General features: G+C 41.0%; 2 protein-coding genes and 2 long non-coding RNA genes across 14 annotated transcripts in view; 3 read left to right on the forward strand and 1 right to left on the reverse strand.

Annotated features, from left to right (window-relative positions):
• MOK (MOK protein kinase) overlaps positions 1 to 303 on the forward strand; it is a 19,054-nt gene extending 18,751 nt beyond the window's left edge. For all 9 annotated transcript variants that reach the window (XR_014529617.1, XR_014529618.1, XM_083519577.1 and 6 more), the window contains one exon: positions 1 to 303. This exon is cut by the window's left edge and continues 87 nt beyond it. The gene's annotated coding sequence lies outside the window, so the exon portion shown is untranslated.
• Positions 304 to 4,722: 4,419 nt separating this feature from the next.
• WDR20 (WD repeat domain 20) lies at positions 4,723 to 58,737 on the reverse strand. Of its 3 annotated transcripts, none has more exons than XM_083518588.1 (4): positions 58,377 to 58,737; positions 22,523 to 22,705; positions 17,527 to 18,807; positions 4,723 to 5,540 (listed from the first exon to the last, which is right to left on the reverse strand). In XM_083518588.1, the coding sequence occupies exons 1-4, from the start codon at positions 58,638 to 58,640 to the stop codon at positions 5,487 to 5,489; spliced, it is 1,782 nt and encodes a 593-aa protein (XP_083374714.1). In that variant the 5' UTR covers positions 58,641 to 58,737; the 3' UTR covers positions 4,723 to 5,486. The 3 variants fall into 3 exon arrangements, with proteins under 3 accessions (XP_083374714.1, XP_083374715.1, XP_083374716.1); XM_083518589.1 differs by lacking the exon at positions 58,377 to 58,737 and adding an exon at positions 46,137 to 46,261; XM_083518590.1 differs by lacking the exon at positions 58,377 to 58,737 and adding an exon at positions 23,823 to 23,842.
• Positions 17,395 to 25,382, forward strand: LOC310686001. Its single transcript, XR_014515625.1, has 2 exons — positions 17,395 to 22,080; positions 22,341 to 25,382. It is a non-coding gene; the product is annotated as an uncharacterized lncRNA (long non-coding RNA).
• LOC310685937 lies at positions 29,138 to 36,883 on the forward strand. Its single transcript, XR_014515612.1, has 3 exons — positions 29,138 to 29,974; positions 34,199 to 34,238; positions 36,688 to 36,883. It is a non-coding gene; the product is annotated as an uncharacterized lncRNA (long non-coding RNA).
• Positions 58,738 to 60,948: the final 2,211 nt, after the last annotated feature.

Genomic DNA, 60,948 nt, shown 5'->3' on the forward strand with positions numbered 1-60,948 from the left:
AATCCCTTGTGCTCGCCAATACTTTTGAAAGGTACACTAACAGCAATAGTGCCTTATCTTCTCAAATGCTGCAGCAAGATGCTACAATATTATTATTTTTGTGCTTAACTTTAAAAAAAGGAAAAGGAGCCTTTCTACGTGAGCACCGTTTTCATAACTCAGTCTGCACTTCATTTTTTTTAAAGCTCCCGATGTACAATTTTATTTCTTCTTAAGTGGGTCGTACATTTGTTCCAATTGTGCTGCTCTGGTAGGAATGGAATTGTTACTACTTTTATATTAAATACGATACAGTACTTCTTATTTAAGATGTGTTGAAACTGAATTTGTGTATTTTTGTAAATGTGACTGTGGAGATATAGATTGAAGCAGCGGGGAAGGTGTTTGGTAGTTTCAAAACCCGAGTCTACTTAGTGTCTTCTGGAGTATGTTACATCTGATTTGAGTGCAATCTTGTGTAAAGATTTATTTTCCAAATTATGTAAATGGGCAGATTTTCTCTGCATGCGTCGTTCGTAAGATCAAGTTAGTCTTGCTGTTGCTCTCCCAACATATTCCTGTAGCACGGAAGCTTAAACAGCATGGGCATGCTTTATCAGTTAAAATACGATTTGTCACATGCTCAATACAATTTCACTTCAAAGAACACATTGTGCATTTGTGCTAGAAGAGCCAATAATATCTGAAAGTATATTTTGTGGGGGAGGGGCCTTGTATCTGCCAGGGACAAGAAGATTCTTAAGTCGCTTTCAGAATGACCGTTTAAATGAAAAATAAAAATGCCGTTTTATTAAAATACAGGGTTTTGAAATGGTACTCTCAAGGTTTGTTATATTCTACCCGTTTGAAATGAAATCCACTTCTATAACAACCTCTCTCTAACAAGGAAAGTACGGTAGTTTGCGTATTACTGGTACAACTAATTGTATAAATAAATTTATGACCATCATCCAAAGCATCAGATTCCCCAAAATATAGAGGTGAACATCTATCCTAGAAGGGAGGTCAATGCTACAATGGGGGGGGGGGTTAATCAGTAATGCTAGTGGATAGGTAGATAGTACAAAAATAAGTGAGACCTGACCTTACCTTAAATATGAAAGTTGTACAGTAATTGGATTTTCCCTCCAGAAAAGCCACAGATGTATTCAAGGGAAGCATGAACCAGAACATAGCCATGTAGTTTCTATACTGCTAAAACGTTGCATTTCTTCCATGTACGAGGGCAACAACTCTTTAACAATATTGCAGTTTCATCTAAGTACCTATTGCATGGCAAAAGCTTCCGGTCTTGCTACCAGCACAAGTGAAAAGCATCTTCAAGCATCTTCAAGCACAAGCATTTCTCTGGTGTATTGACTTCATTCAGATCCAGAAAGTTAAGTGCAAATTCATGGAGCAAGTTCCCACTGTTGGGGGAAGTGCAGTATGCGCCAAACAGCAAAGGATCCTAAATATTGTGCTGATTAGATTACATGCCAAATTCATGAAAGGCTATTAATCTCAGTACCTCCCACCCACACTGATTTTTGCATGGCATCATAAACTGGTCCTGGGATTTATCCCATTCCACCCCACTTCTGAGGTGGACTTACCTGGCCGGTGCTTTTGGGAAGAGTAGAGGCAGCTCAGAAGACGTGCTGCTTCTAGGTACCCATTGGCAAGTAAGTTAAGAGTGCAGTGCAGACACATTCTCTACACATCAGCCCTGGCATGCTTTCTTCCTGCATCATCAAGGTAATACAGTGGTGCCTCGCAAGACGAAATTAATTCGTTCCGTGAGTTTTTTCGTCTGGCGAATTTTTCGTTTTGCGAAGCACGGTGTCGGGAAAGTTTTGGAAAAGCTTCAAAAATCACCAAAAACCTCAAAAAGGCTACCACACCGCGTTCTATGAGTTGCTCCTCAAAGTCAAGTCGCAACTGTATTAACGGTGTTAAGAAAAAGGAAACAAACTTGCAAAAAACGAAAGACGTTTTCGTCTTGCGAAGCAAGCCCATAGGGAAAATCGTCTTGCGAAGCAGCTCAAAAACCGCAAAACCCTTTCGTCTAGCGAGTTTTTCATCTTGCGAGGCATTCGTCTTGCGGGGCACCACTGTATAACATAAGTAGCCTGGGGGGGGGCACACCAGAACCCTTGAAAGGCACAAAAGGTAGCCAAGGACTGGATTGTTCTGTTGTTTTAGTGTTTACATGCAAGTGGGAAATGTCAGGTTTCAGCTTTGAAATCAACGCTGGCTCTTTTTCGTTTGAAGTTTGTAACTCATTTAGCTGATATGGTCTAATTTCACAAGCCAGAGAGGGAGCCGAGTCAAGGGATGGGGCTTCAGAACCCCTCAAAGCTCCTTGACCTGACCCACAACTAGGAGAAGCGAAATGTCATTCATCCAAAGCAAGCAAAAATACGCAAGTTTGCCCATTTTTTGCTGGTCTCAATTCAGCTTTCTCCGATGGGAGTATATTTTGTCACAGCTGTTCTATTGAAGCCTACAGAGCTGTCATATGACAGCTACCACCAGCTGGGAGGGGTGGAGACTTCTTGCACAGCCCTCTAAGGAAGGAAACTTGCAACTGTCAAGCCACATGGGTTTCATGCATTCTGAAGTACAGCTATGCTCCCAACTTCCTCCCCTGCATTTGAACTTGAATCCCGCCATAGAAGTAACTTGTTCATTATAGTTCTGCCTCTTCGTGATTCAGGCTTTAATCCAAATTCTACTTACCTGGGAGTAAGCCCTATTTAATTCAATATGAGAGACTTCTGAGTAGACATGGTTATGAGTGCAGCATTAGTCATATCGGAGGAGCAGCACTCTGGTGAACAGGTCATGAAGTTACTACTCAAGTGTTTCTTGCTCATATATTTAAGTGAAATTGTATACAGATATACTAACCAATGTGGAAGTTATACCAGGTGGGGCTGCCAGTGCAACTCTCCTTGCTACCGGGGCTTAGCAAATACTATCATATATTTAAAAGGTTAAGACTGCAAATACTTCCCTGTACAAATAAGAGCCTACGCAAGTCATCAGGTAGGGAATCTGTTTTCTTCTTCTTCTTCTTCCCTTTTCAGACCACCACAAATGAACAAGAAAAGCAGGGAGGCTTTGAAACACTTTTGAGTGTCTTAGTGCTGCGGTTACCCTCTTTCAAACTAATTAATACTTGTCTTGATTACATGCCAGAGCAGTCCTTTGGAAAAGCTGAAGGGTTTCCCCTATTCGTTTACAGCCTGCCATTCCTCCTGAGGGAGCCTAGGGCTCCATGATCCGATTTTGAAACATGCTGTTCAAAAAAGTGATTCGCACCACTTTGAGAAGCATGGTCTGACAGATTTAGATCTAGATGCAGAGTTTTGAATGTAACAGGCAATATGAGTAGCTAGCTGCCTGCCCACACCCATCCAAATATATAAAAAGCTATGTTTGAAGACCAGAGCTTTTAAACACAGATGAATATGCCTAAATATGTTACAGTTGTGCCCTGCAAGACGAATGCCTCGCAAGACGGAAAACCCGCTAGACGAAAGGGTTTTCCGTTTTTGAGCTGCTTCGCAAGACGAATTTCCCTATGGGCTTGCTTCGCAAGACGAAAACGTCTTGCGAGTGTTCCGATTCCCCCCCCCTTTCCCCCCTTTTTCTAAGCCGCTAAGCCGCTAATAGCCTTTTAGCTGCTAAGCCTTTAATAGCTGCTAAACCGCTAATCCGCTAATAGGGTTGCTTCGCAAGACGAAAAAACCACTAGACGAAGAGACTCACGGAATGGATTATTTTCTTCTTGCGAGGCACCACTGTATGTAGGTTATAACCTTTGTGGACCAGATTTTTTTTGGTTTTGTGAGGAGGCGTTAAAACTTGTCATGTTACTAGATATGTTTGTCATGTGAGGAAGAAAGATGAAAGGCTCACTTCCACTCAAAAAGTTAAAAAGGTGAGGTTTTCACTATCAGGAGAATAATACCCAGCCCTCATAGATCCTGGTATCAAGCAGACAGCATTTTCTTCAATGAATATTAATAACAAAAGCAATAATCTATTACTTATACCCCACCCATCTGGCTGGGTTTCCCCAGCCACTCTGGGCGGCTTCCAACAGGAGATGAAAAATACATTAAAAAACCTCCCTAAACTGGGCTGCCTTCAGGTGTCTTCTAAACGTCATAGTTGTTTATTCCTTTGACATCTGATGGGAGGGCATTCCACAGGGTGGGAGCCACTACCAGTGAAGAATTGAATTGAAATCTAGTGTCTTTATACTGTTCAAAATCAGTTTAATACTAACTAAGCAGCAGTTTGACTTTGTAGTCTGTCAAATCTCTCCTCTGACAGAAGACATGCCTTTTTCTGGAAAATAAACTGTATATTATTCTATTGTATCAACCTATTTCACTGTATTGCTCTTAAACTGAATTTTAAATCAACATTTAAAATTATGCTAGCCTTAAAATATGCTACATTGCATTTCTAATATATAAAAATGGATAGTCCTACTGTTAAGTGGCTAACCTTGATTAGAAAATTAGGCTAATTTTAAGAATTGATGTAGTATTTAGAATATAGTGGGGAATTATTATGCCTTATAACAAAGGGCAAGCTTGGTTAAATAGGTAGTGAATCCAACCTGAGTGTTTCCAAAATGAATATGCCCTGCATGTCCACACCAATATTACATTCAAAAAATATTACATCACAGTTGATTTAATTTAAACAGAACATAAACAAAACTGCATATTCAAGATAGTTTAATATGTATTTTCTGAATTAGAAATACCACTTTCCTAAATGAAAATTACTAGTGTAATGACTCATTTCTCCCCCGATCACTGAATTACATTATTTACACATATAATACAGATTGATTGTAGCTCAAAACATTATTAAAATAAAATGTTTCATAGATACAAAGGATCTCTTTCCCCATAACATAGCTTTAGAGGGTGTCCAAACACCCATTTAAAAGTAATTTTCTACTAGCATTAAGCTATTTAAGTGCAAACAATCTTTTTTGGGGGGAGGGGGGAACCTCTATGATTGCAGCATCCATCTTCCTGAATTACATTTATGAAGCCAGAAAGTAATGACTTTCATTTCCCATGAGAGCATTCTAGACTAACCATTGCTGGATAAAAAAAAATCAGTGCAAAAAAACCCAACAATGAAGTTCTAATTTATATAACCATTAAACTTATTCAGATTTAACAAACATTTTGTTTTACAGAGAAACTGGAAAAGTTATACTATTTTTAACTGCAACACCAAAAGAAGTATTTTTTAGCAAAATCCTTCTTTCGGCCATCAGCCTAAATATTAGCTGTAAAAAGAATTCATTACATTATTATTTTTGTAAAACACTATGTGATTCACATAACTCCAAGTTTACACTCTGCCTTTAAGAATTTGTGGTGCTCCCTGGCTGAACAGCAGCTCCTGGTTCCATTGCCATTACTTCTTGTTCTGTGTTCAAAGATTTGCTAGCAGAAATGTGATGGCTATACTACAGTTCCACTTGGAGAATTGGCCTGGTTTTGGGATGGCAATAAACCCTGCAAACAAAGCAATTTGCATTAATCCAGCATGAGAACCCAGCATTTAGTTTTCTAAACAGTTCTATATATATCTGTAGACTTTCAGTGCACAGTGGCATTTGCATATTATGACTTCAAAGTGATAGATCACATTGTTCGAACGTCTTAACATGAACGACTTCGCTCTTTATGTAGCAGTTTAGTTCAAAGTAACTTATAAGATGTAGATCATAATTAGAATTCCAGGGGTGTAGCAGCTGTAATATGTTCCAGCAAGCAAGGAATATGGTTGCTGCTTTAAAATGAACATGAAGTATCCTGATAAAACTTGACAGAGTGGGTTTTAGTCCACAGACGCTTATACCATAGTATGTATTCATTTTAATAGGCCCCAGGAATCTTGATTATGACCGTAGTATGATTAGATTTTAGCTCATGTCTTACAAAACTTAAGCTATCCTATTAAAAACATAAAGTCAGTGAGCTGCAGGGCACATTTGTGCCACAAGTCTTTTACCAGGAGGTTACGATCAACATGTATCTCTCCCTGCTGTATGCACCTTGCAACCATAAGACACAAGTATTCATGAGGGGCTCTTCAGCCAGATGTTTCAGAGTGCAAGCTGGAGCCCCTCTCAGCCAAGGAAAGATGCTGCAGCCTATTGTTTCTTGGATGCAGAACTGCTGGTTGGGGGGGGGGGGAATTACCCTGCTTTTTCAAATGACATAATGGACCCTTCCCAGCCTGTGGATCTGCCCAGCCAACAGAACCAATGTTGCCTTTAATAGGAAATCATTTCACCTCTAATGAAACCCACAAATGGAACACTCACAAGCAACTGCAGCTAGTGGTTGCGCTTGCAGTGAACTCTCACGTTTCCAATTAGCATTTTTAAAAAACTGAGTTTTAAACAATGGGAAATGTTCATTTCACATTTAATTTGCAGCTCGCTAAGCAACCGTTTCTCCAATCAGAAACTGATCAGCAAGGCTAGCAAAGCTGGTTTTAGAGATACGGTTCTGAACATTTCTGTATTACACCCCTCCCCTAACAGAGACACTGGCATCTACACCTAACTTGGGTGCTTGTCTTTTTAGTTTTGTTTCTTAAATACCATTGTTCCACTTTAAGTATGCATGGGGGAAATCCCTCATTTTGAATACTTGGTTTTGCAGGTATTTGTCTTACCTGAATATTGTGAAATTCAGGTTGGATCAACCAGATGGGCGGGGTACAAACCATTATTATTATTATTATTATTAATTGTAATGTAGAATTAAGTCTTCGGAATCTACAGGAGCTCTTTTGGGGTCTGAACCAAATACTGAGAAAGCGCTATGAAAGAGAAGTATACTCCCTGCTCTTGAAACCAGGTTGGACAAAAGTGCCCTGCTTTGGAGAACACAAGCTGCCCAGACCAGAACCTGGCCTGATATTTTCATCTCTTAAAAATGTCTAAACCAAGTTTATTCAAGATGCCATTTCAGGTAGCACACAGAAAGAAAGACATAGCTCCTCCGGGTGCACTAGGGTATAATTCAGAGTGTCTTCATTTTAAGCCCAGGAGCCTAATCACTGTTTCGGTAGGCACACACTTTTCATATTATAGTGTTATGCACAACATAGTCTAGCATACCCCACACCAAAGTTATGTCCCAGAGAGAAATGTGTAAAACTGCTGATTTAAAAACGGGAAAGGAGCCTTTAAGAAAACACCACTCTGAATAAAGAATATAGCATTAGCTAGAAACAAGAGACAGGAGAAAGTAGCCAACGAATGTGAAGTCAGATCTAAACAATCTGCACAAACTTGCCATGTCATAGGAGTGACGGCCCCAAAGTTGGATTCAATAGGCAAAATAAATGCTAATGGACAACCCTTAATCAACGTAGCTAAACAACACGGTCTGTTCTGTGGCTGATATCTGTATGGTCATTATATTCTTTACGTTTCTCATACATGTCAATATTAATAAACAAATTGCTTTACTTCGTTAGGCCACAGGTCCAAATGATGAATATCATCCAACATCAGTGATTTCCTGTTAACCCAGGTGTTCATAATCAGAGCTTGACAACAAAATTTGACTTAGTAGACAGATGTAGGCAGTGGTGCTCTCAGCCGAATTGGTGAGGGTTACTTTTCACTACCAAAGTCCCCATGGTTCATGCCTCCGGTTTTCATTTCTGCACATTTCCATAGCTCTTCACAGCCACCGTTTCTTCTCATCTGTCACTGCTGGGGGGGGGGCAGGGGAGGAGAGAAGGGGGAACATGTCCCCATTTCCAAGGCAGCTGGACCCATGATCTTCTATGGTGTGATTGCACATGCATCCCATTGAAAAAATGTAGTGCAGAGCAAATACATTTATATTTGGATATGGAAGTGTACTCAAACATATATCCCTAATGCAAAAGTGTGTTTGGATGGGGAAATGGCTCTCCCCCCCCCCCCGCATGCATAGACTTGAAAAATTGTCAGAGGTGTGTAACTTTCTCAACAATTTCTTTAAGCACTAGTATACAGCCTCTCAACGAGGAAGTTCTAATTGGCTGGCTGCGAGCAGCTAGCCTGACTCAAGAGCTCTGGACCAAGAGAAGCTGAATTATGCGACCTGTATGATTATGAAGCAATTACATCTATTTGCTGGATTTGCATAATACGTTCTGCTTCTGCCAGGCATGGGAAACAGCAAGGGGTTTCAGGGCACTGAAACTTGACTCCTCAAGATCTTATTCATCCAGCATTCTGGCTTCTTAGAACTTCTATGGCATGTACCCATTCAAAACTATCTATGAAACTATAAATGCTGGAAGTGTGTCCTTTTAAAATAAAGCAACGAAAACAGAGGCCATCATATTCTAAACTCTGCATAAGATGGGTTAAGTATGGGGGAAATTACAAAATATGACTGACTGTTGTCCATTGGTCCAAGTATTCTGATTAACAGCAGCTCTTTCCCAGTTCTGCTTGTTAAAATCCAGTTTAAATCCTTTAACAGCAGGTGCTTGCCAGTGAATCTAGAATCTTCTGTATACAAACACCATGGACTCTCTCCAGGGCTGGCATGATCATTAGAGGATGTGAAGCATCCACCTGAAGTACCTGATTTTGAGTATCATTAAAGAGCAGGAAATTGCGGCTTATTCTTTTTACTGCCAGAAAGAAGTGCTTGAAGGATTTTCTTCCTCAGGTGCCAAAATAACTTGGCTGGTCTTGGGTACTATGTACCTTGAAAGGAGGCATTTGATGCTCTATCAGACAACAGCATATCTAGAGCAGGCCCAGTCTGCAACTGAGCTATGGACTTTTGCTTGCGGAGTACACACAGGCAGACTAGATACCAGCCATTGCTAAGCCCAACTTTAAGGATTAATTTTTCCTCCTATAGCCAGCTGCCAGTAATAGATCCATTAGCCATAAGGAACTTAGAATGAAACATCTATGTTCAAAGGCAAATTGGGCAGTCTTTGAGCAGTGCTAGTTCAGCAAGGGTTGGCAAATTTTAATGATATTCTAATTGTCTTCTCTTACTCTTTCCAAGTTCTAAGCTGTTCAAGCTAACAAATGGTGACTCCCGTCAGCACAAAGCTGTTTAACAATATAAAAATGTCCTTCAAAATTATCTAAAACACTTGGGCCTGGGTCCAGAAAACTACATGACTAATTTGACACCCAGAGGGCTTTTGTATTGATCAGTCAGTCCCCATCACCACAGGCCTGTTCAAGGAGCATTTAAGTATAAAGAACTACTTATACTCAATACTTTTCAAGCCTTTTAGCCAACTAGCTCAAATACTGTGTGCGGCCTCCATTCACTTCTCCCCAAGTACAGCAGTTTAAGCTGTGGAACCCTAGGGTGTTAAAATATTATTGTAGCTCCATTTTGCTTCCTTTAATAATTTTAAAAAATAATAATAGTAATAGCAACAACAACCACCACCCAACAAATGTTATGGGCTACAACTCCCACATCCCTGGCCATGCTGGCTGGGGCTGAAAGAAGCTGGATCCCAGCAATAGCTGTAAGATCCCCAATTATCTATTTCTGTTAAAGCTAGAAGTAGTAAAGAGTTTGAAAAAGATCACTACTTGAAGCCTGTGTGTTCTATTATTCCCTTGTGGGTATTTTTGGTATTGTTTCATCTGTTTCTGGATAGTGCAGGACTCTGGAGAAAGGTTTGCTTTAAATCCAAATAAGAACAGACTTTCATTTATTATAGTGTAGATCATTCCTATTTAATATGTATTTCTCCCCTAAATTTCCCAACCAGGAAAGAATCAAAATATATTTAGTGCCTTGGGGTGCAGCTGACATCTGAGCTGGTATGCCCCAAGTATACAGATATAATCAGGGATCAAATATATCTTGGCTTTGTGGGGCTTAGGAAACAAAAACCATCATTGATCAGCTTCAACAAAATCTATTACATGCATATCTCAGTTACACGTAGGAAAGAAAAGAAGCTTAGCTGAGACATTGTAGAATAACTGAAGACAGGTATTTTGCAGGTCTCACGCTTACTATATAGAATCATAGAATCATAGAGAGTTGGAAGAGACCACAAGGGCCATCGAGTCCAACCCCCTGCCAAGCAGGAAACACCATATGCAAATCAATAAATTTTCACTGGCCCAACTTTCCATGGTTATTACGTAGGCATCCCTTTCAAGTAATCATTTGCTCGATAGAATGAAAAGGTAGCTATTTCTCTATCAAATATAACAAGTAGGGCATAATACATCTTGAATCTCTTAAGGTACCATCCTTAAGTCTAAGGAGGGAATCCAGCTGCTCTCTCTATTTTTTCCTTTTTGTTTGCACATACATTGGGGTGTTTGAAAGGGTTCATCTACCATCCACAGAAGGGAGACAGGATCATTCCCTAGTTTGCTTTTAAAGAAAACTGACTGTTTCAGAAAGGTTGTACAAGGAAACTATCAAAAAGAAATCCAACTATGATCAATTTAAAATATTTCTTTTCGAATGCTTGGCACATCAAGACAGGAAAAGGTTCTTAGAACGATTCAAGTATTTTTCTTGGGCAAGCAGACGAAGTTGAAACAACATTGCTTCTATGCAAATACTCAGGGAGGAAACCGGTACCTTGCATAACACACTGCAACAAATATTGAGACAGTGAGAGCCAAAGCTACCTGACAGACAAAAAAGGCTGCTCTCTTTAGGCGCAATAAAAATAAGCTATTCCATTCAAGACTGGTTAACAATGGGGAGCCCTATGAAACGCATTTAGGGGGTGCAGGGGGAGGCAGAATCGCCAAAATTTGCCTGCCTCCCATTCATCTGATGTATTACTTCTGTCGGAAGACTTCACTGGACACCACCCAATCTCTTTACAGAAATTAGGACTGCATAATCTTATTGATGGAATGCAAGTTCCTCTTCCAGACTTCTTCTCAAATATATCCACTTTCCCTTTTGCAACATACTCTGCTTCTATCAATGAGACACGAAAAAGCATTTGGCAGTAGTTGGGGCACCGTGCTCTAGTGCATTGCATGTCACTTCTACAAGGTCTATTGCCAGGGGTCCCTAACATGGTGCCTCCAGATGTTGCTGTGCTACTTATTCCATCATTGCCAACCATCAGCCAGGCTGGCTTGGGCTGATGGAGGTAGGAGCCAAATGAAATCTGGGGCGCACCATACTGAATATAGCAAACTTCAAGGAGCAATACCCTTCATATGTTCAAGGTATATACTCTCTGCAAGTAGGATCTCACACCAAGATATGGTTAAAGGTAAAGGTAAAGGTACCCCTGCCCGTTCGGGCCAGACTCTAGGGTTGTGCGCTCATCTCACTCTATAGGCCGGGAGCCAGCGCTGTCCGCAGACACTTCCGGGTCACGTGGCCAGCGTGACAAGCTGCATCTGGCGAGCCAGCGCAGCACACGGAACGCCGTTTACCTTCCCGCTGGTAAGTGGTCCCTATTTATCTACTTGCACCCGGAGGTGCTTTCAAACTGCTAGGTTGGCAGGCGCTGGGACCAAACGACGGGAGCGCACCCCGCCGCGGGGATTTGAACCGCCGACCATGCGATCGGCAAGTCCTAGGCGCTGAGGTTTTACCCACAGCGCCACCCGCGTCCCTTAAGATATGGTTACGGTTGCTAATTTAGCAGAAACTGCTGTACCCACTGAGGAGCTTGTCTCTCTCGTCAAGTTTGGAAGCTAAGTTGCCCGGTGGCCAAAATTAGGGATGATCCATTCAAAAATTAAACCAGAGCCAGTGCAGAGAACTTCAAATGCTTTTCCTGGGGAAAGCTATATGCTGAAAGTCAGATTAGACGCTGGGCTTCAAATGAATATGATCTTGCTGTGACACAGACTCTGTACCCGAAGGTAGTGGTCATACAACTCTTCAGCAAGGACAGCTCTACCCCTCCCCTTTTCATTCTGTGTTTTCATAAAGCTGGGGGGGGGGGTCACTGCTAGGTTTAAAGCCACTTTGGTGCACAGAGGCAAATGGACAGGAATCAAAGGAATTGGGTAACTAGAAAGTAACGTAACTGAACAGTATTAGGAAGTATGGCTTTGGAAACCAAGTTGGGAGATGGATTTTTAAATCTATATTCAACGTACCAGTCTGGGGAAGAAGATACCTTCTAGTGACACTACCATGCCTGCTTCAGATACAATTAAGAATTCTTGCTTTTGGAGAGAACACAGAACCAAGTGGTCTAACCAAATCTGAATTAAAGTTTGCCAGCAACATCCTGCAGTATCAGCAGCCTACATGACCCAAACGGATACACAAACACTTGAGAGTTCCATGAATCTGTGTTTACAGTTAGCCTTGGGTTGTCCTTTTATGCACTTCATTCTGGTGAGCAGCCCCTAAAGCGCTTAAACGTTAACGTGCATTGTTGATAAACAAAAGAGCTCCTGTAGAATCCAAAAGGCATCAATTCTCCATTCCATTGGTTGTTTAATGGATTTACATCATCAACTTACCTTCTCCCACAATTCCCTGTTATTTAAACTAGAAACACCAATTTTAACCACACCCACTGCATATTTTCTCATTTAAGTCATTTAACAATCCAGTATGATTCAAATGGACATGAATTATGACAGATCAATATAAGTAAGTAAGTCAAAGCTAACATCTGAAAACTGTATGAAATAAGAGGTTGTACATTGGTCATTTATAAAAATGGCAGTTACAGAGGCAGCAGTTTCACGGTGGCCATTTTTTGTTCAGGAATATGCTTCTTCCTGCATAGAAGTCTTAATTGCGGCCGATCAATATTAGAACTTCAGGCATGAGAAGCACTACTGACAGTTATCTACATTTTACAGTTCAGTCACACTTTTTATTTAATGTCAGTATACAGAGGACAACCCCAGTAAATTATTCTGTAATGTCAAGTATTTAGTAGGGTTCTTCAGCTGAAACAGTGACATAAAACGCTAAAAAATAAGCAGTATGAAACAAACATGATTTTTTAAAATTATAAATATAACAATACTTATTAAAGCTTCATTATTATTGCAACAGTCAATTTAGTTTAACAATTTGTTATGTTAGAAAGGCTCTTATGAAATTTATTCAAGTTGTCAAGAAATTAGATGGACGTTTATAAAGAAAATACATATGAATTTTACTGTTGATTTTTTTTCCACTATATCATTACAATTTTGTACAGTATCACCTAACGTGTCAATCTTAACAAATTCATGTATACAGATTTCATAAATGCAGGAAAAAAGTCTCGCTTTTAAACTTTACACAAGTTATGTGACAGTAAATTAGCTGGTTTTCTTTCTTTAAGAACACAAGCAGGCCAGCAGTTATTCTAAATGCAAATTTAGTAGCTTTAACGTGGTAGGTGGAGACATATACAGTCTTTTCAAGTACATAACTAAGTTCCAAAAGATCAAGCATTTCTGAAAAGTCTTTAGTAAGAATCTTTCCCTCCTAATCTGGACACCCACATAATAAGGCAATTACTCTTTCCTGGCTTCACAGAAGTAACTGGCCCACTCTCAACTGGGCAGCTTCTTAACCTGGTGTACTAAGCCAACACCAATCCCGAGAACTTTGCATGGCAATATTTCAAGGAATTCCAACTCCCGTTTGCAGTGTTTATGGTTCCGTATATTTCATTTTATATCATGGCAACCTCAAAATCAAGAACTGATTTAGCAATTCCTAACCATCCCTGAATTTAAAATTAAATCAAACGAAATAAGATAGTACTTCCCAACAGCACTTTATACTTCAGCTCTAACAAATGAAATGCCCTTTGCCAATGAAGATTTAGTAGTAAACGTGACGTCTTCCCATGCCCAAATAGTAAAACAAAATGTCTGTTAAAACAGCAATGATAGAACTCATTTAAACATGATGCTGTACTATATAGTTCCTGTTTATTGGAAAACTAAAGGACGTTCTATAATTTAACTCTAGATTTTTCCCTGTACAATATAGTTCAAATAAATATTCTAAATTTCATGTGCATTTTGTTGTACAAAGTGGTAACACATTTTCTCAGCCAGGGTATATGCTGCCATTTCACTCAACTACTGTATTCATTTGCAGTTGTCCACTCTTACCAGGAGTTTCCCGGTTAAGTAGTGGCAAGTTCCCCTGAAATTACAAGGGGTTGTAGATCAGGGATAAAGATGCGGTGGCCCTAGAGGTTCTGCTAGACTGCCGCTCCCATCATCCCCAGCCTTTGGCTCTGCTGCATGGGGCTTGATGAGAGCTGCAAGTCCAGTAACACCTGGAGGGCTGCAGATTAGCCTGCTACTGTAAGCAACACCTCCATGTGTGACAGTAGCACTGCAAAAGAAATACAAAAGCTTTCCTGCCATCTCTGCCATACGATGTAATCAGGAAGGAAATGGCCGAGAGATAGATAAGCAGTTTTGTCTTTCCCAGTAGTACAGCATATATATATATATTTTTTTACAAAGTCATTACTGAGAAGTTTTGTTTCCTGTGAAGTAGGTAGTTTCTCCCACAAATTAGTGCACTTCTAAAATGTTGCCGCGGTATGCAACATGGGCTTGCCCCACGTTTTCTGCTGAACATGGTACTTTAGATCTGAACTCGTGTTTAAGTAGCATTTCGAAAGAGAAAGGAGTTAAGGAAGCTCAAGACATGATGCGAATGCTACACAGAGGTCATAATGTTTGTAGCGCAGATCTTCTTGCTCCAACCCAGCAGTGAGTCTGTCTGTGCCCTATGGCGGGGGTGGGGGCAGATATTGTCCAGTGACATATGCAGGGCACTACATTGGCTTCCTCTGCCCTATGGGTCTCTGAGACTCAAGTCTAGCCAAGTATCAGCCAGACAAAATATGTTTATTCTAGGGAGGGACTGTCCGTACCAGGGATGGGTTAGCCTGCGGCCTTCCAGGTGTGGTCAGACTACAACTCCCATCATCCTCAACCATCAGCCATGATGGCTGGGGCTGAAGGGAGCCCAATACGAATACCGCAGGTTGCCCACTCCTGTCTATTTGAACCCTGTTCTTCTCAAGAAAATAACATTTGCTTTCCTGACTGCATCAGCCTGGCAGACAGACAGGTGAGGAAGGAAAAAGACAGGGTTGGCTCAGTAGCAGTGAGGTTTCAGACTGCGCAACTGGTTGAGTCTTCTGGCCCATTTGCTCCTCAAACTGGAAGTTTGTGGCCCTTCTTTCCAACTGAGATCCTCTGCCAAAAGGTGGGTGGGAAACAAATTCAGCAGAGGAAAAGGGCAATGGAAGTAGTTTTCGAGGAGTCTGGGAGAGAAATGTCAACGCGGGAAGGTAGCAGCTTTAAACTCTTTAAAAGCTACGGAACTAAACTATAGGCAAGACTAACATATGCAGTGTATAACCCAAGGGAAAGAAATATGTTACCATGAGTGTTTCTGAAGACTCATTAAATAAGTATAAAGTTTAGTAAGTGCTCTCCTATAGAACAAAAATGGTGCTTATTAACACCTTTCTGGAACAAAGACTTTCTTGGCCAGAGCCATGTAAACATATCACCTAACTTGCTAATTTAGGCCAGCTGAGTGAGCTCACCGACTGCAAAAATAAAGCATAATAATAATTTGAAACCCATTCTAAATAAACACATCCTAAACAATATGGCATTTACATCAGTGTGTGATATTAGTTTTCAAAGACCTAGTGAACAACATCAGCATGAAACTTACCTTTAATTAAAGATTTCCGCATTGGCCAAATAGAGAAATCCTAGCTTTTGGTACTGCATACTTATCTCTGAAATATTTGAAATGTGCTCCAAATCATTTGCGTGCAAGTTACGACCTGTACCGATTAAACACAACTTCTTTGCAGAATTTTTACTTAATAGAAATGCAAGTAGCCAAAGGGTGAATGTTAAGTTACTTTAGAATATAGTAAGCAGAGGGGCTTGGATAGCTACCAACGATAGCTCAGCAATGCACATCTGCAAAATTACCTTCCAAACTGTTTGGCCCCTGGCACAGAAATACACACATTTCCATGATTTTAGCACTTGGGAACATAGACAGTTTTGTCCTTTATCTTTACCATTTGCTTTCCACCCCCCGCACGAAAAGCAATGCCATATTTTTCCAGATTGTCTATCCAAGATAAGGCATACAGGTGACATTACATACCAGAACATGTTTGATAAGATTTCACTTAATATATCTAATTATTACATATTTTAGAGAAGCTGTGAATCCTTACAGTCAAAATGGGCATTAATGTCTACTGGAAGAGTGTTAATTTTGTAAAACAGATGCACTTCAGAAACGCTCAACAACACTTCCCAAGTTTTGGAAGATTTAGGAACAAAGTTTAGGAACCTTCAGGAAGATCTCCAGAAGATAACCAGCTGCCATTTAGGGTCTTTTGCTGGTTTATCCATCATAGGCAGAGATCAGGAGAACCCATGTGTGCATTCCAATGCACACACTGGGCTTCCCAAGTCTTTGCTTGCAGCTCTAACCCCTCACACAGTGTTGGGTTCTGAATTAAAGGATCCCCCCAACCCTTATTGGTTGCTTTTGGGGAGCCGCCTCTGAGAAGAGCAAGCTAAAGTCAACCAAATTGCATGCCCAAAAGCCACCTCAAAAGTCTTGGAGCTTGGCCATAGCCTGCAAATTGCCCATGAGTATTTGAAGGCAAAACAATTTTTATCAGTAGAAAGTACTAAATATTAAATAGATAATTTCAGTTTCTTAACATGAAAGAAGACATCACTAGTGCCACATTTTAAGCCTGTGGATTTAATGAAAAATGCATGAATTAAAAATACCTTTAACACAAACGTTCTGTAAAGTGATTAGGGGGTAGAAATGAGTAAGGGATACAATTCACTAGGAAGCTTTTTTAAAAAAAGTGACCTTACATATTTGGAGAAGATTGATATTAAAGATCAGAATATTACAATGTATATTTAATACCAAGTTTATTCAAATTTTAAATGGCGACACTAAAAACTGCTCTTGAGATGATCACCGAAGGAGGAAGAGACTAACTTTTGGAAAGAAAAAAAAAGTGAGAACAGACCCTGCTTTATGGATTCCTGTCAGAATAAATGTTCCAACTTCAATTTACCCAGAATGCATGTTATGCAAAGCTACAGCTACGTAAGCTGCAACCAATCCGATATCCTGAATGCCCTTACAATTCTACCCTCACTAGTTGATTTTTTTTTTTAAATTTGTCTGAATCATGTTATACAAAAATAGCTTTTGAAAATATAGGAAAACTATCACGGACACTTTGGATACACAACACTTCTCCAGCTGGAAGGCAACTGTATTTCAAAAGAACTTTACCTGGGCCAGACACTTCAAATCGTTCAGAAATATGGCATGCAGTATCCAAAAGTATGGCTCTGAGGAAATAATCTTTTCTTTTTTTCCTTTTTCTTTTTTACATTAAGCATAAAGAAATTTTATATTCAACATTCAGTTATGTTTTGAGAAAAACTACCTATTCAAGTTCTACTTCTTTGATGCAGCATTAAGGGTTAAAACTTACCACTTTACCAGGCCTTGCCCATGTGCAAATAAATCCCTCCTGACAAGCAGTGACTATACAGTCTTCAAGAAAAATTAACACAGTCAGTCTTTCGTGTGCTATCTTTTTACAGATAAGAGGCTCTAACAAAGGAACTTCCTCCATTCTGGGACACAGGGGCGTTCCCAAAGTTTTTGCTGGGTCCGTTTTGGTTTTAGTAACTAGGTTCAGTTTGTCACTGCTCTTGCTAGATATATGTCCCATACTATGGTTTCGCTTGTGGTCTTTTTCGTGGTGCCTCTCCTTCCGATCATGTAGTGATAAGGTTGCAAACTTACTAACGCCAGAGGCAATGGCGCCGTCCATGACACTGCTTTTACTGCCAGAATTGGAGACGGCAGAATGTGGAAGGCTATTGGACCGTGGAAGAGGAGGGGGCACAGAGTTCCCAGGTGTTGTGATGCTGTTTCCATTACTGCCTGGATTAGCTCCACCGCTTCCTGCAGGTGGGCTGGTTGCATTCATGACATTTGTGTGTGTCCTTGCTCTCGAGAGGGGTTGGTGTGGGAAGAGGATATCTTCTGTTAGGTCCCATAAGCATAGCTGCGTGTCCTGGCCCACTGAACCAAACCTATATGTGACACTTACTGGACGACTGTCCGTAGAGTTCCTTTTAGATAGCCTAGACTGCGTGCTGTTTGCTCGATCCCTTCCAAAATGAAGAAGGTCTTGGAAGTCCTCGTCGCTGCCGCTGAATTCCATTGGGTCGCTTTCTTCTACGCTAGTGGTATACGGATCAAAGGCCACGACGCTGACCCAGGATTTGTGTCCGTGGCCTCTAGCTATCACTCGGCAGTCCACAAAAGACCAGACAGTCACTAAGTCGTCTTCTCCGCCTGTCACGATGTATTTGCCATCGGGGCTCCAACATGCGCACAGCAGCCCTCCAAAGTAGCTTTTCATTGTACCGTGCAACTCCACAGAATCAAAGTTAAATACACGAAGAAAGCCATCCTGGCTTACACATGCCAAGAATTTCCCATCTGGGGAAAAAGCAAATTCGTTCAGGGCCCCCTCACCTACTGTCCATTTAAGCAAAGGGTTTCGTGTAGATTTGCTCTTGCATGTATGGACTGCAAAACTTTCTCCTTGTTTGAGTAGCTGATAGTGTGGGGCTGTGGTACCACAATTGTGTTCCACGTTATACAAGTACATATTGCCACTGGAATGAGCTACTAGGAAGAGGCTTTCTGAACCAGGAACCCATTTTACACAAGTTACTCTGGACTTGTCTATTAGTCTCTGGAAAACAAAGGAAAGAAGGCACACATCAGAGTCATCTCAGTTTTGATTTTTCATTTAACAAGGTAATTAATTTTCTGCCATTCAGCATTTAATACACAAAGTTATTCTACTTGCAGAAAACAAGCCTATGACTACTTCAGTTATAAGCTACTGTGTGCTTTTCTTACCCCATGTAGATCTGGAGTAACATTACAATGGTCAGCATGATTTGTGGCAAGCCTCCCTTAACACAGTTCAATGAAAAAAAGAAAGTCAGGCTGTGTACATTCTGGGAAGAACTTACTCATCAAATCTGAATCTGACATAGATTTGGGGGGGGGGGACCCCTGAAAAGACAACCACTTAATATGTCCTTGGAAAAAGGAACCTGGCTTTAAGGATCCAGAAGAGAAGAAGCAATTTAGTAGAATAATGGGACCACTTTAGGTATTATAGCTCTACCTTACTGAAGTGAAAATAGGAAGGAAGCAGAAGTTATTTCAACAAAAATAATGGCAATTGCAAAGTATGCTCAGCTTAAAAAAATGCTTTGACAGTCTGGACCTAGGATGGGGAGGAGAGATCTAGTATCTGGGCAAGTTAAAATCTTTGAGCCACTTAACAAATACTGCATTGCTTTTGTGTAGAAGATGTCTAGACATTCAAGGTAATTAGTTACGATAGATGGAAGAGATTTTCAGTTGCGGATTCCACCTTCCAATTACCTGTGCTGGGCTTCTATGAACAACCAATGCAATTTGGCCTGTGGGTTCATTATCTTTAAGTGATAGTAATGGCACTTCTGTGGATTTTATCATTATTCTGCCAACCTAAGCCATTCAAGCATCACAACAAAAAAGGGAAGAAGCAAATAACAGTAATACCAGGGGTTTTTTTGTAACCAGCTATAAAACTAAATATCCTTCCCTCTCTGGACTGTAGCATGTCTTCAACTGGGACACAACTTATTTTATTTGTTTAACAAAAATTTATGATACAATACTTTTTCACTAGTACAGTGATGTAAAGGCTGCTCACTGAGGGAAAACAGTTACTATAATTTCAATAATCCCTGGAGACTATAGGGAAAAAAAATCATCAAATTATGAAATGTGAAAACCACATCCTAGAGTTCTTGCCCTGTCTTGTTCAATATAGGATATACATCAAAGTGACAAATTGTGTACAATGCACAATATGTTAAATGAGCAGCTGTAGCCAGAAAGGGCTGGGATGGTCTAGAGAAGAGTCCATGGAAGGAGGCTGGCAAAAGCTGATTTCCCCTTTGGGCTTCAGGGGAACCTACTGAATAGGGTGGGTTGAGGTATGGGGGCTAATGGATCCCTGATAATCTGGAGTCAGTACAAGCAAAGAAGGTTTGCATTTCCCCGGCGTTAGGGTAGGGGAGAGAAAGGTGGTAATATTAATAATAAAGAAGAAAACAGGACACTTTCCTTTTGTGAAATCCCTTACATTAAAGCGTATTCTGGGATCCAAGTCCAATTTTCGGCAATTATCCCTCCCCGCAGAAGATGCCACCCCCCAACACACATTTCCCCATCTCACATTGTTCTGGAGAGTCTTTTCTTACATGGGCGGTGGCAGGAGAAGATGAGAACCTCTCCTTCTGTAAGCATCCTTAAGTCAACTTATCATAGGATCCAAGCTAGCAAATTTATAGTGAGATGCAGAGTTCTTTACTACTACTCTTGTCTCAGCAAACTACAAAGAAAAAAACATGCCCGGCCCAAAGTCCACCATATTCTGTACTAAGGTGACCACTTTCAGGAATATGCCTCCTGAACCCCCGAAAAGTGAAACATTTTCAGTCAATGAAACAAAAGAAGGTTTTATAGGTCTGGCTGACATTCATGAGAACAGGACCCAAAAAACCCCCAACCCAGTTTATATTCAGGGTTACTCAATGATCCACCTTCTAGAATAATTCGACTGGGTCATAATCAATGTTAGACTTCGAGTTAACGATTTTACTCACACAGGAGCTAGAAATGCACAACTGTGTTTTGAATGTGTTTGCAACTACCTGAGTTGCTATAGCAAACTGCTGAGCATATTTATGAGTGGACAGAAGGCAAGACCTTTAAGCATCAGATTTTAGAGACTCACTTTAAAGTAGAATTTGTATTCAAATTAAATTACAGATCTCTCTAAAAATCTGGCAGTATACTAATCCTCAACAAGTTAAAACAAAAAAAATGCTTCTTTCAAGTTGCACCAGATATTATTATTATTATTATTATTATTATTATTATTATTATTATTATTATCTATCATCATCAGTAACAAGGCTTTAAAGCCAGTACAAAATTGTGGAACAAGGTTTGTGACTTACAACTGCTCTCACAGTGTTATATTTTCTTTACAAACCACTGCAACGAACGATAAACTATACCTAAAGCAAGTTGCAGCACATTTTGTCCAAATTGTGCTGATCCATCTTTGGAGAGCTAATGATCTGGGATAGCTAAGTCAGTAGAGGATGAGACTCTTAATCTGAGAGTCATGGGTCCGAGCCCCATGTTGGGCAAAAGACTCCTGCGTTGCAGGGAGTTGGCCAAGACGACCTTGGTGGTCCCTTCCAACTCTACAATTCTGTGATCTTGCCTTGTATGCAAAAGGAGAACAGGGGGAGGGCACAGTTGTCTTACATTATGAATTACCCACCCCTCTAGAATAGTTACTTAGCAATCCAAAAATCACTTTCATGGTCCCAAAAAGTTTCATGGTTCCAAAACTGTCTTGGGTATGCAAAGGCTGGTATGTATGTGTTCCAGTTCCATTGCATGGTAAAATACTTGAAATTGAGGAAAGCTGCAAAGCAGTAAGCTGTTTAAACTAAGAAACCACTGAGTGCAACTCGCCTGAAGGAGCTCTTCGGATGCAGCTGTTCAAGCTCGAAGGTAAACCAAGAACTAATAAATTTATGTTCTGCAAATATGCAAGCTTTTAAGCATTAATATTAACTGAAATAGGTCTAAAGCATTCCATATAACAGTTCATGCAATCATAGAATGGTAGAGTCTACCCATTTCAGCACTGTGTCTACTTTATTTTATTTTTTTGCTGCCACAGGCAAAATTATTGGGCCTTTGGGAGCCAGATCAATCCCTCACCCTGAGGGTTAGCCACCCTTGGATTAGGAGATGACACAGATGTAACGCTGCCCACAGTTTAAGTGCACTGCTATAGCCCATACAGTACTCCAGTCTTCTGACAATAAGCAAATGGTGAGAAATTGAGGGTGTGAGAAAAACCACCACCTCTTCCATAGTGAAGAAGAAGAAGAAGAGTTTGGATTTGATATCCCGCTTTATCACTACCCGAAGGAGTCTCAAAGCGGCTCACAATCTCCTTTCCCTTCCTCCCCCACAACAAACACTCTGTGAGGTGAGTGAGGCTGAGAGACTTCAAAGAAGTGTGACTGGCCCAAGGTCACCCAGCAGCTGCATGTGGAGGAGCGGGGAATCGAACCCAGTTCACCAGATTACGAGACTACCGCTCTTAACCACTACACCACACTGGCTCTCCAGTGCATTACTGTGACACAGTCCCTCTCACAGAATGTGATATAAATGTGCTTTCCCACTTTCAAAGGCTTCCCCTAGTATCCCTCCAAGGTGACTATTTCCAAATGGAAAAACAAACATGCATATGGAGATCCCATAAAAGAAAATAAATGTTTGCATGCACCAAGATTACAGTATCCACTTACTTCCTCATTAAATAATTTGCTAGTTTCTTTTTTAATAGGATCTATAAGTTGCACCTGGCCTGCAGAGAAGCCCACTAGTAGAGAAACACTTTCTGCCGTGGCTGTTAAATGATTGAAGTCATGACACGTTGGTTGTGTTCCTTTGTATATCCTTTTATCTATTGGTTTACTCAAGTCAGCAGCCTGCAAAAAGATTGAAAATAAGATTAGCAATGAATATAACGGTACTCTAGTGTGCTCTACAATAGAACAAGACTGATGTTTGTAGCAACTGTGGCAACAATGCAGGATTAAAACCCAGAGAGAGTTTAAAAACTAACTTTAAGTAGACCATTCGGAAATTATGTACTAAAGCAATTTTTGTATAGTCAAGAGTTGCTGTTCTCCCTGAGAGTCATCAGGAGGTCAAAATATATCTAGTCACTCATGAACTGACCTCTTCAGAAACGCACACAGTCTATCAAAAGTTGGCACCACCTGGGCTTCCCAGTCAGACAGAACATGCATTCATGGAAAGCATTACACAGTAACATGCACATTGGCAGCACATACAAAAGTTCAAAGAATTTGCAACGGAGTATGGATATCTCAATTCCTTAACAAGAAGTTCCCTTACTCTGTAAACATAGCGGACCAAAAGTTTTACTGTATATTAACACCTTAGTACAAGATTTGGATGACATGAAACTGCTGGCAGGTGGCCATCCTTGTTTGAAGCAAAATGTTCCAAGAATCTGTAACTCCACTGTATTATGTGGTACGCCAATAAGCTTCACGCTCTACATGAAATGCATTGCTGCTTCATCGCTGGTCATCAGAGTCATTATCCGTTATCACAGAAGAGTGGTGCAATGGCATAGCGCTTCTGGTTTTGAAGGCTATGAGGTTCATCAGGTACCCCAGATAGGTCACTCCATCAGTCTAATCTATTTTACCAGCTTGTTGAAAGGATAATTCTGCATCTTCCATTTAGGCCAATTGGTACCAGGCCCCCACAGGACCTGAACCATGTGCCCCTAAATCTGTTCTGGGGATTCCCCCAACCCTCACAAGTACATTTGGGGAGGATGCAGGGAACACCTAGGGAGAGAAGATGGGAGAAAAGTCCTGTTGCACAAGCATTAACCCTTGCACTGGTGGGACAGTTACTTAGCACTGTATCAGACGCAAGTCAATGCAGTAGGAATACCCAAAACATATGGTAGAAAAAGACTTAATGTTCAGTGTGGCACTGGCATAATAAAATAGCAGCTCTATGTTAAGCTCTCCAACTTCTCCCCATAAATTGAATCTCTCTTACCCATTACACTATGTCATCACATTATGAATTTGCACACCACTGGCTGCCATGAATGAATCTGCAGAGAAGCTCACATTCCAACAGGCTGCAGCAGAGGGAAGAAGAAAAGTAAAAGAGAAGAGCCATTGGCTCTGCTAAAAGGAACTAGCTGTCTTTTGGATTCTCAACTATGCCATGGCAGCAGCCATTCTATCAGGCTGTAGAAGAGGGGGAAATGGAAAGCAAGGCCACACGATCGGCTGTGTTGAAAGACCAGCTCCTCCTCTCACTAAACTGTTTCCATTCTAGCTGGGTCATTACAACACTCAACTTTTAAAACGTTTGCATCCCCCACTCACATTCCTTTTTCCTTTTGTATCATACCTTAGATTATAAGCCCCAGAGCGGGGGCTGCATTGTTTTTTATTGATCGTGTAAGTCATTCTGGAATCATTTTTGGCTGAAGAGTGGGATACAAATATTTTAAATAACTAGTGCATGGTGACATGTCATAAGTAAATGTGCCTGGGCATTAGAGAGAGATGCAATAATTCAACACAAGGTTTCTGCAATCTTTGTCAAGCCTAACATCTAGTTTCATCTTTACTGTCCATCATGAAGATGCTTAAAGATTACAAGAGCAATGTTAATATGTATTATTCTAGTACGGTCAACAATGGAACTAACTGAATTGTGGAAGGTGCATTTTTCCATATGACCCTTGCTATTAAGAGACAGTTGTGGCAATAGAGTGCTTAATACTTTTTAGTACAAATTATACAGCTGACAAGTAAATTAAATGCTTAATCTACATAGTGCTAACTTGGAGATCCTGAGAACAATCCTAAGGCAGTGGGAAGAACAGCTGGGAGGCTACTGACCTACCTCTGGTTAGCAGAGAGTGGTCTTAAGGTCAAAGACCCACCACCTGCTGCAGCAATGGCAATCTTTGCTCCCTTTGGTGATTTAAACTGAGATCTTAAATATAATGTATTAGGAACTTAATCACAAGTCGACTTTAAAGGCTCTGATATTGGGAGCAAGCAGTTGGCAAATATATTAGAAGAACTGTGATTAACAGAACAAGCCTAGCTATGTCTACTCAGAAGTCCTATTGAATTCAATGGTACTAAGTATTGTTGGGATTGCAGCCTTAGGCTTTCCCCTTGAGGCGGCATAAGGTAAGCAAATGAGTTTATTTTCTACCTCCTTTATAGGAGAAAACTGAATTCCAAATGGCTTGGGAACAATATTTGTTTTATGTGCACTTGCCTTTCCCTCCAATTTGTGCACAGAGGTTTCATTCTAACTACTGGAAACTTCACCCAGATTTATTGTAAACTCTAGTTTTCTGTTTTCCTGTGGACTGGAAACATGGCTTTCAAGGTAACAATACCAATTACACTATATCAGTGATGGCGAACCTTTTAGAGACCGAGTGCCCAAACTGCAACCCCAAACCCATTTATTTATCACAAAGTGCCAACACGGCAATTTAACCTTTATATCTCATTTTTTCTGTGTGTTTCATGTTTCTTCTTTATGGCTGCTGTTGTAATAAATAATCCTTCATAAAAGTTATTGCACTACATTCTTCATTAAATTATCTTCCCACTGATATATCATTTTATGGTATAACTCAGTGCTTTTTTTCTTAAAAAATGTTTAATGGCATTCTCATATTCACTCAAGAAAATCACCACCGGGGGGAAATAAATGCAGTTCAAATTGGGGAAAATAAATACAGTGAATTTCTTCACCCATTAAATTCACAAAATGTTTAGGGGTGTGCGTCCCCACAGAAAAAAAGCACTGGTATTACTCCAAAACAAAGTGGTGTTATGAGCCATCAAACCTCGCAAATACGTTTTTTCCAGAAGGTTCCACAATTTTAGCCACTAGCACACTGGAGGGCTGTACAAAGAGCCACCCTCTCTCAATTTTTAATGTGAGATAATCATGATTGTCTGCGTGCACACATACAAATAAATATAAGTAAATAAACCCAACCAGAGGGGCAGGGTATTATTATTTTTTTAAATTTTTTATTTTCAATGCAGAATCATAAAAAAATTACAAACATTGAATCCAAAATAATACTATACCAAAAAAGGAACATACAAAAAAAAACAGAAAAAAGGGAAAAAAGGAAACAAAACTAAACTAAACATAAACGAAAAAGCACACATCTACAGAAAAAAACCATATCATTACGTACATAAACACGTATTGACTTCCTTCCTTTGTTCCAAGACCTCAAAAAATTTACTCTTACTATATTGTTGTGTCTAATTAGATTACTTCCACCTTTGTACTTTTTTTTAACACCATTTTTCTTTTTCTTTAACCCTGTAAAGCATCATTCATTACATACAAATATACTTACTCCAGAACAATGTTTTTTCATATACTCTTTAGCACAACCCCATTCTTTTAATAATTTCTGGTCCGATTGTCCGCTTATGTATGCTGTGAGTCTTGCCAGATTTATGTATTCACAAAATTTAATTTGCCAATCTTTCACTGATGGAATTTTTCTCCCTTTCCAGTTTTTTGCTATAACCATCCTGGCAGCTGTTGTTGCATAAAGGAATACTTTCCTTTGATTTTCGGGAATATCATTTGTAATTAAACCTAAAAGGAATGCCTCCGGTTTTTAAATATCTTTTTGAGTTCTTCATAGATTTCATTCCAGAATTGTTTAATAGGTCGGCATTCCCACCACATGTGAAACATTGTTCGTATTTCTTTTTTACACCTCCAACAGGTATTCGATTTTAATTTGTAAATTTTAGCCAATTTTACCGGAGTTAAGTACCATTGGTACACCATTTTCATAAAATTTTCTCTTATTGTATAACATGCCGTGAATTTAATATCTTTCCATAATTCCTCCCATTGTTCCAGCTGAATTACATATCCTATATCACATGCCCATTTAATCATAACTTCTTTTACTTCTTCATCCTTTAATTCCCATTCTAATAATAAATTATACATTTTAGATATATTCTTTTTTGAGTTTTGTAATAATACTTTTTGTAATTTTGATTCTTCTTTTTCAAATCCAATTCCTTTATCCTGGTTGAATATTTGTGCAATTTGGTGATATTGTAGCCATGTGGTACAGTATTGGGCCACCTCTTCGTATGGTTTTAGTTTTAATTGGCCCTGTTCTTCCTTTAGGAGCTGCTGGTATGTTGCCATTCTTCCTATAGTATTTTTCTTTTTAACCGAAATTACTTCTAACGGTGAGACCCACCATGGGGTTTTCGGTTCTAACAACCTTCTATGTCTCACCCAGACCTTGTATAATGCATTTCTAATTACGTGGCTCAGAAATTCTTTATGTACTGCCATTTTGTTATAAATTGGATAGGCATGCCAACCATATCTGTTGTTCCATCCCTCCAAATCCAAAACGTCACTGTTATCCAATTTGATCCAATCCTTGATCCAAGTAAAGCATGCCGCATCGTAATATAGTCTCAGGTCTGGGAGTCCAAAACCTCCCCGCTCTTTTATGTGGGTTAATAATTTATGTTTGATCCGTGGCTTTTTGCCTTGCCATATAAACTTTGTTAGGTCCATTTTCCATTTTTTAAAACAACCATCTTTACCTATTATGGGAATCATTTGGAAAAGGAACAGAAGTTTTGGTAAGATATTCATTTTAATAGCCGAAATTCTACCCCAGAGTGTTAAATTCAATCTTGTCCAAGTTTCCATTTCTCTTTTTGTTTCTTCCCAATTTTTTTATAATTATCTTCAAACAAATTTATATTTTTCATTGTTATTTGTATTCCTAAATATTTCACTTTTTTTACAATTTGTAATCCATTTTTTTCTACCAGGTCCTTTTTCTCTTTATCTCCCATGTTTTTTACCATTAGTTTCGTTTTTTCTTTATTCAAAGCAAAACCTGATACCTTCCAAAGTTTAGATGGGCAGGGTATTATTATTATTATTATTATTATTATTATTATTAGCCTTTTTTTGGCTGCCGTTTGATCACAGCCTCCATGGAATGAATTTCTCTGTTGCCTTCTGCGGGAAAGCCCATCGAACATGTAAACCCAGCAGCCCTTTCTCAGGTTGCCGTCTTTATATGCTTACTGACCTAGGAGTTGAGCCCAAGGCAGCTTACTCCCAAGTAGGAAAAACAGACTGGTGGAAGGCCCTGGCACATCAAAAGTCAATGCTTGCTCAGCCCCTCGTTCGCTCGCCAGGCCCTGGTGCCACAGGCTTTGGATGGTGCGCGTGAGCCCTTCTCTCCTCCTCCTCCTCCCCCACCCCCGGCACGGAAGCTACGGCCCTGATGGAGCAACGGCGCATGCGCCCACAGAGAAGGCTCTGAGTGCCCTCTCTGGCACGCATGCCATAAGTTCGCCACCACTGCACAATGTGAACTCTTCTTCGCAATCTGAAGCAGTTCCTAACTTTGTTAGGAGGTTGTATCTGAAAGGTGCTCTGTGCTTCCACTCACACTAAGTGACTCTTCAAGTTATACTACCATGCTTCCTCAGATCCAGCCTCAGTACTTAAGAGAGTTGGAATAAAAGCACCGAACATCTCATTATGTCTAAATGCTTCAGATACCGTTTCCAAAAGCACTGAATTAAAGATGACCTCTTTGCCATTCATATTACAGCACTAACATATTTAATAAGAGTCCACTAAATTTAAGAGACTGTGCAAGCCAGAGGGCTAACCACTGGACCTGGGGGCAAGCAATTTTTAAAGGGTTTGTTACAAATATAAAGAGCACCCTACAAGTAAAACAGAGGAAGCAAATGCATTAGCTATCCTTTAACTAACTCTTGGTTTTTAATGCTCTGAAGGATACATTTCTTACCTGCCTAAATGCGCCTCTGAACAATGACATTTTATTTGACGGGAGGAGAAAAGGACTGATGGTCTTTGCTCTTAAACATCTTGGGAGCCGTAATATTTTTCATTCATTATTCTTACCATGCTGGAGGAACACATTAATACCATTGCTAAACTATTCTCTGCAAGACAGATACTCAGTGTGAAGACGTTTCTGCATGACACACTGGTATAGGACAGTTACAGATAGGTAGCCGTGTTGGTCTGCCATAGTCAAAATAAAAAAATTCCTTCCAGTAGCACCTTAAAGACCAACTAAGTTAGTTCTTGGTATGAGCTTTCGTGTGCATGCACACTTCTTCAGATTCTGATGACTGTCCTGGTATAGGACAGTCATCAGAAACAGATCTAGCATCAAATTAGAGCCAAGCAAGCCCAGAAACACATACACATATTGCATTTTATGTGCCCATTTTTTCTTGGCAAGACATACTGAAGTCGATCTCTTATGCTAACCCCAAGGTGCCTGGATGACAAAATATGATTTTGCATAGGAATCTATCTAATCCACACCCCATTTCCAACATACTCTTCCAGGAAATCTGCAAGTATGGTATGAAGCAAACAAACTTCTACTGATGTTTATCCCCAATCGCTGGTATTTTGGCATACTTCCTTTGAACATGGCGGTTTAATTTAGCTATTGTGGTTAACATTCTCTACAAATCTACCATTTAGACTGGAGACTATCACAACATTTTATTGAATAAAATTTCGTGAATTATATGACAATTTACCAAATATTACGGTTTACCACAATCCAAATCTCTGCTCTTCTAATATTGCTGGTAGGATTACCAAATACCAACATCAATCTATTCACAGCTAAGTGGCAACAGCATCCGCTATGGTTCAATTTTCTCTTCCCCACCTGCACTACCCAAAACAAAACCAGAGTAAGATGTAGCCAATGCTAATGTGCAGCAAACGAAAATCCTAGATAAACCTTTTATACCAAGGTGAAAGATACATGGTGACTTAAATTCAGGTACTCCTTAGGCTGCCCCACCTTTTTCCTTAGGTCTGCTTCTGTTCCTGTAGCAACCTGACACACAATTCAGATTAGACTTTTTCCGACAAATATATAAGGTAACAGGAAAAAGTTTCACCTATTTATCATCTATATGTCAGACTGCTGTTAAGCAGTCCATTTTTTCCTAACATGGACATAAAGCATCCTTCTATCACCTTGCATCCTCCAGGTGTTTTGGATTACAATTCCCAGCAGCCGGAGAAGGCCGACAAAGTTGTGAGAATCGCCAACTATATTTCTGCTTCAAAAGGTGGAGGATTCAGGATCTGTGAAATGTGGCAGCCCTAGTTACTACTCATGGGTACCCACTGCATTTCATTTCATTATATTGAGTATTCTTTGCTTACTATGTATAATTACAGTAGAAGTGACATTGTTCTATTTTGTGACACTGAAAGCAAGCACAAAATTACCTGTCACTATTGGTATCAACTGTGGCTTTTCAAACATTCAGCTAAGTTTTATTTGGGACAAATGTAACTATCTAAACTTCAGAAGACCACACAACAACAACAACAAAACTTTCCACATCATTGCCCCCAAATCTCTAAGCCTATCAGCCCAGCTTAAGCAAAAACTGTATCTTAAGCCAAGGTGTAAAAATTGCTTTCACATCCTTAAATGAACAGAGGGGCAATGTATTAGGCAACAATTTGAAGTTGTGGTGGGAAGCAGTCAGAGTTAATAAATGATTATGCCAATATTTATATTAATAACTGACACAATTTAGCAAACACAAATCCTTGAAAAATCACACTGCAAGTCAGTTATCTTATTTATGCACCCAGAGGAACCAACTGAGGGTGTTGCTGTTTTTAATGGTAAATTACTGCCCCAAACACAAAGTCCTGCTCTCCTTCAGTTTTTTTAATTGCCCTTGGTCTGTACGGCTAGGGCAGAACACTCTTTGACCATCATTCCAGGGGGATGAGCCGCCATATTGGACAGTGCTGTGCACTTTCTTGTGGAAGAAAACAATCTTAGGTGAGCCACCTATCTTGCTGAAGAGTCCTTTTCAGCTGAAGAGATCAAAGGCCTTTGTCAGGCCTATGAAGGTGATGTACAAGGGGCGTCTCTGCTCTCGGCACTTCTCCTGCAGTTGATGCAGTGAAAAAATCATGTTGACTGTTGACCTCTGAGCTCTAAAGGTACACTGTGACTCAGGAAAGACTTGTAAGCAATTGACTGTAATCTGTTGAGAACTACTGTATTTTTTGCACCATAACACTCACTTTTTTCCTCCTAGAAAGTAAGGGGAAATGTCTGTGCGTGTTATGGAGGAAATGCCTACGGGTGGCATGCCTATGGATTTTCCTCCTGTTATGTGCGTGTTATGGTTGGGTGCGTGTTATAGAGCGAAAAATACGGTATATGGGCAAAGGCTCAGCTCAATTTCCTGGCCCGCATACAGCTCATTAGTGTCACCAGACTCTGGTCTGGCATCTTCACAGCATCACCTGATTTCAGGTGGAATAGAAAGACAGCTGGGAATAATCTGCATATTGTTGACATTGTTTCCCAAATGATGTTTCCCAGCAGTTTCATATAGGTATTTAACAACACAGAGGTTAAGATGGATCCTTGCACAACCTCAAAGCAAAATTGCCAAGGGGCCTATCAAAAATGCCTCAGGGTATCTTGATGTTTCAGAGTGATTTTGAACAATAAATGGCCAATATTTACAGAACAAGAAGTTCTATCATTAAGATATACTGGGGGTATTCATTTTATTCATACCAGCATTTATATGCCACTTTTCATCAACACAAAGTGCTACTGATTGTGGTTATATGCAACAAAGGCTATGTGGTGGATAGAAAAGTCCAAATACATTCATTAGACACATCAATTCAGAATCTTTCAAGGGTTATCCCAACCTGCTCTCTGCATACCCCATTTACTCGTCTTAGGCTGGGCCAATTTTTAGGCTCCATACACATTCACAAAGCAATGATTCAATTCCTCTTTCAGGCTTCAGATGACACCCTCAAAACAAGGATTTTCTCCCTTATTGCCTGCTTTATATTCTTCTGCACCCTTATGTGTTTAAAGCAGAGATTAAATCAAAATTCTGATGCTCCTTAAACACAATTTCAAGCCACTGAGACTTGTTGCCAAAGATCTGCATGACTTCAGATAAGTGGAGATGGAGATTGCTAGAATCATCCAAAAGGCATTCATTCAGTACACATACCACCACTGTTTATTATCTATTGTGTCAACTTCCATCTTTTGACTAAGCTCTTCAGACGGCAATTCAGCACTGCACACCATGCAATTGTGCTACATGAATGCATAAAGATTTCCATTCTTTGGTTTGGTGCAACATTTTGTTAAACAAAAAAGGTATTACAGCAGATTTCTCTCTTCTCTGATGATTAACCCTATGATTGTACTTACTTGACAAATCAGCACAAAAACCTGACATTCTCTAGGTCATTCAAAACAGTAGGTGCTTCCTATAAAGGACATAGTAACTCACTGGAAGTGCTTGCGTGTGATACTAAACCATTCTTTAGTGCTATGTGCACAAGCTGCAATGAGCCTAAACAAAGCCTCAGGCTCATGCGTTCTCCTATCTTGTAAAGCCAGGAGAAGGATTTTGCCAGAATTTTCTTTCACTCTGCCCTCATCTTAGCTTGTCCTTGTGTACGAAATAGAAACTGTAGTTTACGGAAAGTTCTGCTTAGTTTAACAAGTCAGCTTCTTAACTCGCCATCTAAAGTTAGCTTATTTTGAACTAACCAGTATATGTGATAAACTGCAATATTTTGCTTATATGCAACAAGCAGAGATTAGAGGAAAGTGGGGATGGGGCCTTGCAAAGCTCTCCCTGTAAAATGGGTAAGGAGGAAATGAAGCCCAATGCTTCACTTGAGTTTGTTCCACCTCATGCATGTAGCACGAAACCTTGGCCTGGTTCTGATCCACAGAACCACCTTTATGGCCTACCAACCTTCGACCAAAATCAGGGGTAGGAAAGCCTTGTCTTGTCATTGGAAGGTGGTTTTGGAGACCTGAGAAATAGGAAAGAGCACGAAGACTTCCTTACAAAGGTACTGTGCCAGAGGGAGAAAAGGCACTAAGACTATCCTGATTTTACTTCCCTTTATCTCAACCCGCATTCCTAGCCTATTGTGGGGTTGAAAATGTTGTGTATGCAGACACAAACTATCCATGTTTGTCATGCCCATGCCATAAGTGAGCAGCTTTCACTATGGCCCTTAGGCTGAAAAAGATATTAATGCCAAGCCTACACTAAGCAATGGTTTAGTGCTGGGGTGGGGAGCCTCAGGCCCAGGGGTCTGCTCACCTCACTGGCACTGCTTCACTTCCTCAAGTGCTTTTGCCTGCCCAGAATATCTCTTTGAAATACGATCATCCCTTTTGCTTGCCTGGACGGAAAGAGGGATCTGCATGTGGGGAAACCTCTGGGTTTTGCAAGGCTGGAATGTGGCCCATAATTCAAAGGTAAGAACGACAGTTGCTGCTCCATTGACTGTTTTGCCTCTCGCCCACCCATTTCTGTCTCTATTCCCACCCACTGCCAGCATGAGAGAAGGTTCCTATGAGGAAACTCGCCCCATCCAGAGTTTAGTGTTCCATGCAAACTAGGGCAATGTCTAAATCCGGTCCTTAATGTAGTATCAAGTCAGACTCAATGGTTAGCCACTCTAACTGTCCAATATTATTTTTCCTCTTTGAAATTAGAATGATTCCAATTTGGCTGCATTTTATGGCCAAATGCATGGGTTTCTTTAAGGTTACCCTGCTGGCTAATCAGCAGCGGCTTCAGGACAGGGTGTTCAGGAGGAGAAACAGGTGGTGTGTCTACTTCCCTCTCCCCAGTAGTTGTTTCTCAATTCAGAGTAGTACTACAGCCAGCAAGTTTCAAATATAAGTCTCCAGGGGGGGCGGGGGAGAGAGAAATGGGTTTGGAGGGTGGCATATTTGGATAATAAAAAACAGCCCTAGGGAAAAGATTACTCACCATCTCTCAAAATTTTTGATTTGATTTTTTAGGTTCCTAAAGAGATGTTACTCACATCTGTGTGTAATGTCTACTTTGGCCCTTAAGCAACAGGTTTTTTTCAAGTGCAAACACACCAACGTGTCAATTATCAAGTACTATATATAAGTATCAAGTAGCACAATACAAACAGTAATACTGAAACCCCAAAGATCTTAGCACCTTGGTTGAAAAATAAATGTATTACGGATACTGGCATTTCAGTGTACAAGAAACTGTTCACAGTCCTATAATATGCACACCACAGAAGTCAAAATCTTAGGTGTTCATCTTTCACTTAGATGTAAATAAGTTATCAACAAACTAAATGCAGTTTGCATAATTTTATCTTGGGTTGCTATGGAGATGTTCTAATGTGGTGGTGATGATGGTTAATCACTGTGCATTCTCTCTATCCTAAATGGTTGTGTCAAATTCTGATTTTGTACTTTTGTTAAATTGTAGAGATGTTTTTCATCATATGGAAACTGCCTAGTAAGAACAGGTGAGAATTACAAAATGATTCAATTATTTAGTATTGCACCATGCAATAAAAACAAAAATCCCAGAGACATCTGCTTTATGAAATGTTAAGAAATGCATAGAAGTCTTAATTTGCTTTTGTCTTGGAACTGACATGTTTTATTCCAAGTAAGCTATGAATAAAATGTCATTTTACAGCACTCCTTGAATTCTAAGAATGAGAACCAGCTGGTTTATACATACATTGTAAATTGATTGTCAGGGTCGTAAGAGGTGCAGAAGTATTTTAACTCTAAGGCAGCACGAGGCAGAAGTTCTGGACTAGAGTTCAGATGAAGTTTTTGGAATAAGTGAACTCCTTCCTGTCCATAAAGGCTCCCGACCTTTTTGGGTCATGGACACAACTGCAAACCAGGGAAACTACAGTGGTGCCCCGCAAGACGAATGCCTCGCAAGACGGAAAACTCGCTAGACGAAAGAGTTTTCCGTTTTGGAGGTGCTTCGCAAAACGAATCTCCTATGGGCTTGCTTCGCAAGACGAAAATGTCTTGCGAGTTCCTGCGGGTTTTTCCCCCTCCCCCCCTTTTTCTAAGCCACTAAGCCGCTTATCAGCTGATCCGATAAGCCGATAAGCCGCTAAAAGCCACTAATAGCGCTAATCCGCTAATCCGTCAATGGGCTTGCTTCGCAAGATGAAAAAACCGCTAGACGAAGAGAATCACAGAACGGATTCTTTTCGTCTTGCGAGGCACCACTGTATCAGAATGCTTCTTTCGTGTTTAATTTCAGTGAGGGCGGGGAGACTCTGTGCACAGAAGCATATGCCTCTGTGGGCACCACCATGGTGACATCTGTGTCACAGTGCTATGTCTGTGTAAAGGTAGATCAGATATACTTGTTGCAATAATTATGCAAGCCTACCTTGCAACAGGAGTTGGCAAGCAGCCTATGTAAATCAGAGTCAGATTTGTTTCAAAACATATAGGACAGGATACAAAAAATTCTAAGCAAGGGTTCAAGTGCTCTGGTACATGTACAAGAAAGTTTCTGTTCTCCACTTTTGATCAATGTTCCTTGTGGTATGCCAGAGATTGTTTCTACAAGTGCTTCAAGGTGGTCTTGTGCAAAGCAAAGGGGCTGTATGTGCAGAAGCCCAGAACAGAGCTCTTTACATCCCACCTACTTTAGCAATTGATTGAATGCATTTCTATTCCACATCTGAGTAAGTTCTCAGGGGAGCAAACTATCAGAAAACAAAGTGTGAAATGCAATGAAAAGACAAATCAAGTCTAAAATCACAGAGGGATATGCCAGCGAGAAACTAAACAATTTGTATTTTTTTTAATGGTGCTTATTATTGTACAGCACCCTGCTGTTTGATAATTTGACAGTGCAGAAATACATACATACATACATAAGGCCTGAGGGAATAAAGAGGTATTTGCTAAGTGCAAGAAGGGCATCAAGGAAGACACCAGGTGAGCCTCTCTGAGTCTACAGTCAGGGCACACCTTTTGAAGAGGCCTTTTTCCCAGAATCCACCTGCATAACCTTATCTCTCTGGTGTACTTAAAGGCCTCAGAAGTAGAGTTCAAAGTCAAAATCGGTATAAGGTACACTAGTCAACACTACAGCAGGCTCATAAATGGATCAGGAGCGGTATGTATTTTAATGGGATGAATAGAGTGAAATGTTATGATTGGTGGATAGAGAGAGAGAGAGAGAGAGAGAGAGAGAGAGAGAGTGACAGAGAGAAACAAAGAGAAAATGTACACATAGTACCGCTGCGGTGGGAAGGTAAACAGCATTTCCGTGTGCTCTGGTTTCCATCACGGTGTTCCGTTGTGCCAGAAGCGGCTTAGTCATGCTGGCCACATGACACGGAAAGCTGTTTGCAGACAAACTCCTGTTAGGATATTTCCGTTCCACCTTAAAAGGGAGGAGGCTTTGTGAGTCAGAGTCTGCGTATTTCCTGTTTCACAGGATGTTTCTGTTGTGTCTTTTGTTTTCGCTCTCTCTGTGTCTGGAGACACTGAAGCAGGCAGTCATGTTTTTTTTGTTCTGATCAACGCTGAATAAAACTTGTAAATAATGCTCTCCTGAGTGCGACTTTTGCTGTGCATTATCTGCTGATAGAGTGTGCATGAGCTCTGGAATGTGGCAAGCTATTTCTGGAAGCTTGTGTCGCTAATTGCTGATACTGTAGCTACGGGAGATCGATGGATCGTCCGGCAGCCGGCTTGGAGGCCATGATGGACTTTGTTTCCCTGGCAGTATCCCAACAACTCCGGCTCCCTCGGCCTGAAAGCAAGATGAGTACCGCAACCCCAGAGTCGCCTTTGACTTAACCGTCAAGGGGTCCTTTACCTTTTACACATAATAGTGTTTAGCTTTTTGTGTTCCTTTGTTGTTAATACTGTTTAACAGATTATGAATGTTTTATTCATGATTTCCCTCTGTCATTTTTACAGCAACAGTTCCCAAAATTAATGATTTTTCAGAGAACCCTAGGAGGAGGAGGAAGTTCAACCTAAATATCACAAGTTCATCTCTACAGTCATGTTTCAATTTCCCACCCCATAATGAAACATTTAGTACCAGCAACGCAATTGCCTTGCAGTCAGTAAGTGGTGAAATTCATTGCTCATCTGCTCCCTCACACACAAACAGTATTAGATAGGTAGCCGTGTTGGTCTGCCATAGTCAAAATAAAAAATTCCTTCCAGTAGCACCTTAAAGACCAACTAAGTTAGTTCTTGGTATGAGCTTTCGTGTGCATGCACACTTCTTCAGTGTATCTGAAGAAGTGTGCATGCACACGAAAGCTCATACCAAGAACTAACTTAGTTGGTCTTTAAGGTGCTACTGGAAGGAATTTTTTATTTTGACACAAACAGTATGTAAGCACAGGTTGGTTAACAGCTCTGATTTATAGATCTTCTGTGCTGCATGACTGCAATAAGCTGTATATGGGAAATGTATATTCTATTCCAGTGTATTTAAGATGTGGATGAACTTATGCCAAAGAAGAAAGACAAGAACAACCTTTGAATAGGAGAAGAGAAAGCAGCAAGTTGTCAGAAAAAGTGCATCTATGTTGAACCACAGAATGCTTTGCAAAAGTACGGCTTGGTGGCATGAAAAAAACACACCAGTCCACTGAAGGGAAGAAAAATGAACAGTTGTAAACTTAAAGCGGATTAGCTTAAGCAAGTGAGCTTCAAACAGAAACTCTTGTCAGTGATAACTAAACAGCACAGCATGGTTATAGACATCTAAAGATCAAGAAACCTTCAAGCCAACACAGTATGCCATCTTGAGAAAATCACTGAATATTTAGAAACACACACATTCTCTTTAAAGAGCTCTAACCAACTCTGGTTTTAATAGCATGGCACCAATGAAAACAGGTTTTCACCACTGGGAACACAAGAGGGAAAAGCAAGCTAATGGCAATGCCAACTCTCATCTAAGCTTCTTGATTTTCAATGACAATAGCTTGACATGATGTCTGAATTGGGAAGATTAAGGTTCATAGTATGCTTCAAAAATAGAACCAGAAGCTATGGTTTGTGGTAACCACTGTCTGAGCAATTCTGGTGTCAGGAAAAAGTGTGGTTGACAGAAACCAGGAAGTGCAGGATGGAAGGGGAGAGTAAATAAGTGACCATGTAAGCCCTTTACAGCCAGATTACGGACAACCCATAGTTTGGTTGTAATATTGGGACTGTGTGTCAATGGTCCCTTCCCTGCAACTGCAACTGCAAAAAGACTGCCCCTCACTCCACCGCCACACACTGAATTTGCACCTCCCTTTCCTTTCTTGGTACCACTGGTTCCAAGCACACAACTCTTTGTCACCACTTCTCAGCGCTCAGTAGTTCACAGGGTGTAAGCTGCTGCCGCCGCCACCACCTACTACTGCATTTCTCCACTTCCAGATAGGGCAGTTGGAGCACTGGCTGGTGTTTGAAAGGAAGCTAGCAGCAAAATGGAGGGGAGGGGAGGGGAAGAAAAGAAAAGAAAGATGGCAGACAGAAACAAGTAGGCAGAGGGAGGGAGATGGTGGCAGTTCTATAAGAATTAGCAGAATCCCAGCAGACAAGAGTCTCAGCCTCAGTGACAAAGCATTAAGGTAAACAAGCAAGGTAAGCACCTGCCACCTGCACAGGTTTAGCAATAGGGCCAGTAGGCAAAGGCAGATAACCTTCCCACTTTATCTTACAAATCCTAACTTCACAACTGTAGAAGACCAAGAACAAAAAGCATGCAGGTAGAAAGCCAACAGGGTTGTGGGGGCTATTCAGTGTTATTGTGCAGTGTCATATGTACAACTATTTGTCTGCTGCACAAAATATTGCTGCAAAATGCTTTCACACTCCTGGTATGAAAGATTTCCCATATTCACTGAGACAGAAAAAACAAGTCTAAAGCACGTGAACAAGATTACTGTTCTCCTTGCTTATATACACTGGTCTCAAATTTCCCTCCCTAGCAGGTGTTTTCCTATCAGAGGAGTAGGGAAAGGTTTTGCAGACAAAAAATGTTGTCAGACGCAATTTTAAAAGGCCTCAGTAATTATTGAGCAATTCAATTTCAGTAGCTCTCTCAAAATGATTTCTGCTGTAGACTTCTCCCTTCCCCAAGGTCCAACTGAAACAATTAAAAGATGCACCCTAGCAGCATAACAACGTGAAAGCAATTAGCCTCATTTGTTTCATAATCATACAACTTGTTAACCTGGTTTAGTAACATTTGGAAGTTTGGCTTCGCAACTGACAGCCAGCAGAAAAGAATTCACATATTCTCAAAATGGTGCCATATGCAGCTACTCCGTCATATGCACGCAGGTAGTCAACTGGTGGGGTGGGAGTGAAAATGAATGCTGCGGTTTTGGAGCAATTGGCAGCCACCACTGCTAGAAGACAAGCTGGCATTTTAGTGTGTTCCCTCCTGGAAATCTGCTCTCTTTCACTTCCTACTACCTCCTCACCTATCCTAGTATACTAGCAGTGATGTGGGGCAGAACATTTTCCATGTGAAAGAATGTTTTCTTAAAAATGAGTTAGTAGCATCATAATGAATAAATGCAATTTCACTGGGCATGTTCAAAGTTGTAAGTTGTCCCCACCCCGTAACTATAGGTCCTTTCTCATGTTCCATCTAGTCATGGAGGGGAGTGGGATTGTGGCTACTTACTTGGTCCCTTCTCACCAAACATGCAGAAGCCCTGCTCGCACAACCTCTGCTCGCTGAGCAAAAAGTGAGAACAGGCTATAAGGGTGTTGGATCTGTGCTGCTGGCTGGTCAGGGCTCCTAATCACACATGCAGCTGTATGCACTAGATCCTGTTTCTTAATTCTACAGAAGTCAGGTAACCAGCCATCTGCAACCAACCATGCCCTGGGCACTCCAGACTCTCATACCGCCAACAAAAATAAGGTACCTATTTATGGGACACTGACACAAAACTTTGTTCATATACCATTACAATGCAAAATATTGAAATTTCACCAACCCCCATTCCTTCCTTCCTTCCTTCCCTCTCTTTCCACGTCTCTCCCCACCCCTGCAACTCCACATTACTTATAACAGTAATGTCTTGCCCAATACAAAACTCTTTTGAGTTTTATAAATTTAGCATAACAACAGGGAATATGTCCAATTATGCTCACCGTGGCAAGGATGTAACTTCACTGTAGTGAGCAGCCTGCCTTTATCCCAACTTTGAAGCTGTAGAAAGTGGCAGATATCTTTCTATGGAGATCCCTACCACCTGGGCCACTAGGCAGAAAGTTAAGGGACATCTGACAGCTATGTTGCCAGACAACCTTGGCCATTCAGGAACAGACTGCCTTTCATTGCCCCCAATGTTTTTTGTGCTTGAGTTCAGGAAATGCAGAGAAGGGGTTACTGTCTTTTTCTGTGCATAAGATGAGGTTGTTATATTATAAAGAACTGTTACAATTTTGGGGTCATCTTATACACGGATAGTGAGGGGGGACCTGCGATTGGTGGCAGCTGCGAGCAGGAGATTTTAAGCGGTGATTTGGCTGTGGTTTTTGGGCTGCAGCAATGCGTGCTGGCGACTGGCTGCTGCTGTGGGAAGTGGCTGTGTGTTTGGCAGTTGCTGGTGGCTAGCGGGCAGACAATCAATGGCTTCGGTGAGTTGTGCAACTCTGGGCAATCCCCCCAAAAAAGCTCAACAACTCTGGGCAATCTCCCCCCATTTCTTTAATTTTGAGTCCCCCAAAATAGGGGTTGTTTTCTACACGGGTGTGTGTTATACACGGGAAAACACGGTATCTATCCAGTTTTTCGCATGGCCAGCAAGGAAAGCCAAAAATTGTAGACACCTGTTTCAGCGCCTTCAATTCTTAGTGTGCTTTAATTTTCCTCCTTATCAGACCTTCTCATTAGAATCCCTTCAGCTGCTGGAAAAATGCTGGTGCTATATAGCATGTACGGTTATCAGAGTACACGGTACTTCTTAAGTTGTTTACTATTAGTCAAAATAAACATGCTGAATAAGATCCTAATTTAGAGCATGGAACCCTTTTCTGGAAACTCCACAACATGGCCCAATAGGTAAAAGGGCAGTGGGGTGATTATTTGAGGTAGGAGATGACGAGCCAGAACTCCAAACAGCTGAAGAAAGAAGAAGGTACTCACATCTTTTCCTCCTTTGGATCAGTGTCTAAAATTGCAGTACCTCTCAACTTCCTTATTCTCACCTGCTATGCAAAACCTTCTTGCCTATCTGGTTACGGCACCTCCTTCACCCTTCCAAACACTGCACTATCCAGGAAAGCATGCCAGATTAACCCCTCCCTGACATTGGTGTGAGGCCTTAATCTCGAACAGCCCATCTTGGAGAAATAAAATGAATCTGGAGCCAGGCAAAAGGGAGAGGAGGAAAAGGAGCACTCCTATTCAAATAATATCCTTTTGTTCCAATCAATAGGTTATAGATAGCTATGTGTGAGCTCCTCATGCAATAACAGGCTGCTGGAAGAAACATTAATTCATAAATATTGTTCATCTTCTTTATAATCTTGGCTACATCCATCCCTATGACACCCCTAAATTAGATCACTCTCTCTGCTTTAATCAAATGTACTCTTTGAACGCTAAATCATGCTAATTTTACAGAAACAGTGATGATCAAGAAAGATGCGGTATACTATAACAGATAGCTTAAAGAAAAACTATGAAGACAAGAACAATCTAAGCTCATTAATCAATAATCAGTTTTGCTGAGCAAATTTGAGGGTTAAGAGGGTGGCGCAAATATAATAATAATAAAACACCACTGGCAATGGGAGCAATTTAGATGTATACATGCCAGTTAGGCGGAGGATTTCTACCTATTCAGGCAAGAAAGTAATTAACAGTTCCTAGAAAATCATGTTATGTTACAGTTCTTGAGTTAGAAAGAATAGGCAATAACAATTTAAACTTCTATTGAACTTAAGTCAAAAGTCATTGGGAGGCTCCTCGACAAGTTCTGAAAAACTGTGTTACTTCCCCCCACCCAAATGTTACAACTCTAGTCCCAACACAATCAGGAAAAAGTGTTACAACAGTAACACATAGCGCTACAGCGGTTCTAGAAATAGAAAAATTAGGTTTTGCATGTGTTCATGACACACTGCTTCCAAATTTAATACTTTCCTGTTCTGGTTAAAAATGTAAAACTAGTTAACCATCCACCTTGATTTGTGTAGCTTCTCAACTCCATCACCAGAGTGAGAAACTTATTTAGTGCCACACACACAGATGCCTCCAGGAACTGCAATCCCAGACAGACTTCTATTTATACTTGAAAATATAATTACAGTGTCTCCTGTGCCATGCCTCCCAATCCCTGTTCTCAGTCACTTTTATAAATCCTATAAAAAGGATGTAGCAAAGGCCTTATTTTCCTACTCCCCCTGTTTCTAGTTGTAGCAACTTGTTTCCTGCATCTATTAAGTCTTCAAATATTCAGCACTCCATTTTAATTACTGCTCATTTGGACAGATCCTTCCTCCATAACAGCTGCCCACCTTTTCCTGTACTGGTCCCTATTTGCAGCTTGAAGTCATTTGGATTAATCATTCTCTTCTCTCCTCAGAATGAGATATTGGGGCAGAACATTGGTATTCTGCGAGACATGAGATATTTGTGGGCTGCTTAAATGTTTTATTGCTAAGGAGAAAATCTAGAACCAACTATTTTGTCCTTTAATTAAAGATTTTTTGGAAGCAGTAATAGCAAAGCCTCTTCCAAGAGATTACCAGCACATCGGTCCAATTAAGATTTTACCAACTCAAGGCAGCTCACACTACAATCCCAAGCTTCAAGGATACCATCTTAACTGGCTTACGTTCCCAATGCTGATGTATCTTGGGCATCATTGGCGATCATTTTAGCTGATAGTCCCAGAGACAGCAACATATCCTCACTGTTGGCAGAACTATTGATAGAGTGGCCAAGATGGGCAGCAGGTGGTGAGGATCAAGCTTAGCCCAATTTCTTTGCTGGCAAAATAACTGAAAATGAGTTGCCAAAATAAACTATTCCTCTCCCTGCCACCACCTACACTGCTGTGGCAGACTATAGACTCTAACTGCACCTAACTGCAGTGCGCTAACACTAGTATACAAACCGCCCTGCACTAAGGAAGCCCTTTACTCACATGACAGAGCACACATCACTTGGGTCTCACATAGTTCCCACAACGGGAACTTTGGTGAGAAGATCTATGGTGCAAGGGCAGACTGCACAAAGAGAGGGCACCCTACATGAACAGCCTAGCCTCAGCACAAATACAGGATGAGCTCATTGCCACCATTGGCCTTCTCAGAACTCTAACTCTGCCTCAGGATTCAAAACAGAGATTATACTCCACTGCTTCAAAAGGGTTCACAAGGAGGAAAGGTGCCATGCCTCAAAGTATAACTGCTACACACGTCTCCCACATTTTGCTCCTCATGCTTCAATACTCTCAACTGTGTAGAAGAAATGCTCGAGTCCATGAGCAGCATGTGCTCTGTTCCAGCCACTGCAACTGCTGGTCAAAGGTGAGGACCCATCTGCCTTATAGGATCAATGCCTGGGCACAGCTACTTTCAGCACAGATCTTTGTTCTCCTTGTCCATTGATTCATCCATACCCAGTTTTTCCTAGACTCTATGCACGTAAGAGTCCCACTTCCCAAGGAAGGGGTAACTATTGTTTCAGACAGTACTCTTCCTCCACACAACACAGCAAGGGCACCAGAAGGGCATTGAGATGGAAGAACCATCACTTGCTCATGAGCACTTTGACTCAATCAGTCCAGTGACTGTGTTGCAGCTGGTAATCATTACTCATCAGTGTCCCTATGGCACTTCAGAGGCAGCACTCCAGGGAAGGATGTTCAATATTATACAAACCCCAGACAGCTTGCTTGGGAGGAAGCATATATTGGACCCAGGCTGCCCTAAGGCTCAAGGTTCCACCATACTCATCTGAAAAAAGGATCCAAGAGAAAAGAAGCCCCTAGGCAAACATACTGGTATGCTCAATGCACGATGTACAACCCTAACTGCTTGTTAGGGTATGGCCCCCTACCCTGTAAAAAAATACATAATTCTCCCACACCCAATAAGATTTTATTCTTCCCACCTTGCCTTTTTCTTTCAAAGAAAAAGTATTAGCCAAAGGCTAAGCTCAGCTCCTATTCTGACTATCAATTTCTACTAAGCAGAGGTTGGATGGCCATCTGTCATGGATGCCATGTTGAGATTCCTACATTGCAGGGGGTTGGACTGAATGACCCTTGGAGTCCCTTCCAACCCTACAATTTGATTATTCTATACTAGCAGAAAATTACCTTTATAGGTGTATTTTATATACTTTGATGTCAATAATGCCCTTCTTTCTCTGTCACCACAAACTGCTTACTATAGAAGCAGCTTCCCTCCTACAGAACTGCAAATTATAAACTGTATTTCATGCAGAGAACATGTTTGGATTAACGTATATAAATATATGTCTAAAATAGAAGCTGCCATCCACACCCCACATCTGGCTTAAGTACTTCAGAATGGAGTGTTGGTTCTCCTCTCCCCCTGCATTAGTAATTTTAACTCAGGGTTGCTACCCAACTTTTTCTTGTTGTTTTTTGATGCTGCAAAGCACAGTCAAGCTTTCTGCACTATGTATGTCAGAGTTCCCTGCTGGCTTGGGAGAGTTTCTGCCTCCATTCTCAGGATGACACAGTCCCCAAACCCACCCTTAAAAACATGGAAGCAAGCCATGAGACTATTATAAGGTATGAATAACCCCTGAAGCTGATGAGTGAAGCTTTGGTAGAAGCAACATTTGCAAGTTTAGCTCTTAATGAAACTCATTTCCTGGCCTCAGGATGATGCAAGTATTTGGGAAAGGGAGCTGAGATGTCTGAATGGTTTGGCTGTTCTCAGCCATTTTCATCTTTGTCCTCCTTCAAAATGATCTGTGCCATCTGACATGGACCAGCACAGCCACTCCTGTTTGCACATGGACTTAGTAGTGAATTAAGGCAGCAAATGCACCATCTTAACATCAACCACACCTCACAACTCGTTCCAGGCAATGAACTTTTTATTCACTTGCCATTTTTCATTTTGCTTTCCAGTATCTCCATTTGAGTTTTGAAACTTCTGGACACTGCAATAATGGCTCCTGCATATGAATCCACATTCACTGTTTTTCTTGTTGCCAGAGACAATGTGGAATGGCCACTTGTGGTTTCTCAGGATCCTTGAGGAGAGTATGCAATAGCTGTGATTGAAGTTAACCCGTGAGGTGCCAACTTGTGTCATTGTGGAGAGGTACTGGGTGGCCTCAAAGATTTCTATTGGAGGAAGAGATCATATTACATATGCTTGCCACCAACTGCAACCTCAAAATCATTAGCAACATGTTTATCATCCATTCTTTAACACATCTCTGGAGAGGAGGTTAAGGGAAGAAATTATTGATTCCTTAAAGATTTAAACGAGAAAAGGTATGAAGCGGAGGGAACTTGTGGTTTCTTAGAATAAGGGTTCTCAGTTGGTGCAGGATGTTTAGACAGTCACTTCTTGGAGATAACTGATTCAGAAAAGGAACAAGGTTCTATAACCAGATATACAATATGGTAATCAAAAGTATGTTTTGGCATGACATCAAAACTGGACTCTATTGCTGCTTAATGCAATGAAAACAATGTCAATGAGACCACTTTTCAGAAAGTTTTCTCATCCTATCCCTGCTAAGGCACCACAGATTTAGAGAATAAAAAGCTAATCCTTCTGCATCCTACCAAATAAAAAGGAACTGCAGCCCATTTTTAGATGAGGAGTTATCAGCCACAATGAAGAAGTATTCAGTGCATCTTTTGCCTTAACAATTGCAGAATGGGCATGAGCGTTGGAACTGACCCAATCTGGAACTGGCTGTGTAGAAAGCCTGGCATGTCTCAGGAGCATAAAGATATTTCTTCACTGCATCCTCCCTCCCTCCACCTGCTCACATGCACACCCACACCAGGGCAGGTCTTGCCTCTGTCGGGGACTTTGTCTCCTGAGAAAAACTTTCTTGCTGGCACAATCAGCTGTTGTTAATAGAACTGCTGTGCCAATCTCTGGGGCCCGCCCCTAAGAGACAAGGTGCACACCCTTCCACACAAAACAACCTTCTATACTTTTAAAAGGATGCATATGATCCTCTCATTCACTTCCCACACACAGCTACACAAAGCCTGCAACGCATATTCAACATATATACGCACAGTGAAAAGAAGATATGGTCACATGCGCTATCCTCAGCAATCCTGCAACAGTGTTCTAAGCCAAACAGATTTAAGAGAATAGTTTGGTTTCAAGCTCAAGAATGGGATTTAGATAGAGTAGGGCTTTGCACCACTTACCAATTATGGCAAGAGAAGATATGTGGAATGGCAGAAATGAAGGACAGAGGTGATATCTTCTATGGAAAGAGTGAGGGAAGCAATCAAGAGTAACATCGGGGCCCAATCCTGTCAGGCTGTATTCCCCACATCCCATCTCAGAGCCAATTGACACCAACTGCCACCCAATCCAGCTCCTGCTTTTGTTTTGTTTCATGAGCGGTGCAGCTGTTAATTGCTTTGAGGACTTGTGACAAAAAGCAGGCTATAATCTACTACATATCTCTCTATGTATAACACACCACTAAGGAGATTGACCCATTAGTTCAAGCATTTCTGCATGCCCAATGGAATGATCTCCCATCTCCTTTCCCCGCATGCTGATGTGGGAGTTATCCTGCCCACCCCACCCTGCCTCAGAGCAGCCAATTTGGTGGAACACACGGTGGGAGGGGAGGGGATATGCCCCATTGCACTACAATAAGTCCTTGTGTGGGTTTGAGTTACTGGAACCAGTTAGCTGAACCTGTCCCTCAGTGGCAAAGCAAGTGATGTTTTAGCAAAGCTTGACATTTCACCAATCCAATTCAGATATCATTGTCAAGCCATGGTTCAGAAACTTTGGTGGGGGGAGTTCCTCCTCCCTTTTGTAGCTTGCTGCAAAATCCAGCCTTGACAAGCTATGGTTACTGCAAACCAGGAACTGCATCCAAACCTTCTGGAGTCATAGTTTGGAAGCGATTCCCGGGTGGAAGCAACTACAGTTCATCCAACTGAGATGCAATGACAAAACTAAAGCTTGAGCGAAGCAGGGAAAGGAAGGTGCTATACCTTTAGATAGTCAGACACCAAAATACACTTTGGTCACTATGCTTTAACCAAGCCGTAACAGCTGGAAATCAATACAGTCAATTACTAGTGATATATAAGATATGGAAGTCATGAAAGTCCAATGTGTTTCTTTTGAGTGCACTAATAAGATTTAGGCTAAGAGCTGGTGGACAACTGTACAGAAAATCAAGAGGGAGTTTGTCTCCTTGCAGAAGGACCAGTATAAATTTAGTGATTATGGTGCCAAGGGGTAGTGATTTTTCTAAATTAATATGGAGTCAAGTGGTGTGTGTGTGTGTGCATATATGGCACAACTACAAAGCTATAGTTTCCAGGGTTCTGGTAGTGGTGGTAATTTTTTACTGTAACTATTTCCTCAGTTAAAACAATTCATTAAAAAAAGCCAAAGACTTCAATTTACAATAATTGTAGGGCTGCCCAAAAACACTTACTCTCTCAAGAGGCTCACAAAAATTAAAAGAATAAAATACAGTATTAAATATGCAATACAAAATAATAAAAGGATTTCAAGTGCATGTCCAACATCACCTACATTAGAGGGACCCCAAGTTAGAGTTATGATTTCTAGTTTGCTAATTCTCCATTTCTTGGTGCCCCTGTAGCCTAGAATGTTTACACAAGTGGTGTATTTAATTTGTGTTGTATCCTTGTTTGTTTATGCAAGCCTCAGCTGTAGGCAGCTTCATGGCCTGACTCACTTTGCAATTTTATAAATACCATTTTTGCAGTTTCTGAATAGGCAATGTACATTGTTAACAGCTGAGGTCAAGAACAACATTCTCCTAATTGCAACTCAACCATCTCAGGTAAAAGAGAAAAAAATGAAGACTACCCTCTTCCAGAAAGAAGGAACTTTCCCACTATTCTTTAGTTTGCATAGGTATTTCATTCACTGGCCTGTTAAAGATACGCAAGATAGTTTTCTTTTACATCTCAGTTCTTCCAGCTAGCTGGATGTCTGGATAGTTCCAGTACAGTGAAGTCTGATTATTAACCAATAAAGCTATAACAATTATTCGTTGTTTGCCTTCAGAGTTCTTAAATCTGCCCATGTACCATATTTTTCACCAGACCATAAGACACACCTAGTTTTTGGAGGAGGAAAACAAGAAAAAAAATATTCTGAATCTCAGAAGCCAGAACAACAAGAGGGATTGCTGCGCAGCGAAAGCAGAGATCCCTCTTGCTGTTCTGGCTTCTGGGATAGCTGCGCAGCCTGCATTCACTCCATAAGACGCACACACATTTCCCCTTACTTTTTAGGAGGGGAAAAGTGAGTCTTATAGAGCAAAAAATACAGTAATTATCAGGCTTCACAGCTTCAGGTTCTCAAAACCCCTCTTCCATTGAGCTGAGATGCTTAGGATCAGGAGGGTCCATTTTTATTTTGCCACTTTCAAAAACATTTTAGAAGCAAATCATTTTTACAACATACCCCAACACTTCACTGCTTGCACATCAGTCACAATGTAGGGCACACATGTATTTTGTTCTAATCCTTTTGCCTAATGTGTGGCTCGTACCAATGACCCTGAGACTGATGTTTAAATTAGACACACCCCATTCCATATGCTAGTAGGGCAAACACAGAGAACACTTGCGACTGCTGCCGTTATATCTACTTTAGCCCCCAAACAAAAGCTTTCATCAGACAACTGATTTTGAAAAGCAAATACATATTTTTAAAGCTGTGAACATCTTTATAGAGCTCAAAAAGTTGTACATATCCTTAGTCACAAATTAGTCTGAATATCCTGGGGACCACAACCAAGCCCAGAGATAAAGAGTTAAAATCATAGCTTACTAGTAAAGCCCAAGCTTTGATGAAGATGATGCCATATGAAATCTCTGGCATCTCTACAAAAAGGATGCCAGAATCCAGGGCTGTAGGTGTTAAATTCTACCAATTTGGGGTGGGTGGAGGAAATAATCATGTCTTTATATTAAAACAGGGATGGGGAACTTGCAGCCTTGATGGACTCTCGATCCCATAAGCCCCAGCAAGCTGATGGGAGTTAGAGTCCAACAATATCTGAGGGCTATAGGTCCCACATCCCCATATTAAATAAGCTCACCCTCTAGTATTAGAATAGCAGAATAGTTAACATACTTAATAAATAAATCAACTGTATCCTGAATACAGCCACAGATTTAGCCATCCTGTGGATGCTGTACAAAAAATGGATTTGTAGGGTTGTTTGTTTTTTCTAGGCTGTTTTCCATTGTTTGTTAGCTTAATAACCATGTTACTAGAAATGGTGACCTCAGAAATGCAGGGAGAAAGTACTGTAAACATCCCTCTTCAAAACTTCAGTTTATGTAATCTTGAAGTTAGAAGAACATGTTCCAGAAATCAGAATTGCAACTGAGATCAGAGTTCCCCACACAGTGGAGGCAGTTAGCAAGAGAAATCACTCGCTAACATTACTACCCAGAAACCAACTGAGGAATCGAGTATTACTATAGTTATCTGTTTCTGAAACACCAAGAATGCAATGTACATACAATAAAAACTACTAAACTTTACTGCCACCTTTCCAACTAGCAAGAAGAGAACCACTAGCCACAAACTGTCTGGTCATGCCTGAAATGCAGGGAAACAGCAGTAACACTGTTGAGTATAATCATTTCAGAAAAGCACTACAAAAAGCTTCACAAAAGTTCTCAAGCAACTTTATAAAAGCCTCGTCTGATAAATCCTTATAATCCTATGAAAAATCATAGTTTTGGCTAAAACTACCAAGACAGTAGGATCCAGACTTGCTCCTGTTGACAGAAGGAACTGAGATCCAGGAGGAGGTTCCTGCGGGAGGAAGGAAAGACTCTCATGCTGTTCTGGAGGGTACCCCAACCAGTGTTTGAAATTCCCCAGGCACCAAGCACGTTTTGCAACCAGCACAGATCCAATTTCGATGACACGGAGATCTCTGGATGTCAGACTGACAACTGTCATCTGGCTGGCACCTCCAGCTTTCTTAAGAGCTAGTAAATTGCATTTATATCCAACCTTTTCCTCCAAGGAGTACATGGTTCACCCCCCTCCTAAATTAATCCCTACAACAATCCTGTGAGGTAGGCTAAGAGGCTGTGACTGGCCCAAGGTCACCTAGTGAGCTTAATGACTGTGAATGAGGATTTGAACCCTGATCTCCCAGATCCTAATCAGACACTATGCATTTTCCATAGCCACTGCACATTGGGTTCCCATCATCATCGAGTTATTTACCATGACCCTAAAGTCTCATTCCTGGTGTGTCACCTCCAGATCAGACCCCATGAAATTAAGGTATTTTTTTTGCCCCCATATGAAGCATTTTGCACTTGTTTACATTGAACTGCACTTGCCATTTTACTGACCATTCAGTCAGTTTGGAGAGGTCCTTTTGGAGCTCTTCACATTTTTGTTTTAGCAACCCTAAACAATTTAGTATCATCAGCAAGTTTGACCATCTCAGTGCTCACTTCTAACTCTAGATCGCTTATGAGAGAGTCCTATCTCTATTTGTGAATTAGCCCTGCTTAGGACAGTGGTACTTCTATGTTCCTTCTGAGTAAACATGTTTAGGATTATGCAGCAAACTGCTTACACGTCTAGAGTGTCTATGCCATATTGTTTTCCAAAACCATTGTTACACATTTCATCCAATTCCAGTAATGGACACAATACCATAAATCTGCTTTCCTAGAGAACTATTGTTTACATCAGGGGTGAGGAACTGGCCCTGACCAGAGAGCTTATCATTATCTTCCCCATCCCTTACAGGTCAAGTCTGACAAGTAGGCAGAGCCATCCACATGTCAATCACCTGGCATCACAATGGCATCTGGTGACCTTTTTTGCCTACAGGATTTTTCAGAAGCCCCTTTCAAAGTGCTATCTGTACAGCACTTTTCAGATGCTGTTGACAAGCTAATCAACAGTGCCTGCAAATGCCCTTTCAGCTGAGCTAGGTTTTTCCTGCCCCACAGGCATCATGCAAGTGGGCATGTTTGGCCCAAATGGCCTGATGGGCCAATGGGGAGGCACCGTTGGGCCCAAGGGGCAGAGGTACCCCACCCTTAATTTGCATGGACAGTGAAGGCATCCAGAGATAACAAATCATCTCAACTCCAACAAAAGAAATCATCACGTACAATACTCTGAAAGCCAAAGATACTGAAGTATTTCTGTTTGTCACTTTAACCGTAGTCTAAACTTTTATGTACCTCAGCACATCTAGGTACAAATAACAGGCTATCTGCCTCTTAACCCAAGAGCAAGCATCTTATCAGGCAACTCTTTAATTCATGTTAAATTAGTTAACCTGTATGCAGAAAGCCAAGATGTATTACACTAAGACAATTAGACAATCATTTGCCATGCCTCAGTGCAGGTCAAGAACTTCATATGATTAAGCCATGAACGTTGTTAACCTTCCCACAGTAGCGACATTACATTAAAAATTAATATTTGGTAAACCATACAGCAATCTGATATGTCAGTCTCAGAATTTTTTAAAAAGCAAACTTTTCTAGAAGTCATCCAGTAATTCAAGGTTGGGCAAAAGACAGACTATGCTCCATGGATGAACAACTGGCCAGTTTCTGGGAATCTGTCTAGGACCTACTGGATGTTGGGATTCTGGCAAAAAGTGATGGTACATACCAAGTATTACTTAAAACAGATTAGTTATGCCTTAATTGGTCAGAGATCCCAAGTATGCACTCTTGTTTTGTCAATTTTAAATTCAACCATGGATCATAACGATGCATGTGAAAATAAGTAGACACAAGACCAGGTCAATCTACCCCTGCAGTAATCCACCCTTCAAGAATATTCAAAGGAGCCAATGGCAGTTGTAGCTGGGTACATGAAATTTACAGGGTTGACAGAAGAGCAATTTAGAATAAATTAATGAGTCCAGGTACTGTTTTATCTGTGACAAAGCAAAATAAAACATACAGTCTCAGGGATGGAAAAACAGAAACCAGCCACCATATTTTTGACATGTATTTTGGATCCCTTAGTCTTCAGTACTCACAAAGCTGGCTAAAAAAAAAAATTCACCTCCACCTATGTCATTGGACACACATCTACCTTCAAATGCAGAAAAGAGGCAAGCATTATAGAAGCATGGCCTTTCCACAAATACTTCCAGAGTAGCAGCCATGTTAGCCTGTTGCAGCAAAAACAGTCTTGTGATACCTTCAAGACTAACCAATTTATTGTGGCACATGCTTTCAAAGTCAAAAGTTTCCTTTTTGCATTTTGTTTCCCTCTGGCCACTGTCTTCTCCATTTCTCCTGAACCATGTGTATGCCTGGCCTGACAATTAAAGATTACGCTTCAGATATTGCCACTCTGAGATTCTTTGGAAGGAAGAACAGGATAAAAATGTATTAAAATATATAAATATATTTGATGACGTGGACACTGGTACACAAAAGCTTATATCATAATACATGAATTGTTATTTCTATGTATCATTGCAGTTGGTATGACAGAATAGCTTAAGACTTTCAAATACTTTGCAAGAAAAAAAAGAGATCAATTCCTTGTTTAACAAATGCAACTTCAAGAGCAGTATTTATCAGCAGTTTGTCTTGACAGACTAGAACATTAAGGACAGGCTCCTCAGTAAGTAGACATCTTCCCACAGGTTTATAATACTTGAATATCCTGTATCTCATTCTGTTTGGCTACCTCTTTTGTTTTTTAACCTACATTTTAGCAAAGTCACATGCCCTTTACAAGACATCTAAAGTTAAGGCCAACACATGCACACAAACAAAGCATTCCTCACCTCCCAGACAGATCAATTTAAAGACCAATGCAAGATCATACATATATTCCGTGTTGTGAAGTAACAAGAACATAGTTCAATTATCTATATGGATTACAATCCAATATGGATTCACATACACATTTAAATGGAAGGAAAATCTACCCTATAATACTTTTTAAAGCACTATGCAAATACAGAGTGGGTCAATGCATAGGTAATCTACCTAAAGTGATATTTACAGTGCAGTCCTGTACAGTTCTGCTGAAAAGTAAGAACCACTAAACATAATTGTACTCTCAGGCAACTGGGAATAGGACAATATGCACTCTAGAATACCAGTACTTCCCACAGGACATGATCAATGTGCAATGAGTGTTTGCCACTAACAATTACAAACAAGCTATGACAAAGTCAAATGATGACGATAATTTGCATAATTTCAGCAAAATAGAAAATACGAATTTACTCACAGGTGATTGGTACATGGGTGTTGTATATATTAACTAGTTCTTTAATGCTTATGTTTAATATTTGGGGGGAGCCTGATTATTCTTGGGGTAGTATATAGCCATAAAATTGGTTATCGTTTCAATTAGCACTTATTTTGATATTTTTGTTTCATACTCTTTCTCCAGAGAATTCAGAACAGTATTAGAAACTCAGATATATAATCGAATCGCCAAATGGCATAACTTAGGATATGGTCAACAAAATGAAATGTCTAGGTGCCATCCCACACCCCCATGAAGTTGTTGTTGTTGTTCATTTCATTTCTATACCACTTTATATTTTATAGAACAAATCTCAAAGCTGCTTACAATACTTTAAAACATCAAGTAAAACAATCCAGAATAAAACAAATTCAAGTTTCAAGGAAAATATTTCAGAACCTTCTCTAAGTGACATTTTGCTTTCCCCAGTCAGCAACATGGCATCCAGAGATCTCCGTGCGGTCGCAATTGGATCTGTGCCAATAGCAAAACGTGACTAGCTAATTTCTGACAGTGGTTCAGAACAACACTGTAGCCTAACAATCCTCTGAGACAGGTAGGCAAAATAAGAATAGGAAGCATGAAGTATGAACTCCCAAGATTCAGCTCCATCATCAGCAAAAAAGATTCAAAAGCTGGGATCCAAAAACAACAAACAGGATGATTCAAGGAGAATTTGTACTCAGTGTTTCAATCAGCAACTTGCTAACCACACTAATTTGTATCTTTTATACAGTGGTGAACTGCTTTGGAAACCAATATTTCAGTACAAGCGTCATCAACATGGACACAAGAACTTTTTGTTGTTGTTGTTGTTGTTAATGGTGTTTTACAGAATCAAGAGACAAGTCTCTGCCTCAAGGAGCTTAAACTGAAATACCTAATTTTAGGCATGTTCATGAACTTGCAAAACACCCAGAGGAATTTCTGCCTTTTACCTTTGTAGAAAAAATGAACATGTTTATCACAATTTGCTTTAGAATATGAAGTAACAGTTGATAAACATGGCTTGCTATTTCAAAGGGTTGAAGGCCAAAATTCCACTAGGGACATGCAAGCCCCTGAAGCAGGCTTAACGTAAGGATTTGCAATTGTATCATAAGTGTTTTAAAAGGTATGCTGGGACCTGTTCTGTTCTATAAAGTGCCCGTTAAACTAGTTACAGTATATAAATACTAGTAATAAATGCTAATAAATTACAACCAAAGAGACAGTGATGTGCAAAGACATGAGACTTTAGTCTTCACTTGGAATGTTATTACTGTACAACTAGGTTTAGGGGGAATGAATCAACACAATGAGATTTCAGAAGTAGGCAGCTAAGCAAGAACACGGTAATTTGGATAGCCCATGAATAAAAACTGGCCTTCAAATAGCAAACGGGAAGATAAATACTATTTATCTGATTCTATAGATTGCTCCTATAGCCCTATGAATAATTGAAAATAATGTATGTAAGTACAGTGGTACCTCGGTTTAAGAACGGTTTCGGTTTAAGAACAGACTTCTGGGACAGATTAAGTTCGTAAACCGAACTTAATACTGATTTTTTATTGCTACATTTATATTGCACATTTCTTGCAAACAGCCCAAGGTGGCATACATGGTTCTCCTCTCTATTTCATGCTCAAAACAACAACCCTGTGAGGTCTATTGGGTTGCAAGATAGTGACTAGCCCAAAGCCACCTAGACCGCTCCATGGGTGGGGATCAGAAGCCTGGCCTCCCAGGTTCTAGTCAAATACTCAACCATTACACCAGTTTTCTGGAAATCTTTCTGTCTGCACTGGGAAATTTTCTGATGCCATAGAAAGTGATCTAGTTTAGTATGTTTATTTTTCTTCCATTTAGTAAACAAAGATAAAAGCACTCCTAAAAAAATTTTGTCCTACAAAGCACACTTGAAGTGGCTTAAATGATATATTATGTAGACATTTCTTTTGGAATACTTGTACAATTTAATGACAGTAGCATGTATTCACCTTACATTTTCTAAATTTAAGGCAAAAGGGTATTGAAAATGGTCAACATGTTGTTTCGATTCCCTTGCACCTGCCACTTACAAATGCATGTATTCTCTCACACACTTGATAGGGATAATCTTATGAAAAACATTAACTACAACTTTCAAACTGCTGAGCTTGCCTAATATTGTATTTGCAACTGGCATCCATTCATTGTTACTAATGAACTTATGAAAGTATTAAATTTCCACGGAAAAGTGAACCACTGGAAAAAGTTCACTGATTTTGAAGATGTCCACCTGACATCACTGGTTTAGCACATGACTGCTGCATTCTAACTAAAAAGTTTCATTTTCAGAACATAATGTTTCACATTTTCTACTTTCTTCTTCCATAGCTTTCAAGGAGAAAACAGAACCCTATACGTTCCTTTGATAAGATGTCTAAAACATTTAATTATTACTAAAACCAAAAAGGCCTCTCATACAAAATGCCTGTATCAAAGATTACCATGCATAGCAAAAACTACAACAAAAACCTTTAACATCAATTTCTTAACATAGAAATCTGAGCACTGCCAGCTAAGATACTGTTTTTGATTCAAGCACTTTTTAAGGCTATTCATGGCTCTAGCCAAGTATTGCTTGACTTTTGTACTGCCTTTCAAAATATACAGCTGGATCTGAAATATACTAGATGTTTCTCAACAGAGCTTACTGTCATTCATTCAGTATGACATTATTCTTTTAATCAAAAGGGAGAATCTAAATGGCTTCAGAAAGCCAAACAAAATATACTGGCTTCCTTGTTGACCATTTCACTTCAAGATCTCTGTCCTACTTCCAAACTGCACACCCCTTTCCCCATATTTTACAATTGTGATAACTGGTGCCACAGAAATTTAATGACTCAGAGACTGGGTCATCTTGAAAATTAGTTCCCATGAGTAGCATTTGGTTGTAAACAAGGGAAGGCATGAGTGGTCATTTACAGCTCTACTGAGGAGCCAGACTCCTTCCTTCAGCAACTGTCACCTGGCAGCAGCCATTATATCCAGTTGCAGTAATGGAGGAAAGAGGAGAGAGGTAGGGCCGCGCCACCAATGCACCAAGATTTTGCCGCTTCTTACCTTAAACTTTTTCACCCCAACTCGTCAGTAGCGAAAAACAAAGAACTTGTAGACAAGTTTGCTTATTGCCTCCTCCATCCCTATCCATTTTACTTCTGTGTTGTGTCTGTTTAAAGTATAATCATGAGAGTAGGAGCTTTCTTCTTTTTCTTCTTCAATAAAGTCATCTAAAAGCCACCCTTGAACTCTTTTTTGGCTGAAGCGAACAAACAAATATTACACCGAATATGAATCTTAATACAGTATAGACCAGACTGTTGAGGAAAGATGAACTAATGTTTTAATTATGTATTAGGGCACTGAATCTCAGACAGAAGAGTCATAGAAACGATAAAGTTCAAGCAATTAAGATGTGGTAATAACTTCATCAGGCTATGAAATGAAACCACAAAGCTTCATTTGCCAATGTTAATTAGCACACCACTTAATTTGTATATAGTCAGGTCTCTGTTTTCTCCTTTTGAAATGAAAAGCTTGCATCAATATATGGCACAGGTGCATGTGTACAAGATTTGGGCTTTAGTTGATCTAAGAGGATACTTAAAAATAGGTCTGTAGGGCTAGTTACTGTAAACTGATCCTCAACTAGAGTGTTTGATTTTTCACTGGCAATTCAACCCATCGTGTTACTACTGAGTAGGAAACTGGCATTTCAATATAATACAGCAGGTACCAGATACTATTATTATTATTATTATATTATTATTATTATTATTATTATCATTACCAGCATCTACATGCCTATGTTCATTAACATGGTATTGTATGATTTAGTCAGGCACCCAACTCACAGGTGAAAATGCAAACTTTCTAAACTATCCAAATAAACTTAACTGTGATTACATATTATTTAATATCAAGTGAATGGCTAAAAAAACTTTATCACTTCTCTTTCAGGCTTCCCACAGGCATCTGGCTGGCCACTGTGAGAACAAGGTGCTGGACTAGTTAGGCCAGTGGCCTGATCCAGCATGCTCTTAAGAGCTGTTTCTATTACACTATCTCATATCAGCACCTACGCTTACATTAAACACACAAGAAGCTTCACTACTTTGAAAACATTTTCCAACCAAAACTCACTACCAACCAGAACACTGCTGTAACTCCTCACTTTCTACATCAAAATTCCCAGCTTTCCTAGCTAAAACCAGTTTTCCTTGCAAACTACATGCACCTCAAAAGGGTGTTGACACAATGATGACAAAATAATTCTTTCCTCCCAAAATCTCATGAGGCAGTGAATGAAAATGAGCGCATCCAGAATTCATTTGTCCTGTAAACGGAGAGCTGGAAGGGCTCCTATAGACCAGCTTTGTTTAAGGGTAAATACATTCACCTTACAGCACAAGCGTTCCTGGAATACCAAAATGATCAATACTGCTTTAGCTAACAGCGCTTCTGAAAATAAAAAAGTAAATCAACAGAACAAGAAGTCCATCCTTCTTATTTTATTGCTCTTCCTCGAAGAGCACGGCAGCCAACTTTTTAAAGGTATCCAGCAGTCCACCCACACATACTTCCAGAGACCCCTTTTTGTGCTTCCTGTCAAGAGGGCAGGTTACATTAAAGCCTTCCAAGGCAAAAAGAAGAAGGGGAAAAAAGGTCTTGCTGCCGCCTCCCCGCTTCCATTTGCTTTTATCTTATTCAAAGTGAAGACCCACAGCACTTAAGAGAGACCTGTGTAACCTGCCCTATACTCCTGAGCCCAGCAAGGACACCTCCATTGCTCTCCAAACCACGCAAAGTTACCTCCCTCACACCAACCCACCTACCCAAAAAAGCTACAAGGGATGGGGGACTCTTTAACGGATTTCTTCCCCCCCTTTTTTTTTTTAAAGGAAGCGAGGGAAACGTGTTTGTTGACAGCTCCCGCGCGGCGGAGGCGGTTACGCCAGTCAGGCAGCCTCTCGGCGAGGGTGAGCCCAGCCAGAGAGGGCCGGGCGCCCCTTCATGCCACCCCGCCAGCCCCGAGCGCCCCTCCTCAGGCCGCGCCGCCTTCCTCAGCGCGGCGCCGGCAGCCCCTTCCGAGCGGCGGCGCCCTCCCCTTCCCGTCCCTTTACCTTGCGGACCCCCTTGTAGATGTAGAAGTAGAGCTCCCGGCCCACATTGAAGCAGAGCCGGTCGCCGTTGCCGCTCTGGTCGTTGACGTTGACGAAGGAGACGCGGACGGGGTTGGAGCCCTGCGAGTTGAAGGGCACCCTGTTGGGCCGGCTGTACTCCGAGTGGCTCAGCAGCTTGTACAGCCCCTCGCGGGTGGTAAACTGGGTCTTAATCTCGTTCATCTCCTTCCCTCCTCCCTCCGCCGCCATCTTGGAAAGGAGCATTCATCCTGCCCCAGTGCCCGGATGTTGAGGCCAGCGCGCAGGCGCCGCCGCCGCCGAGAAAGGGGGAAAGCTCGCTTCCCCTGCCCGAAAGCAAAAGGGAAGGGAAGCCCTTGGAACCTTCACGCCGCGATGTGGGCGGGGCCTCGGGCCTTTCCCTCCCCACCCCTTGTTTACCGAGGCGCTGCGCGTGCGCCGGCTGCGCCCCTTTGGGGATGCGGAGGGGAGGGGCGAGGCAAAGCTTTCAGGTGGTAGGAAGGGGGGGAGAAGAGGGAGGAGCCTCCGGAGCGGAAGGGGGCGGAGAATGAGAGATGAGGAAGAAGCGAGGAGGGCAAAGGCTGGCTGGAGGCGTGCAAGGAGATAGGAAAGGGGCGGGGCGGCTGCTGCTAATTAAAGGGCAGGTGCCCTGCTGTTGTGTTTTTTTGAAATGGTTCGTATGACTTTCGTAGATTTTATATATGGATATAGTTTAAATGATATCAATGTCTGTTTTTTAAAAAATAATTTCTCCCCTATCTTTTGAGGGGATTCTTGTTTTTTCTCTCTCTCTCTTAAGCCACCACTAGTCCCATAATGCTCCTGCCAACCTAGCAGTTCTAAAGCACGTCAGAGTGCAAGTAGATAAATAGGTACCGCTCCGGCAAGAAGGTAAACGGTGTTTCCGTGCGCTGCTCTGGTTCACCAGAAGCAGCTTAGTCATGCTGGCCACATGACCTGGAAGCTGTATGCCGGCTCCCTCGGCCAATAAAGCAAGATGAGCACCGCAACCCCAGAGTCGGTCACGACTAGACCTAATAGTCAGGGGTTCCTTTACCTTTAGTCCAATAATAATAATAATAATAATAATAATAATAATATTTTATTTATACCCCACCCTTCCCGGTTTAAAACACTTAATTATAAAAGCAGCATAAAATACAGTATAAAAACATGAATTACAATAAAATTCAAAGTTCAGAAATCTATTTACAGTTGGGGAAATCCATCTAATAAGCATTAGATAATCACCAGGGCTAGCTGGCTGAATTAGTCCTACTTGGGCCAGCAAGGAAGTCAGGGGAGAATTAGCTGTGGGGTCTCAGAGCGGGTAATCTTCATAAAAGGGGAGGGGGAGGGAAGAGAAGGGAAATAAAAGATCAGGTTGAATTCAAATTAAAGGCCAGGTGGAATAGCTCTGTCTTACAGGCCTGATGGAAGGAGGTTAAATCCTGAAGGGCCCTAGTCTCATGGGACAGAGCATTCCACCAGGTAGGAGCCATCACTGAAAAGGCCCTGGCCCTGGTGGAGTCTTCCTTAGGGCCCGGCACCTCTATGGTTATTCATGGACCTTAAGGTCCTCTGTGGGGCATACCAGGAGAGGCGGTCCGGTAAATACAAGGGTCCTAAGCCACAAAGGGCTTAGGCGAAAAGGGAAAAGGCTTAAGGGGAAAAGGCGGCGTGTTTGTAAATAGATCATGATAATCTAGGGAAAAGCGCTCTGCACATGCTCTTCATTGCTTAAGGAATGAGTATGGTAGGCTTTTGTTTCTTCACTGTGTGGTTTGTATTGTTGCTTCCAGCAAAGGAGCTATTGGGGGGGGGGCGCTAATTATATTAGAGGCTGCATCCACAGAAGTATAGTGTCTAGATCAAGGGTAGTCATAAAAGGTAAAGGGACCTCTGACCATTAGGTCCAGTCGTGGCCGACTCTGGGGTTGCGGCGCTCATCTCACTTTATTGGCCGAGGGAGCCAGTGTACAGCTTCTGGGTCATGTGGCCAGCATGACTAAGCCGCTTCTGGCGAACCAGAGCAGCGCATGGAAATGCCGTTTACCTTCCCGCCGAAGCGGTACCTATTTATCTACTTGCACTTTGCACTTTGACGTGCTTTCGAACTGCTAGGTTGGCAGGAGCAGGGACCGAGCAACAGGAGTTCACCCCGTCGCGGGGATTCGAACCGCCGACCTTCTGATTGGCAAGTCCTAGGCTCTGTGGTTTAACCCACAGCGCCACCCGCATCCCCTAAGGATAGTCATAGTGCTGCTCTATTCTGCCTTGGTCAGGCCACACCTGGAGTATTGTGTCCAGTTCTGGGTTCCACAATTTAAGAAAGAAGTTAACAAGCTGGAACATGTGCGGATGAGGGTGACCCTGATCATAAAGAATCTGGAACGGTTAAAGGAGCTAGGTATGTTTAGCCTGGAAAAGAGGAGACTGAGAGCAGACATGACTGACATCTTCAAATAGCTAAGGGCGGTCACATGGAGGATGGAGCAAGCTTGTTTTCTCCTGCTCTAGAGGGTAGAACCCAAACCAATGGATTCAAGTTGCA

This window comes from Podarcis liolepis (genome assembly GCF_965112155.1).
Source record: "Podarcis liolepis genome assembly, chromosome: 1".
Lineage (NCBI taxonomy): Eukaryota > Metazoa > Chordata > Lepidosauria > Squamata > Lacertidae > Podarcis > Podarcis liolepis.

Coding starts and splice junctions, on each gene's coding strand:
- WDR20 (XM_083518588.1), bottom strand. CDS start 58,640: ATGCTCCTTTCCAAGATGGCGGCGGAGGGAGGAGGGAAGGAGATGAAC. Junction 22,706..58,376: donor TCTACAAGGGGGTCCGCAAG/GTAAAGGGACGG, acceptor ATCTTTTTGCAG/GCTGCTGACTTGAGTAAACC. Junction 5,541..17,526: donor GGGCAAGGCCTGGTAAAGTG/GTAAGTTTTAAC, acceptor CTTTGTTTGCAG/GGTTTATTGCCATCCCAAAA.